This window comes from Apium graveolens, chromosome 7 (assembly GCF_009905375.1).
Source record: "Apium graveolens cultivar Ventura chromosome 7, ASM990537v1, whole genome shotgun sequence".
NCBI lineage: Eukaryota > Viridiplantae > Streptophyta > Magnoliopsida > Apiales > Apiaceae > Apium > Apium graveolens.
This window is the reverse complement of record NC_133653.1, coordinates 6,709,219-6,781,307: the sequence shown is the minus strand read 5'-3', so window position 1 is coordinate 6,781,307 and position 72,089 is coordinate 6,709,219.

Below are 72,089 nucleotides of genomic sequence, written 5' to 3'. Positions count from 1 at the left end.
GTATGGAACTCGGTTTCCGAATAATCCTCGTAGGGGGTAGTACACGAGGTATGGAGCAAAAATTGAGGCGGCCTGTTTTTTAGATATCTTTTCATAATTTGTCCCTATGGATTTATGAAATTACATTCGCATCCATTCGGGATCGTCCGGAAGCGAATCAGAGCTGTGAGTAATGGCACTCGGTTTCCCAATAATCCTCGTAGGGGGTAGTACACGAGGTATGGAGTAAAAATTGAGGCTTCCCATTTTTTTGATTTCTTTTCATAATTTGTCCCTATGGATTTATGAAATTGCATTCGCGTCCATTCGGAGTCGTCTGGAAGTGAATCTGAGCAAAAAGTAATGGAACTCGGTTTTTGAATAATCCTCATAGGGGGTAGTACACGAGGTATGGAGCAAAAATTGAGGCGGCCCATTTTTTGGATATCTTTTCATAATTTGTCCCTATGGATATATGAAATTGCATTCGCTTCCATTCGGGGTCGTCCGGAAGCGAATCGGAGCTAAAACCGGTAGGAACTCCAGTTTCCGAATAATCTTCGTAGGGGGTAGTACACGAGGAATGGGGCGAAAATTAAGGCGGCCTATTTTTTAGATATCTTTTCATAATTTGTCCCTATGGATCATTGGAATTACATTCGCGTCTATTCGGGATCGTTCGGAAGCGAATCGGAGCTAAAACCGATAGGAATTCGATTTCCGAATAATCCTCGTAGGGGGTAGTACATGAGGTATGGAGCAAAAATTGCGGCGGCTCGTTTTTTTGATTTCTTTTCATAATTTATCCCTATGGATTTATGAAATTGCATTCGCTTCCATTCGGGGTCGTCCGGAAGTGAATCGGAGCTAAAACCGGTAGGAACTCCAGTTTCCGAATAATCCTCGTAGGGGGTTGTACACGAGGAATGGGGCGAAAATTGAGGCGGCCTATTTTTTGGATATCTTTTCATAATTTTTCCCTATGGATTTATGAAATTGCATTCGCGTCCATTCGGGGTCATCCGGAAGTGAATCGGAGCTGAAACGTATGGAACTCGGTTTCCGAATAATCCTCGTAGGGGGTAGTACACGAGGTATGGAGCAAAAATTGAGGCTTCCCATTTTTTTGATTTCTTTTCATAATTTGTCCCTATGGATTTATGAAATTGCATTCGCTTCCATTCAGAGTCGTCTGGAAGTGAATCGGAGCAAAAAGTAATGGAACTCGGTTTTTGAATAATCCTCGTAGGGGGTAGTACATGAGGTATGGAGCAAAAATTGAGGCGGCCTATTTTTTGGATATCTTTTCATAATTTGTCCCTATGGATATATGAAATTGCATTCGCTTCCATTCGGGGTCGTCCGGAAGCGAATCGGAGCTAAAACCGGTAGGAACTCCAGTTTCCGAATAATCCTCGTAGGGGGTAGTACACGAGGAATGGGGCGAAAATTGAGGCGGCCTATTTTTTGGATATCTTTTCATAATTTGTCCCTATGTATTTATGAAATTGCATTCGCGTCCATTCGGGGTCGTCCGGAAGTGAATCGGAGATGAAACGTATGGAACTCGGTTTCTGAATAATCCTCGTAGGGGGTAGTACACGAGGTATGGAGTAAAAATTGAGGCTTCCCGTTTTTTTTGATTTATTTTCATAATTTGTCCCTATGGATTTATGAAATTGCATTCGCGTCCATTCGGAGTCGTCTGGAAGTGAATCAGAGCAAAAAGTAATGGAACTCGGTTTTTGAATAATCCTCTTAGGGGGTAGTACACGAGGTATGGAGCAAAAATTGAGGCGGCCCATTTTTTGGATATCTTTTCATAAATTGTTCCTATGGATATATGAAATTGCATTCGCTTCCATTCGGGGTCGTCCGGAAGCGAATCGGAGCTAAAACCGGTAGAAACTCCAGTTTTCGAATAATCTTCGTAAGGGGTAGTACATGAGGAATGGGGCAAAAATTAAGGCGGCCTATTTTTTGGATATATTTTCATAATTTGTCCCTATGGATCTATGAAATTACATTCACGTCCATTCGGGATCGTCCGAAAGCGAATCGGAGCTAAAACCGATAGGAATTCGATTTCCGAATAATCCTCGTAGGGGGTTGTACACGAGGTATGGAGTAAAAATTGCGGAGGCTCGTTTTTTTGATTTCTTTTCATAATTTATCCCTATGGATTTATGAAATTGCATTCGCTTCCATTCGGGGTCGTCCGGAAGCGAATCGGAGCTAAAACCGGTAGGAACTCCAGTTTCCGAATAATCCTCGTAGGGGGTAGTACACGAGGAATGGGGCAAAAATTGAGGCGGCCTATTTTTTGGATATCTTTTCATAATCTGTCCCTATGGATTTATGAAATTGCATTCGCGTCCATTCGGGGTCGTCCGGAAGTGAATCGGAGCTGAAACGTATGGAACTCGGTTTCCGAATAATCCTCGTAGGGGGTAGTACACGAGGTATGGAGCAAAAATTGAGGTGGCCTGTTTTTTCGATATCTTTTCATAATTTGTCCCTATGGATTTATGAAATTACATTCGCGTCCATTCGGGATCGTCCGGAAGCGAATCAGAGCTGAGAGTAATGGCACTCGGTTTCCGAATAATCCTCGTAGGGGGTAGTACACGAGGTAAGGAGCAAAAATTGAGGCGGCCCATTTTTTGGATATCTTTTCATAATTTGTCCCTATGGATATATGAAATTGCATTCGCTTCCATTCGGGGTCGTCCGGAAGCGAATCGGAGCTAAAACCGGTAGGAACTCCAGTTTCCGAATAATCCTCGTAGGGGGTAGTACACGAGGAATGGGGCGAAAATTAAGGCGGCCTATTTTTTGGATATCTTTTCATAATTTGTCCCTATGGATCTATGAAATTACATTCGCGTCCATTCGGGATCGTCCGGAAGCGAATCGGAGCTAAAACCGATAGGAATTCGATTTCCGAATAATCCTCGTAGGGGGTAGTACACGAGGTATGGAGCAAAAATTGCGGCGGCTCATTTTTTGTATTTCTTTTCATAATTTGTCCCTATGGATTTATGAAATTGCGTTCGCGTCCATTGGGGTTCATCCGGAAGTGAATCGGAGCTGATAGTAGTGGCACTCGGTTTCCGAATAATCCTCGTAGGGGGTAGTACACGAGGTATGGAGCAAAAATTAAGGCTGCCCTTTTATTTGATTTCTTTTCATAATTTGTCCCTATGGATTTATAATGGAACTCGGTTTTCGAATAATCCTCGTATGGGGTTGTACACGAGGTATGGAGCAAAAATTTAGGCGGCCCATTTTTTGGATTTCTTTTCATAATTTATCCCTATGGATTTATGAAATTGCATTCACGTCCATTCAGGGTCGCCCAGAAGTGAATCGGAACTGAAACGAATGGAACTCGGTTTCCGAATAATCCTCGTAGGGGGTAGTACACGACGTATGGAGCAAAAATTGAGGCGGCCCATTTTTTGGATTTCTTTTCATAATTCGCCCTATGGATTTATGAAATTGCATTCACGTCCATTGGGGTTCATCCGGAAGTGAATCGGAGCTGATAGTAATGGCACTCGGTTTCCGAATAATCCTCGTAGGGGGTAGTACACGAGGTATGGAGAAAAATTTAGGCGGCCCATTTTTTCGATTTCTTTTCATAATTTGTCCCTATGGATTTATGAAATTGCATTCGCCTCCATTCGGAGTCGTCCGGAAGTGAATCGGAGCAAAAAGTAATGGAACTCAGTTTCCGAATAATCCTCGTAGGGGTTAGTACATGAGGTATGGAGCAAAAATTGAGGCGGCCCATTTTTTGGATTTTTTTTCATAATTCGTCCCTATGGATTTATGAAATTGCATTCGCGTCCATTCGGGGTCGTCCAGAAGTGAATCGGAGCTGAAACGTATGGAACTCGGTTTCCGAATAATCCTCGTAGGGGGTAGTATACGAGGTATGGAGCGAAAATTGAGGCGGCCTATTTTTTAGATATCTTTTCATAATTTGTCCCTATGGATTTATAAAATTACATTCGCGTCCATTCGGGATCGTCCGGAAGCGAATCAGAGTTGAGAGTAATGGCACTCGGTTTCCGAATAATCCTCGTAGGGGGTAGTACACGAGGTATGGAGCAAAAATTGAGGATTCCCATTTTTTTGATTTCTTTTCATAATTTGTCCCTATGGATTTATGAAATTGCATTCGCTTCCATTCGGGGTCGTCCGGAAGCGAATCGGAGCTAAAACCGGTAGGAACTCCAGTTTCCGAATAATCCTCGTAGGGGGTAGTACACGAGGAATGGGGCGAAAATTGAGGCGTTCTATTTTTTGGATATCTTTTCATAATTTGTCCCTATGGATTTATGAAATTGCATTCGCGTCCATTCGGGGTCGTCCGGAAGTGAATCGGAGCTGAAACGTATGGAACTCGGTTTCCGAATAATCCTCGTAGGGGGTAGTACACGAGGTATGGAGCAAAAATTGAGGCGGCCTGTTTTTTAGATATCTTTTCATAATTTGTCCCTATGGATTTATGAAATTACATTCGCATCCATTCGGGATCGTCCGGAAGCGAATCAGAGCTGTGAGTAATGGCACTCGGTTTCCGAATAATCCTCGTATGGGGTAGTACACGAGGTATGGAGCAAAAATTGAGGCGGCCTATTTTTTGGATATCTTTTCATAATTTGTCCCTATGGATATATGAAATTGCATTCGCTTCCATTCGGGGTCGTCCGGAAGCGAATCGGAGCTAAAACCGGTAGGAACTCCAGTTTCCGAATAATCCTCGTAGGGGGTAGTACACGAGGAATGGGGCGAAAATTGAGGCGGCCTATTTTTTGGATATCTTTTCATAATTTGTCCCTATGTATTTATGAAATTGCATTCACGTCCATTCGGGGTCGTCCGGAAGTGAATCGGAGATGAAACGTATGGAATTCGGTTTCCGAATAATCCTCGTAGGGGGTAGTACACGAGGTATGGAGTAAAAATTGAGGCTTCCCGTTTTTTTGATTTATTTTCATAATTTGTCCCTATGGATTTATGAAATTGCATTCGCGTCCATTCGGAGTCGTCTGGAAGTGAATCAGAGCAAAAAGTAATGGAACTCGGTTTTTGAATAATCCTCGTAGGGGGTAGTACACGAGGTATGGAGCAAAAATTGAGGCGGCCCATTTTTTGGATATCTTTTCATAAATTGTTCCTATGGATATATGAAATTGCATTCGCTTCCATTCGGGGTCGTCCGGAAGCGAATCGGAGCTAAAACCGGTAGGAACTCCAGTTTCCGAATAATCTTCGTAAGGGGTAGTACATGAGGAATGGGGCAAAAATTAAGGCGGCCTATTTTTTGGATATATTTTCATAATTTGTCCCTATGGATCTATGAAATTACATTCGCGTCCATTCGGGATCGTCCGAAAGCGAATCGGAGCTAAAACCGATAGGAATTCGATTTCCGAATAATCCTCGTAGGGGGTAGTACACGAGGTATGGAGCAAAAATTGCGGAGGCTCGTTTTTTTGATTTCTTTTCATAATTTGTCCCTATGGATTTATGAAATTGCATTCGCTTCCATTCGGGGTCGTCCGGAAGCGAATCGGAGCTAAAACCGGTAGGAACTCCAGTTTCCGAATAATCCTCGTAGGGGGTAGTACACGAGGAATGGGGCAAAAATTGAGGCGGCCTATTTTTTGGATATCTTTTCATAATTTGTCCCTATGGATTTATGAAATTGCATTCGCGTCCATTCGGGGTCGTCCGGAAGTGAATCGGAGCTGAAACGTATGGAACTCGGTTTCCGAATAATCCTCGTAGGGGGTAGTACACGAGGTATGGAGCAAAAATTGAGGTGGCCTGTTTTTTCGATATCTTTTCATAATTTGTCCCTATGGATTTATGAAATTACATTCGCGTCCATTCGGGATCGTCCGGAAGCGAATCAGAGCTGATAGTAATGGCACTCGGTTTCCGAATAATCCTCGTAGGGGGTAGTACACGAGGTAAGGAGCAAAAATTGAGGCGGCCCATTTTTTGGATATCTTTTCATAATTTGTCCCTATGGATATATGAAATTGCATTCGCTTCCATTCGGGGTCGTCCGGAAGCGAATCGGAGCTAAAACCGGTAGGAACTCCAGTTTCCGAATAATCCTCGTAGGGGGTAGTACACGAGGAATGGGGCGAAAATTAAGGCGGCCTATTTTTTGGATATCTTTTCATAATTTGTCCCTATGGATCTATGAAATTACATTCGCGTCCATTCGGGATCGTCCGGAAGCGAATCGGAGCTAAAACCGATAGGAATTCGATTTCCGAATAATCCTCGTAGGGGGTAGTACACGAGGTATGGAGCAAAAATTGCGGCGGCTCGTTTTTTGTATTTCTTTTCATAATTTGTCCCTATGGATTTATGAAATTGCGTTCGCGTCCATTGGGGTTCATCCGGAAGTGAATCGGAGCTGATAGTAGTGGCACTCGGTTTCCGAATAATCCTCGTAGGGGGTAGTACACGAGGTATGGAGCAAAAATTAAGGCTGCCCTTTTATTTGATTTCTTTTCATAATTTGTCCCTATGGATTTATAATGGAACTCGGTTTTCGAATAATCCTCGTATGGGGTTGTACACGAGGTATGGAGCAAAAATTTAGGCGGCCCGTTTTTTGGATTTCTTTTCATAATTTATCCCTATGGATTTATGAAATTGCATTCACGTCCATTCAGGGTCGCCCAGAAGTGAATCGGAACTGAAACGAATGGAACTCGGTTTCCGAATAATCCTCGTAGGGGGTAGTACACGACGTATGGAGCAAAAATTGAGGCGGCCCATTTTTTGGATTTCTTTTCATAATTCGTCCCTATGGATTTATGAAATTGCATTCACGTCCATTGGGGTTCATCCGGAAGTGAATCGGAGCTGATAGTAATGGCACTCGGTTTCCGAATAATCCTCATAGGGGGTAGTACACGAGGTATGGAGAAAAATTTAGGCGGCCCATTTTTTCGATTTCTTTTCATAATTTGTCCCTATGGATTTATGAAATTGCATTCGCCTCCATTCGGAGTCGTCCGGAAGTGAATCGGAGCAAAAAGTAATGGAACTCAGTTTCCGAATAATCCTCGTAGGGGTTAGTACATGAGGTATGGAGCAAAAATTGAGGCAGACCATTTTTTGGATTTCTTTTCATAATTCGTCCCTATGGATTTATGAAATTGCATTCGCGTCCATTCGGGGTCGTCCAGAAGTGAATCGGAGCTGAAACGTATGGAACTCGGTTTCCGAATAATCCTCGTAGGGGGTAGTATACGAGGTATGGAGCAAAAATTGAGGCGGCCTATTTTTTAGATATCTTTTCATAATTTGTCCCTATGGATTTATAAAATTACATTCGCGTCCATTCGGGATCGTCCGGAAGCGAATCAGAGTTGAGAGTAATGGCACTCGGTTTCCGAATAATCCTCGTAGGGGGTAGTACACGAGGTATGGAGCAAAAATTGAGGATTCCCAGTTTTTTGATTTCTTTTCATAATTTGTCCCTATGGATTTATGAAATTGCATTCGCTTCCATTCGGGGTCGTCCGGAAGCGAATCGGAGCTAAAACCGGTAGGAACTCCAGTTTCCGAATAATCCTCGTAGGGGGTAGTACACGAGGAATGGGGCGAAAATTGAGGCGTTCTATTTTTTGGATATCTTTTCATAATTTGTCCCTATGGATTTATGAAATTGCATTCGCGTCCATTCGGGGTCGTCCGGAAGTGAATCGGAGCTGAAACGTATGGAACTCGGTTTCCGAATAATCCTCGTAGGGGGTAGTACACGAGGTATGGAGCAAAAATTGAGGTGGCCTGTTTTTTCGATATCTTTTCATAATTTGTCCCTATGGATTTATGAAATTACATTCGCGTCCATTCGGGATCGTCCGGAAGCGAATCAGAGCTGAGAGTAATGGTACTCGGTTTCCGAATAATCCTCGTAGGGGGTAGTACACGAGGTAAGGAGCAAAAATTGAGGCGGCCCATTTTTTGGATATCTTTTCATAATTTGTCCCTATGGATATATGAAATTGCATTCGCTTCCATTCGGGGTCGTCCGGAAGCGAATCGGAGCTAAAACCGGTAGGAACTCCAGTTTCCGAATAATCCTCGTAGGGGTAGTACACGAGGAATGGGGCGAAAATTAAGGCGGCCTATTTTTTGGATATCTTTTCATAATTTGTCCCTATGGATCTATGAAATTACATTCGCGTCCATTCGGGATCGTCCGGAAGCGAATCGGAGCTAAAACCGATAGGAATTCGATTTCCGAATAATCCTCGTAGGGGGTAGTACACGAGGTATGGAGCAAAAATTGCGGCGGCTCGTTTTTTGTATTTCTTTTCATAATTTGTCCCTATGGATTTATGAAATTGCGTTCGCGTCCATTGGGGTTCATCCGGAAGTGAATCGGAGCTGATAGTAGTGGCACTCGGTTTCCGAATAATCCTCGTAGGGGGTAGTACACGAGGTATGGAGCAAAAATTAAGGCTGCCCTTTTATTTGATTTCTTTTCATAATTTGTCCCTATGGATTTATAATGGAACTCGGTTTTCGAATAATCCTCGTATGGGGTTGTACACGAGGTATGGAGCAAAAATTTAGGCGGCCCGTTTTTTGGATTTCTTTTCATAATTTATCCCTATGGATTTATGAAATTGCATTCACGTCCATTCAGGGTCGCCCAGAAGTGAATCGGAACTGAAACGAATGGAACTCGGTTTCCGAATAATCCTCGTAGGGGGTAGTACACGACGTATGGAGCAAAAATTGAGGCGGCCCATTTTTTGGATTTCTTTTCATAATTCGTCCCTATGGATTTATGAAATTGCATTCACGTCCATTGGGGTTCATCCGGAAGTGAATCGGAGCTGATAGTAATGGCACTCGGTTTCCGAATAATCCTCATAGGGGGTAGTACACGAGGTATGGAGAAAAATTTAGGCGGCCCATTTTTTCGATTTCTTTTCATAATTTGTCCCTATGGATTTATGAAATTGCATTCGCCTCCATTCGGAGTCGTCCGGAAGTGAATCGGAGCAAAAAGTAATGGAACTCAGTTTCCGAATAATCCTCGTAGGGGTTAGTACATGAGGTATGGAGCAAAAATTGAGGCAGACCATTTTTTGGATTTCTTTTCATAATTCGTCCCTATGGATTTATGAAATTGCATTCGCGTCCATTCGGGGTCGTCCAGAAGTGAATCGGAGCTGAAACGTATGGAACTCGGTTTCCGAATAATCCTCGTAGGGGGTAGTATACGAGGTATGGAGCAAAAATTGAGGCGGCCTATTTTTTAGATATCTTTTCATAATTTGTCCCTATGGATTTATAAAATTACATTCGCGTCCATTCGGGATCGTCCGGAAGCGAATCAGAGTTGAGAGTAATGGCACTCGGTTTCCGAATAATCCTCGTAGGGGGTAGTACACGAGGTATGGAGCAAAAATTGAGGATTCCCAGTTTTTTGATTTCTTTTCATAATTTGTCCCTATGGATTTATGAAATTGCATTCGCTTCCATTCGGGGTCGTCCGGAAGCGAATCGGAGCTAAAACCGGTAGGAACTCCAGTTTCCGAATAATCCTCGTAGGGGGTAGTACACGAGGAATGGGGCGAAAATTGAGGCGTTCTATTTTTTGGATATCTTTTCATAATTTGTCCCTATGGATTTATGAAATTGCATTCGCGTCCATTCGGGGTCGTCCGGAAGTGAATCGGAGCTGAAACGTATGGAACTCGGTTTCCGAATAATCCTCGTAGGGGGTAGTACACGAGGTATGGAGCAAAAATTGAGGTGGCCTGTTTTTTCGATATCTTTTCATAATTTGTCCCTATGGATTTATGAAATTACATTCGCGTCCATTCGGGATCGTCCGGAAGCGAATCAGAGCTGAGAGTAATGGTACTCGGTTTCCGAATAATCCTCGTAGGGGGTAGTACACGAGGTAAGGAGCAAAAATTGAGGCGGCCCATTTTTTGGATATCTTTTCATAATTTGTCCCTATGGATATATGAAATTGCATTCGCTTCCATTCGGGGTCGTCCGGAAGCGAATCGGAGCTAAAACCGGTAGGAACTCCAGTTTCCGAATAATCCTCGTAGGGGGTAGTACACGAGGAATGGGGCGAAAATTAAGGCGGCCTATTTTTTGGATATCTTTTCATAATTTGTCCCTATGGATCTATGAAATTACATTCGCGTCCATTCGGGATCGTCCGGAAGCGAATCGGAGCTAAAACCGATAGGAATTCGATTTCCGAATAATCCTCGTAGGGGGTAGTACACGAGGTATGGAGCAAAAATTGCGGCGGCTCGTTTTTTGTATTTCTTTTCATAATTTGTCCCTATGGATTTATGAAATTGCGTTCGCGTCCATTGGGGTTCATCCGGAAGTGAATCGGAGCTGATAGTAGTGGCACTCGGTTTCCGAATAATCCTCGTAGGGGGTAGTAGACGAGGTATGGAGCAAAAATTAAGGCTGCCCTTTTATTTGATTTCTTTTCATAATTTGTCCCTACGGATTTATAATGGAACTCGGTTTTCGAATAATCCTCGTATGGGGTTGTACACGAGGTATGGAGCAAAAATTTAGGCGGCCCGTTTTTTGGATTTCTTTTCATAATTTATCCCTATGGATTTATGAAATTGCATTCACGTCCATTCAGGGTCGCCCAGAAGTGAATCGGAACTGAAACGAATGGAACTCGGTTTCCGAATAATCCTCGTAAGGGGTAGTACACGACGTATGGAGCAAAAATTGAGGCGGCCCATTTTTTGGATTTCTTTTCATAATTCGTCCCTATGGATTTATGAAATTGCATTCACGTCCATTGGGGTTCATCCGGAAGTGAATCGGAGCTGATAGTAATGGCACTCGGTTTCCGAATAATCCTCGTAGGGGGTAGTACACGAGGTATGGAGAAAAATTTAGGCGGCCCATTTTTTCGATTTCTTTTCATAATTTGTCCCTATGGATTTATGAAATTGCATTCGCCTCCATTCGGAGTCGTCCGGAAGTGAATCGGAGCAAAAAGTAATGGAACTCAGTTTCCGAATAATCCTCGTAGGGGTTAGTACATGAGGTATGGAGCAAACATTGAGGCGGCCCATTTTTTGGATTTCTTTTCATAATTCGTCCCTATGGATTTATGAAATTGCATTCGCGTCCATTCGGGGTCGTCCAGAAGTGAATCGGAGCTGAAACGTATGGAACTCGGTTTCCGAATAATCCTCGTAGGGGGTAGTATACGAGGTATGGAGCAAAAATTGAGGCGGCCTATTTTTTAGATATCTTTTCATAATTTGTCCCTATGGATTTATAAAATTACATTCGCGTCCATTCGGGATCGTCCGGAAGCGAATCAGAGTTGAGAGTAATGGCACTCGGTTTCCGAATAATCCTCGTAGGGGGTAGTACACGAGGTATGGAGCAAAAATTGAGGATTCCCATTTTTTTGATTTCTTTTCATAATTTGTCCCTATGGATTTATGAAATTGCATTCGCTTCCATTCGGGGTCGTCCGGAAGCGAATCGGAGCTAAAACCGGTAGGAACTCCAGTTTCCGAATAATCCTCGTAGGGGGTAGTACACGAGGAATGGGGCGAAAATTGAGGCGTTCTATTTTTTGGATATCTTTTCATAATTTGTCCCTATGGATTTATGAAATTGCATTCGCGTCCATTCGGGGTCGTCCGGAAGTGAATCGGAGCTGAAACGTATGGAACTCGGTTTCCGAATAATCCTCGTAGGGGGTAGTACACGAGGTATGGAGCAAAAATTGAGGCGGCCTGTTTTTTAGATATCTTTTCATAATTTGTCCCTAAGGATTTATGAAATTACATTCGCATCCATTCGGGATCGTCCGGAAGCGAATCAGAGCTGTGAGTAATGGCACTCGGTTTCCGAATAATCCTCGTATGGGGTAGTACACGAGGTATGGAGTAAAAATTGAGGCTTCCCATTTTTTTGATTTCTTTTCATAATTTGTCCCTATGGATTTATGAAATTGCATTCGCGTCCATTCGGAGTCGTCTGGAAGTGAATCAGAGCAAAAAGTAATGGAACTCGGTTTTTGAATAATCCTCATAGGGGGTAGTACACGAGGTATGGAGCAAAAATTGAGGCGGCCCATTTTTTGGATATCTTTTCATAATTTGTCCCTATGGATATATGAAATTGCATTCGCTTCCATTCGGGGTCGTCCGGAAGCGAATCGGAGCTAAAATCGGTAGGAACTCCAGTTTCCGAATAATCTTCGTAGGGGGTAGTACACGAGGAATGGGGCGAAAATTAAGGCGGCCTATTTTTTGGATATCTTTTCATAATTTGTCCCTATGGATCTATGAAATTACATTCGCGTCCATTCGGGATCGTCCGGAAGCGAATCGGAGCTAAAACCGATAGGAATTCGATTTTCGAATAATCCTCGTAGGGGGTAGTACATGAGGTATGGAGCAAAAATTGCGGCGGCTCGTTTTTTTGATTTCTTTTCATAATTTGTCCCTATGGATTTATGAAATTGCATTCGCTTCCATTCGGGGTCGTCCGGAAGTGAATCGGAGCTAAAACCGGTAGGAACTCCAGTTTCCGAATAATCCTCGTAGGGGGTTGTACACGAGGAATGGGGCGAAAATTGAGGCGGCTTATTTTTTGGATATCTTTTCATAATTTGTCCCTATGGATTTATGAAATTGCATTCGCGTCCATTCGGGGTCGTCCGGAAGTGAATCGGAGCTGAAACGTATGGAACTCGGTTTCCGAATAATCCTCGTAGGGGGTAGTACATGAGGTATGGAGCAAAAATTGAGGTGGCCTATTTTTTAGATATCTTTTCATAATTTGTCCCTATGGATTTATGAAATTACATTCGCGTCCATTCGGGATCGTCCGGAAGCGAATCAGAGCTGAGAGTAATGGCACTCGGTTTCCGAATAATCCTCGTAGGGGGTAGTACACGAGGTAAGGAGCAAAAATTGAGGCGGCCCATTTTTTGGATATCTTTTCATAATTTGTCCCTATGGATATATGAAATTCATTCGCTTCCATTCGGGGTCGTCCGAAAGCGAATCGGAGCTAAAACCGGTAGGAACTCCAGTTTCCGAATAATCTTCGTAGGGGGTAGTACACGAGGAATGGGGCGAAAATTAAGGCGGCCTATTTTTTGGATATCTTTTCATAATTTGTCCCTATGGATCTATGAAATTACATTCGCGTCCATTCGGGATCATCCGAAAGCGAATCGGAGCTAAAACCGATAGGAATTCGATTTCCGAATAATCCTCGTAGGGGGTAGTACACGAGGTATGGAGCAAAAATTGCGGCGGCTCGTTTTTTTGATTTCTTTTCATAATTTGTCCCTATGGATTTATGAAATTGCATTCGCTTCCATTCGGGGTCGTCCGGAAGTGAATCGGAGCTAAAACCGGTAGGAACTCCAGTTTCCGAATAATCCTCGTAGGGGGTTGTACACGAGGAATGGGGCGAAAATTGAGGCGGCTTATTTTTTGGATATCTTTTCATAATTTGTCCCTATGGATTTATGAAATTGCATTCGCGTCCATTCGGGGTCGTCCGGAAGTGAATCGGAGCTGAAACGTATGGAACTCGGTTTCCGAATAATCCTCGTAGGGGGTAGTACATGAGGTATGGAGCAAAAATTGAGGTGGCCTATTTTTTAGATATCTTTTCATAATTTGTCCCTATGGATTTATGAAATTGCATTCGCGTCCATTCGGAGTCGTCTGGAAGTGAATCAGAGCAAAAAGTAATGGAACTCGGTTTTTGAATAATCCTCATAGGGGGTAGTACACGAGGTATGGAGCAAAAATTGAGGTGGCCCATTTTTTGGATATCTTTTCATAATTTGTCCCTATGGATATATGAAATTGCATTCGCTTCCATTCGGGGTCGTTCGGAAGCGAATCGGAGCTAAAATCGGTAGGAACTCCAGTTTCCGAATAATCTTCGTAGGGGGTAGTACACGAGGAATGGGGCGAAAATTAAGGCGGCCTATTTTTTGGATATCTTTTCATAATTTGTCCCTATGGATCTATGAAATTACATTCGCGTCCATTCGGGATCGTCCGGAAGCGAATCGGAGCTAAAACCGATAGGAATTCGATTTTCGAATAATCCTCGTAGGGGGTAGTACATGAGGTATGGAGCAAAAATTGCGGCGGCTCGTTTTTTTGATTTCTTTTCATAATTTGTCCCTATGGATTTATGAAATTGCATTCGCTTCCATTCGGGGTCGTCCGGAAGTGAATCGGAGATAAAACCGGTAGGAACTCCAGTTTCCGAATAATCCTCGTAGGGGGTTGTACACGAGGAATGGGGCGAAAATTGAGGCGGCTTATTTTTTGGATATCTTTTCATAATTTGTCCCTATGGATTTATGAAATTGCATTCGCGTCCATTCGGGGTCGTCCGGAAGTGAATCGGAGCTGAAACGTATGGAACTCGGTTTCCGAATAATCCTCGTAGGGGGTAGTACATGAGGTATGGAGCAAAAATTGAGGTGGCCTATTTTTTAGATATCTTTTCATAATTTGTCCCTATGGATTTATGAAATTACATTCGCGTCCATTCGGGATCGTCCGGAAGCGAATCAGAGCTGAGAGTAATGGCACTCGGTTTCCGAATAATCCTCGTAGGGGGTAGTACACGAGGTAAGGAGCAAAAATTGAGGCGGCCCATTTTTTGGATATCTTTTCATAATTTGTCCCTATGGATATATGAAATTCATTCGCTTCCATTCGGGGTCGTCCGGAAGCGAATCGGAGCTAAAACCGGTAGGAACTCCAGTTTCCGAATAATCTTCGTAGGGGGTAGTACACGAGGAATGGGGCGAAAATTAAGGCGGCCTATTTTTTGGATATCTTTTCATAATTTGTCCCTATGGATCTATGAAATTACATTCGCGTCCATTCGGGATCATCCGAAAGCGAATCGGAGCTAAAACTGATAGGAATTCGATTTCCGAATAATCCTCGTAGGGGGTAGTACACGAGGTATGGAGCAAAAATTGCGGCGGCTCATTTTTTTGATTTCTTTTCATAATTTGTCCCTATGGATTTATGAAATTGCATTCGCTTCCATTCGGGGTCGTCCGGAAGTGAATCGGAGCTAAAACCGGTAGGAACTCCAGTTTCCGAATAATCCTCGTAGGGGGTTGTACACGAGGAATGGGGCGAAAATTGAGGCGGCTTATTTTTTGGATATCTTTTCATAATTTGTCCCTATGGATTTATGAAATTGCATTCGCGTCCATTCGGGGTCGTCCGGAAGTGAATCGGAGCTGAAACGTATGGAACTCGGTTTCCGAATAATCCTCGTAGGGGGTAGTACATGAGGTATGGAGCAAAAATTGAGGTGGCCTATTTTTTAGATATCTTTTCATAATTTGTCCCTATGGATTTATGAAATTACATTCGCGTCCATTCGGGATCGTCCGGAAGCGAATCAGAGCTGAGAGTAATGGCACTCGGTTTCCGAATAATCCTCGTAGGGGGTAGTACACGAGGTAAGGAGCAAAAATTGAGGCGGCCCATTTTTTGGATATCTTTTCATAATTTGTCCCTATGGATATATGAAATTCATTCGCTTCCATTCGGGGTCGTCCGGAAGCGAATCGGAGCTAAAACCGGTAGGAACTCCAGTTTCCGAATAATCTTCGTAGGGGGTAGTACACGAGGAATGGGGCGAAAATTAAGGCGGCCTATTTTTTGGATATCTTTTCATAATTTGTCCCTATGGATCTATGAAATTACATTCGCGTCCATTCGGGATCATCCGAAAGCGAATCGGAGCTAAAACCGATAGGAATTCGATTTCCGAATAATCCTCGTAGGGGGTAGTACACGAGGTATGGAGCAAAAATTGCGGCGGCTCGTTTTTTTGATTTCTTTTCATAATTTGTCCCTATGGATTTATGAAATTGCATTCGCTTCCATTCGGGGTCGTCCGGAAGCGAATCGGAGCTAAAACCGGTAGGAACTCCAGTTTCCGAATAATCCTCGAAGGGGGTAGTACACGAGGAATGGGGCAAAAATTGAGGCGGCCTATTTTTTGGATATCTTTTCATAATTTGTCCCTATGGATTTATGAAATTGCATTCGCGTCCATTCGGGGTCGTCCGGAAGTGAATCGGAGCTGAAACGTATGGAACTCGGTTTCCGAATAATCCTCGTAGGGGGTAGTACACGAGGTATGGAGCAAAAATTGAGGTGGCCTGTTTTTTCGATATCTTTTCATAATTTGTCCCTATGGATTTATGAAATTACATTCGCGTCCATTCGGGATCGTCCGGAAGCGAATCAGAGCTGAGAGTAATGGCACTCGGTTTCCGAATAATCCTCGTAGGGGTAGTACACGAGGTAAGGAGCAAAAATTGAGGAGGCCCATTTTTTGGATATCTTTTCATAATTTGTCCCTATGGATTTATGAAATTGCATTCGCGTCTATTCGGGGTCGTCCGGAAGTGAATCGGAGCTGAAACGTATGGAACTCGGTTTCCGAATAATCCTCGTAGGGGGTAGTACACGAGGTATGGAGCAAAAATTGAGGCGGCCTGTTTTTTAGATATCTTTTCATAATTTGTCCCTATGGATTTATGAAATTACATTCGCATCCATTCGGGATCGTCCGGAAGCGAATCAGAGCTTTGAGTAATGGCACTCGGTTTCCGAATAATCCTCGTATGGGGTAGTACACGAGGTATGGAGTAAAAATTGAGGCTTCCCATTTTTTTGATTTCTTTTCATAATTTGTCCCTATGGATTTATGAAATTGCATTCGCGTCCATTCGGAGTCGTCTGGAAGTGAATCAGAGCAAAAAGTAATGGAACTCGGTTTTTGAATAATCCTCATAGGGGGTAGTACACGAGGTATGGAGCAAAAATTGAGGCGGCCCATTTTTTGGATATCTTTTCATAATTTGTCCCTATGGATATATGAAATTGCATTCGCTTCCATTCGGGGTCGTCCGGAAGCGAATCGGAGCTAAAACCGGTAGGAACTCCAGTTTTCGAATAATCTTCGTAGGGGGTAGTACACGAGGAATGGGGCGAAAATTAAGGCGGCCTATTTTTTGGATATCTTTTCATAATTTGTCCCTATGGATCTATGAAATTACATTCGCGTCCATTCGGGATCGTCCGGAAGCGAATCGGAGCTAAAATCGATAGGAATTCGATTTCCGAATAATCCTCGTAGGGGGTAGTACATGAGGTATGGAGCAAAAATTGCGGCGGCTCATTTTTTTGATTTCTTTTCATAATTTGTCCCTATGGATTTATGAAATTGCATTCGCTTCCATTCGGGGTCGTCCGGAAGTGAATCGGAGCTAAAACCGGTAGGAACTCCAGTTTCCGAATAATCCTCGTAGGGGGTTGTACACGAGGAATGGGGAGAAAATTGAGGCGGCTTATTTTTTGGATATCTTTTCATAATTTGTCCCTATGGATTTATGAAATTGCATTCGCGTCCATTCGGTGTCGTCCGGAAGTGAATCGGAGCTGAAACGTATGGAACTCGGTTTCCGAATAATCATCGTAGGGGGTAGTACATGAGGTATGGAGCAAAAATTGAGGTGGCCTATTTTTTAGATATCTTTTCATAATTTGTCCCTATGGATTTATGAAATTACATTCGCGTCCATTCGGGATCGTCCGGAAGCGAATCAGAGCTGAGAGTAATGGCACTCGGTTTCCGAATAATCCTCGTAGGGGGTAGTACACGAGGTAAGGAGCAAAAATTGAGGCGGCCCATTTTTTGGATATCTTTTCATAATTTGTCCCTATGGATATATGAAATTCATTCGCTTCCATTCGGGGTCGTCCGGAAGCGAATCGGAGCTAAAACCGGTAGGAACTCCAGTTTCCGAATAATCTTCGTAGGGGGTAGTACACGAGGAATGGGGCGAAAATTAAGGCGGCCTATTTTTTGGATATCTTTTCATAATTTGTCCCTATGGATCTATGAAATTACATTCGCGTCCATTCGGGATCATCCGAAAGCGAATCGGAGCTAAAACTGATAGGAATTCGATTTCCGAATAATCCTCGTAGGGGGTAGTACACGAGGTATGGAGCAAAAATTGCGGCGGCTCATTTTTTTGATTTCTTTTCATAATTTGTCCCTATGGATTTATGAAATTGCATTCGCTTCCATTCGGGGTCGTCCGGAAGTGAATCGGAGCTAAAACCGGTAGGAACTCCAGTTTCCGAATAATCCTCGTAGGGGGTTGTACACGAGGAATGGGGCGAAAATTGAGGCGGCTTATTTTTTGGATATCTTTTCATAATTTGTCCCTATGGATTTATGAAATTGCATTCGCGTCCATTCGGGGTCGTCCGGAAGTGAATCGGAGCTGAAACGTATGGAACTCGGTTTCCGAATAATCCTCGTAGGGGGTAGTACATGAGGTATGGAGCAAAAATTGAGGTGGCCTATTTTTTAGATATCTTTTCATAATTTGTCCCTATGGATTTATGAAATTACATTCGCGTCCATTCGGGATCGTCCGGAAGCGAATCAGAGCTGAGAGTAATGGCACTCGGTTTCCGAATAATCCTCGTAGGGGGTAGTACACGAGGTAAGGAGCAAAAATTGAGGCGGCCCATTTTTTGGATATCTTTTCATAATTTGTCCCTATGGATATATGAAATTCATTCGCTTCCATTCGGGGTCGTCCGGAAGCGAATCGGAGCTAAAACCGGTAGGAACTCCAGTTTCCGAATAATCTTCGTAGGGGGTAGTACACGAGGAATGGGGCGAAAATTAAGGCAGCCTATTTTTTGGATATCTTTTCATAATTTGTCCCTATGGATCTATGAAATTACATTCGCGTCCATTCGGGATCATCCGAAAGCGAATCGGAGCTAAAACCGATAGGAATTCGATTTCCGAATAATCCTCGTAGGGGGTAGTACACGAGGTATGGAGCAAAAATTGCGGCGGCTCGTTTTTTTGATTTCTTTTCATAATTTGTCCCTATGGATTTATGAAATTGCATTCGCTTCCATTCGGGGTCGTCCGGAAGCGAATCGGAGCTAAAACCGGTAGGAACTCCAGTTTCCGAATAATCCTCGAAGGGGGTAGTACACGAGGAATGGGGCAAAAATTGAGGCGGCCTATTTTTTGGATATCTTTTCATAATTTGTCCCTATGGATTTATGAAATTGCATTCGCGTCCATTCGGGGTCGTCCGGAAGTGAATCGGAGCTGAAACGTATGGAACTCGGTTTCCGAATAATCCTCGTAGGGGGTAGTACACGAGGTATGGAGCAAAAATTGAGGTGGCCTGTTTTTTCGATATCTTTTCATAATTTGTCCCTATGGATTTATGAAATTACATTCGCGTCCATTCGGGATCGTCCGGAAGCGAATCAGAGCTGAGAGTAATGGCACTCGGTTTCCGAATAATCCTCGTAGGGGTAGTACACGAGGTAAGGAGCAAAAATTGAGGAGGCCCATTTTTTGGATATCTTTTCATAATTTGTCCCTATGGATTTATGAAATTGCATTCGCGTCCATTCGGGGTCGTCCGGAAGTGAATCGGAGCTGAAACGTATGGAACTCGGTTTCCGAATAATCCTCGTAGGGGGTAGTACACGAGGTATGGAGCAAAAATTGAGGCGGCCTGTTTTTTAGATATCTTTTCATAATTTGTCCCTATGGATTTATGAAATTACATTCGCATCCATTCGGGATCGTCCGGAAGCGAATCAGAGCTTTGAGTAATGGCACTCGGTTTCCGAATAATCCTCGTATGGGGTAGTACACGAGGTATGGAGTAAAAATTGAGGCTTCCCATTTTTTTGATTTCTTTTCATAATTTGTCCCTATGGATTTATGAAATTGCATTCGCGTCCATTCGGAGTCGTCTGGAAGTGAATCAGAGCAAAAAGTAATGGAACTCGGTTTTTGAATAATCCTCATAGGGGGTAGTACACGAGGTATGGAGCAAAAATTGAGGCGGCCCATTTTTTGGATATCTTTTCATAATTTGTCCCTATGGATATATGAAATTGCATTCGCTTCCATTCGGGGTCGTCCGGAAGCGAATCGGAGCTAAAACCGGTAGGAACTCCAGTTTTCGAATAATCTTCGTAGGGGGTAGTACACGAGGAATGGGGCGAAAATTAAGGCGGCCTATTTTTTGGATATCTTTTCATAATTTGTCCCTATGGATCTATGAAATTACATTCGCGTCCATTCGGGATCGTCCGGAAGCGAATCGGAGCTAAAATCGATAGGAATTCGATTTCCGAATAATCCTCGTAGGGGGTAGTACATGAGGTATGGAGCAAAAATTGCGGCGGCTCATTTTTTTGATTTCTTTTCATAATTTGTCCCTATGGATTTATGAAATTGCATTCGCTTCCATTCGGGGTCGTCCGGAAGTGAATCGGAGCTAAAACCGGTAGGAACTCCAGTTTCCGAATAATCCTCGTAGGGGGTTGTACACGAGGAATGGGGAGAAAATTGAGGCGGCTTATTTTTTGGATATCTTTTCATAATTTGTCCCTATGGATTTATGAAATTGCATTCGCGTCCATTCGGTGTCGTCCGGAAGTGAATCGGAGCTGAAACGTATGGAACTCGGTTTCCGAATAATCATCGTAGGGGGTAGTACATGAGGTATGGAGCAAAAATTGAGGTGGCCTATTTTTTAGATATCTTTTCATAATTTGTCCCTATGGATTTATGAAATTACATTCGCGTCCATTCGGGATCGTCCGGAAGCGAATCAGAGCTGAGAGTAATGGCACTCGGTTTCCGAATAATCCTCGTAGGGGGTAGTACACGAGGTAAGGAGCAAAAATTGAGGCGGCCCATTTTTTGGATATCTTTTCATAATTTGTCCCTATGGATATATGAAATTCATTCGCTTCCATTCGGGGTCGTCCGGAAGCGAATCGGAGCTAAAACCGGTAGGAACTCCAGTTTCCGAATAATCTTCGTAGGGGGTAGTACACGAGGAATGGGGCGAAAATTAAGGCGGCCTATTTTTTGGATATCTTTTCATAATTTGTCCCTATGGATCTATGAAATTACATTCGCGTCCATTCGGGATCATCCGAAAGCGAATCGGAGCTAAAACCGATAGGAATTCGATTTCCGAATAATCCTCGTAGGGGGTAGTACACGAGGTATGGAGCAAAAATTGCGGCGGCTCGTTTTTTTGATTTCTTTTCATAATTTGTCCCTATGGATTTATGAAATTGCATTCGCTTCCATTCGGGGTCGTCCGGAAGCGAATCGGAGCTAAAACCGGTAGGAACTCCAGTTTCCGAATAATCCTCGAAGGGGGTAGTACACGAGGAATGGGGCAAAAATTGAGGCGGCCTATTTTTTGGATATCTTTTCATAATTTGTCCCTATGGATTTATGAAATTGCATTCGCGTCCATTCGGGGTCGTCCGGAAGTGAATCGGAGCTGAAACGTATGGAACTCGGTTTCCGAATAATCCTCGTAGGGGGTAGTACACGAGGTATGGAGCAAAAATTGAGGTGGCCTGTTTTTTCGATATCTTTTCATAATTTGTCCCTATGGATTTATGAAATTACATTCGCGTCCATTCGGGATCGTCCGGAAGCGAATCAGAGCTGAGAGTAATGGCACTCGGTTTCCGAATAATCCTCGTAGGGGTAGTACACGAGGTAAGGAGCAAAAATTGAGGCGGCCCATTTTTTGGATATCTTTTTATAATTTGTCCCTATGGATATATGAAATTGCATTCGCTTCCATTCGGGGTCGTCCGGAAGCGAATCGGAGCTAAAACCGGTAGGAACTCCAGTTTCCGAATAATCCTCGTAGGGGGTAGTACACGAGGAATGGGGCGAAAATTAAGGCGGCCTATTTTTTGGATATCTTTTCATAATTTGTCCCTATGGATCTATGAAATTACATTCGCGTCCATTCGGGATCGTCCGGAAGCGAATCGGAGCTAAAACCGATAGGAATTCGATTTCCGAATAATCCTCGTAGGGGGTAGTACACGAGGTATGGAGCAAAAATTGCGGCGGCTCGTTTTTTGTATTTCTTTTCATAATTTGTCCCTATGGATTTATGAAATTGCGTTCGCGTCCATTGGGGTTCATCCGGAAGTGAATCGGAGCTGATAGTAATGGCACTCGGTTTCCGAATAATCCTCGTAGGGGGTAGTACACGAGGTATGGAGCAAAAATTGAGGCTGCCCTTTTATTTGATTTCTTTTCATAATTTGTGCCTATGGATTTATGAAATTGCATTCACCTCCATTCGGAGTCGTCCGGAAATGAATCTGAGCAAAAAGTAATGGAACTCGGTTTTCGAATAATCCTCGTATGGGGTTGTACACGAGGTATGGAGCAAAAATTTAGGCGGCCCGTTTTTTGGATTTCTTTTCATAATTTATCCCAATGGATTTATGAAATTGCATTCACATCCATTCAGGGTCGCCCAGAAGTGAATCGGAGCTGAAACGAATGGAACTCGGTTTCCGAATAATCCTCGTAGGGGGTAGTACACGACGTATGGAGCAAAAATTGAGGCGGCCCATTTTTTGGATTTCTTTTCATAATTCGTCCCTATGGATTTATGAAATTGCATTCACGTCCATTGGGGTTCATCCGGAAGTGAATCGGAGCTGATAGTAATGGCACTCGGTTTCCGAATAATCCTCGTAGGGGGTAGTACACGAGGTATGGAGAAAAATTTAGGCGGCCCATTTTTTCGATTTCTTTTCATAATTTGTCCCTATGGATTTATGAAATTGCATTCGCCTCCATTCGGAGTTATCCGGAAGTGAATCGGAGCAAAAAGTAATGGAACTCGGTTTCGGAATAATCCTCGTAGGGGTTAGTACATGAGGTATGGAGCAAAAATTGAGGCGGCCCATTTTTTGGATTTCTTTTAATAATTCGTCCCTATGGATTTATGAAATTGCATTCGCGTCCATTCGGGGTCGTCCAGAAGTGAATCGGAGCTGAAACGTATGGAACTCGGTTTCCGAATAATCCTCGTAGGGGGTAGTACACGAGGTATGGAGCGAAAATTGAGGCGGCCTATTTTTTAGATATCTTTTCATAATTTGTCCCTATGGATTTATAAAATTACATTCGCGTCCATTCGGGATCGTCCAGAAGCGAATCAGAGTTGAGAGTAATGGCACTCGGTTTCCGAATAATCCTCGTAGGGGGTAGTACACGAGGTATGGAGCAAAAATTGAGGCTTCCCATTTTTTTGATTTCTTTTCATAATTTGTCCCTATGGATTTATGAAATTTCATTCGCATCCATTCAGAGTCGTCTAGAAGTGAATCGGAGCAAAAAGTAATGGAACTCGATTTTTGAATAATCCTCGTAGGGGGTAGTACACGAGGTATGGAGCAAAAATTGAGGCGGCCCGTTTTATGGATATCTTTTCATAATTTGTCCCTATGGATATATGAAAGTGCATTTGCTTCCATTCGGGGTCGTCCGGAAGTGAATTAGAGCTAAAACCGGTAGGAACTCCGGTTTCCGAATAATCCTCGTAGGGGGTAGTACACGAGGAATGGGGCGAAAATTGAGGCGGCCTATTTTTTGGATATCTTTTCATAATTTGTCCCTATGGATTTATGAAATTGCATTCACGTCCATTCGGGATCGTCCGGAAGCGAATCGGAGCTAAAACCGATAGGAACTCGGTTTCTGAATAATCCTCGTAGGGGGTAGTACACGAGGTATGGAGCAAAAATTGCGGCGGCTCGTTTTTTGTATTTATTTTCATAATTTGTCCCTATGGATTTATGAAATTGCATTCGCGTCCATTGGGGTTCATCCAGAAGTGAATCAGAGCTGATAGTAATGGCACTCGGTTTCCGAATAATCCTCGTAGGGGGTAGTACACGAGGTATGGAGCAAAAATTGAGATGGCCCGTTTTTTGGATTTCTTTTCACAATTTGTCCCTATGGATTTATGAAATTGCATTCGCGTCCATTCGGGATCGTCCGGAAGTGAATCGGAGCAAAACGTAAGGAACTCGGTTTCTGAATAATCCTCGTAGGGGTTAGTACACGAGGTATGGAGCAAAAATTGAGGCGGCCCATTTTTTGGATTCCTTTTCATAATTTGTCCCTATGTCTTTATGAAATTGCATTCGCGTCCATTCGAGGTCGTCCAGAAGTGAATCGGAGCTGAAACGAATGGAACTCGGTTTCTGAATAATCCTCGTAGGGGGTAGTACACCAGCTATGGAGTAAAAATTGAGGCTGACCCTTTTTTGATTTCTTTTCATAATTTGTCCCTATGGATTTATGAAATTGCATTCGCGTACATTCGGGTTCATCCGGAAGTGAATGGGAGCTGATAGTAATGGCACTCAATTTCCGAATAATCCTCGTAGGGGGTAGTACACAAGGTATGGAGAAAAAATTGAGGTGGCCCATTTTTTGGATTTCTTTTCATAATTTGTCCCTATGGATTTATGAAATTGCATTCGCGTTCATTCGGGATCGTCCGGAAGTGAATCGGAGCTGAAACGAATGGAACTCGGTTTCCGAATAATCCTCATAGGGGGTTGTACACGAGGTATGGAGTAAAAATTGAGGCAGCCCATTTTTTGGATTCCTTTTCATAATTTGTCCCTATGGATTTATAAAATTGCATTCGCGTCCATTCAGGGTCGTCCGGAAGTGAATCGGAGCTGAAACGAATGGAACTCGGTTTACGAATAATCCTCGTAGGGGGTAGTACACGAGGTATGGAGCAAAAATTGAGGAGGCCCATTTTTTGGATTTCTTTTCATAATATGTCCCTATTGATTTATGAAATTGCATTCGCGTCCATTGGGGGTCATCCGAAAGTGAATCGGAGCTGAAAGTAATGGAACTCGATTTCCGAATAATCCTCGTAGGGGGTAGTACACGAGTTATGGAGCAAAAATTGAGGCAGCCTATTTTTTCGATTTCTATTCATAATTTGTCCCTATGGATTTATGAAATTGCATTCGCGTCCATTCGGGGTCGTCCGGAACTGAATCGGAGCAAAAAGTAATAGAACTCGGTTTCCGAATAATCCTCGTAGGGGTTAGTACACGAGATATAGAGCAAAAATTGAGGCGGCCCATTTTTTGGATTTCTTTTCATAATTCGTCCCTATGGATTTATGAAATTGCATTCGCGTCCATTCGGGGTCGTCCGGAAGTGAATCGGAGCTGAAACGTATGGAACTCGGTTTTCGAATAATCCTCGTAAGGGGTAGTACACGAGGTATGGAGCAAAAAATTAAGGTGGCCCATTTTTTTGATTTCTTTTCATAATTTTTCCCAATGGATTTATGAAATGACGTTCGCGTCCATTCGGAGTCGTCCAGAAGTGAATCGGAGCTGAACTGAATTGAACTCGGTTTCCGAATAATCCTCGTAGGGGGTAGTACACGAGGTATGGAGCAAAAATTGAGACAGCCCATTTTTTAGATTTCTTTTCACAATTTGTCCCTATGGATTTATGAAATTGCATTCGCGTCCATTCGGGTTCATCGGGAAGTGAATCGGAGCTGATAGTAATTGCACTCGGTTTCCGAATAATCATCGTAGGGGGTAGTACATGAGGTATGGAGCAAAAATTGAGGCTGCCCTTTTTTTTATTTCTTTTCACAATTTGTCCCTATGGATTTATGAAATTGCATTCGCATCCATTCGGAGTCATCCGGAAGTGAATCGGAGCAAAAAGTAATGGAACTCGGTTTTCGAATAATCCTCGTAGGGGGTAGTACACGAGGTTTGGAGCAAAAATTGAGGCGGCCCATTTTTTGGATATCTTTTCATAATTTGTCCCTATGGATTTATGAAATTGCATTCGCGTCCATTCGGGGTCGTCCGGGAGTGAATCGGAGCTGAAACGAATGGAACTCGGTTTCCGAATAATCTTCGTAGGGGGTAGTACACGAGGTCTAGAGTAAAAATTGAGGCGGCCCCTTTTTTCGATTTCTTTTCATAATTTGTCCCTATGGATTTATGAAATTGCATTCGCGTCCATTCGAGGTCATCCGGGAGTGAATCGGGGCTGAAACGAATGGAACTCGGTTTCCAAATAATCCTCGTAGGGGGTTGTACACGAGGTATGGAGTAAAAATTGAGACAACCCGATTTTTGGATTCTTTTTCATAATTTGTGCCTATGGATTTATAAAATTGCATTCACGTCCATTCAGGGTCGTCCGGAAGTGAATCGGAGCTGAAACGAATGGAACTCGATTTCCGAATAATCCTCGTAGGGGGTAGTACACGAGGTACGGAGCAAAAATTAAGGCGGCCCATTTTTTGGATATCTTTTCATAATTTGTCCCTATGGATATATGAAATTGCATTCGCTTCCATTCGGGGTCGTCCGGAAGCGAATCGGAGCTAAAACCGGTAGGAACTCCAGTTTCCGAATAATCCTCGTAGGGGGTAGTACACGAGGAATGGGGCGAAAATTGAGGCGGACTATTTTTTGGATATCTTTTCATAATTTGTCCCTATGGATTTATGAAATTGCATTCACGTCCATTCGGGATCGTCCGGAAGCGAATCGGAGCTAAAACCGATAGGAATTCGGTTTCCGAATAATCCTCGTAGGGGGTAGTACACGAGGTATGGACCAAAAATTGAGGCCGCCCTTTTATTTGATTTCTTTTCATAATTGGACCCTATGGATTTATGAAATTGCATTCACGTCCATTCGGAGTCGTCCGGAAATGAATCTGAGCAAAAAGTAATGGAACTCGGTTTTCGAATAATCCTCGTAGGGGGCTGTACACGAGGTATGGAGCAAAAATTTAGGCGGCCCATTTTTTGGATTTCTTTTCATAATTTGTCCCTATGGATTTATGAAATTACATTCACGTCCATACAGGGTCGTCCAGAAGTGAATCGGAGCTGAAACGAATGGAACTCGGTTTCCGAATAATCCTCGTAGGGGTAGTACACGAGGTATGGAGCAAAAATTGAGGTAGCCCGTTTTTTGGATTTCTTTTCACAATTTGTCCCTATGGATTTATGAAATTGCATTCGCGTCCATTCGGGATCGTCCAGAAGTGAATCGGAGCAAAACGTAAGGAACTCGGTTTCCGAATAATCCTCGTAGGGGTTAGTACACGAGGTATGGTTAGTACACGAGGTATGGAGCAAAAATTGAGGCGGCCCATTTTTTGGATTCCTTTTCATAATTTGTCCCTATGTCTTTATGAAATTGCATTCGCGTCCATTCGAGGTCGTCCAGAAGTGAATCGGAGCTGAAACGAATGGAACTCGGTTTCTGAATAATCCTCGTAGGGGGTAGTACACCAGCTATGGAGTAAAAATTGAGGCTGACCCTTTTTTGATTTCTTTTCATAATTTGTCCCTATGGTTTTATGAAATTGCATTCGCGTACATTCGGGTTCATCCGGAAGTGAATGGGAGCTGATAGTAATGGCACTCAGTTTCCGAATAATCCTCGTAGGGGGTAGTACACGAGGTATGGAGAAAAAATTGAGGCGGCCCGTTTTTTGGATTTCTTTTCATAATTTGTCCCTATGGATTTATGAAATTGCATTCGCGTTCATTCGGGATCGTCCTGAAGTGAATCGGAGCTGAAACGAATGGAACTCGGTTTCCGAATAATCCTCATAGGGGGTTGTACACGAGGTATGGAGTAAAAATTGAGGCAGCCCGTTTTTTGGATTCCTTTTCATAATTTGTCCCTATGGATTTATAAAATTGCATTCGCGTCCATTCAGGGTCGTCCGGAAGTGAATCGGAGCTGAAACGAATGGAACTCGGTTTACGAATAATCCTCGTAGGGGGTAGTACACGAGGTATGGAGCAAAAATTGAGGAGGCCCATTTTTTGGATTTCTTTTCATAATATGTCCCTATGGATTTATGAAATTGCATTCGCGTCTATTGGGGGTCATCCGAAAGTGAATCGGAGCTGAAAGTAATGGAACTCGATTTTCGAATAATCCTCGTAGGGGGTAGTACACGAGTTATGGAGCAGAAATTGAGGCAGCCCGTTTTTTCAATTTCTATTCATAATTTGTCCCTATGGATTTATGAAATTGCATTCGCGTCCATTCGGGGTCGTCCGGAAGTGAATCGGAGCAAAAAGTAATAGAACTCGGTTTCCGAATAATCCTCGTAGGGGTTAGTACACGAGGTATGGAGCAAAAATTGAGGCGGCCCATTTTTTGGATTTCTTTTCATAATTCGTCCCTATGGATTTACGAAATTGCATTCGCGTCCATTCGGGGTCGTCCGGAAGTGAATCGGAGCTGAAACGTATGGAACTCGGTTTTCGAATAATCCTCGTAGGGGGTAGTACACGAGGTATGGAGCAAAAATTTAAGGTGGCCCATTTTTTTGATTTCTTTTCATAATTTTTCCCAATGGATTTATGAAATGACATTCGCGTCCATTCGGAGTCGTCCAGAAGTGAATCGGAGCTGAAATGAATAGAACTCGGTTTCCGAATAATCCTCGTAGGGGGTAGTACACGAGGTATGGAGCAAAAATTGAGACGGCTCATTTTTTAGATTTCTTTTCATAATTTGTCCCTATGGATTTATGAAATTGCATTCGCGTCCATTCTGGTTCATCAGGAAGTGAATCGGAGCTGATAGTAATTGCACTCGGTTTCTGAATAATCATCGTAGGGGGTAGTACACGAGGTATGGAGCAAAAATTGAGGCTGCCCTTTTTTTTGATTTCTTTTCATAATTTGTCCCTATGGATTTATGAAATTGCATTCGCGTCCATTCGGAGTCATCCGGAAGTGAATCGGAGCAAAAAGTAATGGAACTCAGTTTTCGAATAATCCTCGTAGGGGGTAGTACACGAGGTTTGGAGCAAAAATTGAGGCGGCCCGTTTTTTGGATATCTTTTCATAATTTGTCCCAATGGATTTATGAAATTGCATTCGCTTCCATTCGGGGTCGTCCGGAAGTGAATCGGAGCTAGAACCGATAGGAACTCCGGTTTCCGAATAATCCTCATAGGGGGTTGTACACGAGGTATGGAGTAAAAATTGAGGCAGCCCGTTTTTTGGATTCCTTTTCATAATTTGTCCCTATGGATTTATAAAATTGCATTCGCGTCCATTCAGGGTCGTCCGGAAGTGAATCGGAGCTGAAACGAATGGAACTCGGTTTACGAATAATCCTCGTAGGGGGTAGTACACGAGGTATGGAGCAAAAATTGAGGAGGCCCATTTTTTGGATTTCTTTTCATAATATGTCCCTATGGATTTATGAAATTGCATTCGCGTCCATTGGGGGTCATCCGAAAGTGAATCGGAGCTGAAAGTAATGGAACTCGATTTTCGAATAATCCTCGTAGGGGGTAGTACACGAGTTATGGAGCAGAAATTGAGGCAGCCCATTTTTTCAATTTCTATTCATAATTTGTCCCTATAGATTTATGAAATTGCATTCGCGTCCATTCGGGGTCGTCCGGAAGTGAATCGGAGCAAAAAGTAATAGAACTCGGTTTCCGAATAATCCTCGTAGGGGTTAGTACACGAGGTATGGAGCAAAAATTGAGGCGGCCCATTTTTTGGATTTCTTTTCATAATTCGTCCCTATGGATTTACGAAATTGCATTCGCGTCCATTCGGGGTCGTCCGGAAGTGAATCGGAGCTGAAACGTATGGAACTCGGTTTTCAAATAATCCTCGTAGGGGGTAGTACACGAGGTATGGAGCAAAAAATTAAGGTGGCCCATTTTTTTGATTTCTTTTCATAATTTTTCCCAATGGATTTATGAAATGACATTCGCGTCCATTCGGAGTCGTCCAGAAGTGAATCGGAGCTGAAATGAATAGAACTTGGTTTCCGAATAATCCTCGTAGGGGGTAGTACACGAGGTATGGAGCAAAAATTGAGACGGCCCATTTTTTAGATTTCTTTTCATAATTTGTCCCTATGGATTTATGAAATTACATTCGCGTCCATTCTGGTCCATCAGGAAGTGAATCGGAGCTGATAGTAATTGCACTCGGTTTCCGAATAATCATCGTAGGGGGTAGTACACGAGGTATGGAGCAAAAATTGAGGCTGCCCTTTTTTTGATTTCTTTTCATAATTTGTCCCTATGGATTTATGAAATTGCATTCGCGTCCATTCGGAGTCATCCGGAAGTGAATCGGAGCAAAAAGTAATGGAACTCGGTTTTCGAATAATCCTCGTAGGGGGTAGTACACGAGGTTTGGAGCAAAAATTGAGGCGGCCCGTTTTTTGGATATCTTTTCATAATTTGTCCCAATGGATTTATGAAATTGCATTCGCTTCCATTCGGGGTCGTCCGGAAGCGAATCGGAGATAGAACCGATAGGAACTCCGGTTTCCGAATAATCCTCATAGGGATTAGTACACGAGGTCTGGAGCAAAAATTGAGGTGCCCCGTTTTTCGATTTCTTTTCATAATTTGTCCCTATGGATTTATGAAATTGCATTCGCGTCCATTCGGGGTCGTCCGGGAGTGAATCGGGGCTGAAACGAATGGAACTCGGTTTCCGAATAATCTTCGTAGGGGGTAGTACACGAGGTCTGGAGTAAAAATTGAGGCGGCCCATTTTTTGGATTTCTTTTCATAATTCGTCCCTATGGATTTACGAAATTGCATTCGCGTCCATTCGGGGTCGTCCGGAAGTGAATCGGAGCTGAAACGTATGGAACTCGGTTTTCAAATAATCCTCGCAGGGGGTAGTACACGAGGTATGGAGCAAAAAATTAAGGTGGCCCATTTTTTTGATTTCTTTTCATAATTTTTCCCAATGGATTTATGAAATGACATTCGCGTCCATTCGGAGTCGTCCAGAAGTGAATCGGAGTTGAAATGAATAGAACTCGGTTTCCGAATAATCCTCGTAGGGGGTAGTACACGAGGTATGGAGCAAAAATTGAGACGGCCCATTTTTTAGATTTCTTTTCATAATTTGTCCCTATGGATTTATGAAATTGCATTCGCGTCCATTCTGGTTCATCAGGAAGTGAATCGGAGCTGATAGTAATTGCACTCGGTTTCCGAATAATCATCGTAGGGGGTAGTACACGAGGTATGGAGCAAAAATTGAGGCTGCCCTTTTTTTTGATTTCTTTTCATAATTTGTCCCTATGGATTTATGAAATTGCATTCGCGTCCATTCGGAGTCATCCGGAAGTGAATCGGAGCAAAAAGTAATGGAACTCGGTTTTCGAATAATCCTCGTAGGGGGTAGTACACGAGGTTTGGAGCAAAAATTGAGGCGGCCCGTTTTTTGGATATCTTTTCATAATTTGTCCCAATGGATTTATGAAATTGCATTCGCTTCCATTCGGGGTCGTCCGGAAGTGAATCGGAGCTAGAACCGATAGGAACTCCGGTTTCCGAATAATCCTCATAGGGGGTTGTACACGAGGTATGGAGTAAAAATTGAGGCAGCCCGTTTTTTGGATTCCTTTTCATAATTTGTCCCTATGGATTTATAAAATTGCATTCGCGTCCATTCAGGGTCGTCCGGAAGTGAATCGGAGCTGAAACGAATGGAACTCGGTTTACGAATAATCCTCGTAGGGGGTAGTACACGAGGTATGGAGCAAAAATTGAGGAGGCCCATTTTTTGGATTTCTTTTCATAATATGTCCCTATGGATTTATGAAATTGCATTCGCGTCCATTGGGGGTCATCCGAAAGTGAATCGGAGCTGAAAGTAATGGAACTCGATTTTCGAATAATCCTCGTAGGGGGTAGTACACGAGTTATGGAGCAGAAATTGAGGCAGCCCATTTTTTCAATTTCTATTCATAATTTGTCCCTATAGATTTATGAAATTGCATTCGCGTCCATTCGGGGTCGTCCGGAAGTGAATCGGAGCAAAAAGTAATAGAACTCGGTTTCCGAATAATCCTCGTAGGGGTTAGTACACGAGGTATGGAGCAAAAATTGAGGCGGCCCATTTTTTGGATTTCTTTTCATAATTCGTCCCTATGGATTTACGAAATTGCATTCGCGTCCATTCGGGGTCGTCCGGAAGTGAATCGGAGCTGAAACGTATGGAACTCGGTTTTCAAATAATCCTCGTAGGGGGTAGTACACGAGGTATGGAGCAAAAAATTAAGGTGGCCCATTTTTTTGATTTCTTTTCATAATTTTTCCCAATGGATTTATGAAATGACATTCGCGTCCATTCGGAGTCGTCCAGAAGTGAATCGGAGCTGAAATGAATAGAACTTGGTTTCCGAATAATCCTCGTAGGGGGTAGTACACGAGGTTTGGAGCAAAAATTGAGACGGCCCATTTTTTAGATTTCTTTTCATAATTTGTCCCTATGGATTTATGAAATTACATTCGCGTCCATTCTGGTCCATCAGGAAGTGAATCGGAGCTGATAGTAATTGCACTCGGTTTCCGAATAATCATCGTAGGGGGTAGTACACGAGGTATGGAGCAAAAATTGAGGCTGCCCTTTTTTTGATTTCTTTTCATAATTTGTCCCTATGGATTTATGAAATTGCATTCGCGTCCATTCGGAGTCATCCGGAAGTGAATCGGAGCAAAAAGTAATGGAACTCGGTTTTCGAATAATCCTCGTAGGGGGTAGTACACGAGGTTTGGAGCAAAAATTGAGGCGGCCCGTTTTTTGGACATCTTTTCATAATTTGTCCCAATGGATTTATGAAATTGCATTCGCTTCCATTCGGGGTCGTCCGGAAGCGAATCGGAGATAGAACCGATAGGAACTCCGGTTTCCGAATAATCCTCATAGGGGTTAGTACACGAGGTCTGGAGCAAAAATTGAGGTGCCCCGTTTTTTCGATTTCTTTTCATAATTTGTCCCTATGGATTTATGAAATTGCATTCGCGTCCATTCGGGGTCGTCCGGGAGTGAATCGGGGCTGAAACGAATGGAACTCGGTTTCCGAATAATCTTCGTAGGGGGTAGTACACGAGGTCTGGAGTAAAAATTGAGGCGGCCCATTTTTTGGATTTCTTTTCATAATTCGTCCCTATGGATTTACGAAATTGCATTCGCGTCCATTCGGGGTCGTCCGGAAGTGAATCGGAGCTGAAACGTATGGAACTCGGTTTTCAAATAATCCTCGTAGGGGGTAGTACACGAGGTATGGAGCAAAAAATTAAGGTGGCCCATTTTTTTGATTTCTTTTCATAATTTTTCCCAATGGATTTATGAAATGACATTCGCGTCCATTCGGAGTCGTCCAGAAGTGAATCGGAGCTGAAATGAATAGAACTTGGTTTCCGAATAATCCTCGTAGGGGGTAGTACACGAGGTATGGAGCAAAAATTGAGGAGGCCCATTTTTTGGATTTCTTTTCATAATATGTCCCTATGGATTTATGAAATTGCATTCGCGTCCATTGGGGGTCATCCGAAAGTGAATCGGAGCTGAAAGTAATGGAACTCGATTTTCGAATAATCCTCGTAGGGGGTAGTACACGAGTTATGGAGCAGAAATTGAGGCAGCCCATTTTTTCAATTTCTATTCATAATTTGTCCCTATGGATTTATGAAATTGCATTCGCGTCCATTCGGGGTCGTCCGGAAGTGAATCGGAGCAAAAAGTAATAGAACTCGGTTTCCGAATAATCCTCGTAGGGGTTAGTACACGAGGTATGGAGCAAAAATTGAGGCGGCCCATTTTTTGGATTTCTTTTCATAATTCGTCCCTATGGATTTACGAAATTGCATTCGCGTCCATTCGGGGTCGTCCGGAAGTGAATCGGAGCTGAAACGTATGGAACTCGGTTTTCAAATAATCCTCGTAGGGGGTCGTACACGAGGTATGGAGCAAAAAATTAAGGTGGCCCATTTTTTTGATTTCTTTTCATAATTTTTCCCAATGGATTTATGAAATGACATTCGCGTCCATTCGGAGTCGTCCAGAAGTGAATCGGAGCTGAAATGAATAGAACTTGGTTTCCGAATAATCCTCGTAGGGGGTAGTACACGAGGTATGGAGCAAAAATTGAGGAGGCCCATTTTTTGGATTTCTTTTCATAATATGTCCCTATGGATTTATGAAATTGCATTCGCGTCCATTGGGGGTCATCCGAAAGTGAATCGGAGCTGAAAGTAATGGAACTCGATTTTTGAATAATCCTCGTAGGGGGTAGTACACGAGTTATGGAGCAGAAATTGAGGCAGCCCATTTTTTCAATTTCTATTCATAATTTGTCCCTATGGATTTATGAAATTGCATTCGCGTCCATTCGGGGTCGTCCGGAAGTGAATCGGAGCAAAAAGTAATAGAACTCGGTTTCCGAATAATCCTCGTAGGGGTTAGTACACGAGGTATGGAGCAAAAATTGAGGCGGCCCATTTTTTGGATTTCTTTTCATAATTCGTCCCTATGGATTTACGAAATTGCATTCGCGTCCATTCGGGGTCGTCCGGAAGTGAATCGGAGCTGAAACGTATGGAACTCGGTTTTTAAATAATCCTCGTAGGGGGTAGTATACGACGTATGGAGCAAAAAATTAAGGTGGCCCATTTTTTTGATTTCTTTTCATAATTTTTCCCAATGGATTTATGAAATGACATTCGCGTCCATTCGGAGTCGTCCAGAAGTGAATCGGAGCTGAAATGAATAGAACTTGGTTTCCAAATAATCCTCGTAGGGGGTAGTACACGAGGTATGGAGCAAAAATTGAGACGGCCCATTTTTTAGATTTCTTTTCATAATTTGTCCCTATGGATTTATGAAATTACATTCGCGTCCATTTTGGTCCATCAGGAAGTGAATCAGAGCTGATAGTAATTGCACTCGGTTTCCGAATAATCATCGTAGAGGGTAGTACACGAGGTATGGAGCAAAAATTGAGGCTGCCCTTTTTTTGATTTCTTTTCATAATTTGTCCCTATGGATTTATGAAATTGCATTCGCGTCCATTCGGAGTCATCCGGAAGTGAATCGGAGCAAAAAGTAATGGAACTCGGTTTTCGAATAATCCTCGTAGAGGGTAGTACACGAGGTTTGGAGCAAAAATTGAGGCGGCCCGTTTTTTGGATATCTTTTCATAATTTGTCCCAATGGATTTATGAAATTGCATTCGCTTCCATTCGGGGTCGTCCGGAAGCGAATCGGAGATAGAACCGATAGGAACTCCGGTTTCCGAATAATCCTCATAGGGGTTAGTACACGAGGTCTGGAGCAAAAATTGAGGCGCCCCGTTTTTTCGATTTCTTTTCATAATTTGTCCCTATGGATTTATGAAATTGCATTCGCGTCCATTCGGGGTCGTCCGGGAGTGAATCGGGGCTGAAACGAATGGAACTCGGTTTCCGAATAATATTCGTAGGGGGTAGTACACGAGGTCTGGAGTAAAAATTGAGGCGGCCCATTTTTTGGATTTCTTTTCATAATTCGTCCCTATGGATTTACGAAATTGCATTCGCGTCCATTCGGGGTCGTCCGGAAGTGAATCGGAGCTGAAACGTATGGAACTCGGTTTTCAAATAATCCTCGTAGGGGGTAGTACACGAGGTATGGAGCAAAAAATTAAGGTGGCCCATTTTTTTGATTTCTTTTCATAATTTTTCCCAATGGATTTATGAAATGACATTCGCGTCCATTCGGAGTCGTCCAGAAGTGAATCGGAGCTGAAATGAATAGAACTTGGTTTCCGAATAATCCTCGTAGGGGGTAGTACACGAGGTATGGAGCAAAAATTGAGACGGCCCATTTTTTAGATTTCTTTTCATAATTTGTCCCTATGGATTTATGAAATTGCATTCGCGTCCATTCTGGTTCATCAGGAAGTGAATCGGAGCTGATAGTAATTGCACTCGGTTTCCGAATAATCATCGTAGGGGGTAGTACACGAGGTATGGAGCAAAAATTGAGGCTGCCCTTTTTTTTGATTTCTTTTCATAATTTGTCCCTATGGATTTATGAAATTGCATTCGCGTCCATTCGGAGTCATCCGGAAGTGAATCGGAGCAAAAAGTAATGGAACTCGGTTTTCGAATAATCCTCGTAGGGGGTAGTACACGAGGTTTGGAGCAAAAATTGAGGCGGCCCGTTTTTTGGATATCTTTTCATAATTTGTCCCAATGGATTTATGAAATTGCGTTCGCTTCCATTCGGGGTCGTCCGGAAGCGAATCGGAGCTAGAACCGATAGGAACTCCGGTTTCCGAATAATCCTCATAGGGGTTAGTACACGAGGTCTGGAGCAAAAATTGAGGCGCCCCGTTTTTTCGATTTCTTTTCATAATTTGTCCCTATCGATTTATGAAATTGCATTCGCGTGCATTCGAGGTCGTCCGGGAGTGAATCGGGGCTGAATCGAATGGAACTTGGTTTCCAAATAATCTTCGTAGGGGTAGTACACGAGGTCTGGAGTAAAAATTGAGGCGGCCCCTTTTTTCGATTTCTTTTCATAATTTGTCCCTATGGATTTATGAAATTGCATTCGCGTCCATTCGGGGTCATCCGGGAGTGAATCGGGGCTGAAACGAATGGAACTCGGTTTCCGAATAATCCTCGTAGGGGGTTGTACACGAGGTATGGAGTAAAAATTGAGGCAGCCCGTTTTTGGATTCTTTTTCATAATTTGTGCCTATGGATTTATAAAATTGCATTCACGTCCATTCACGGTCGTCCGGAAGTGAATCGGAGCTGAAACGAATGGAACTCGATTTCCGAATAATCCTCATAAGGGTAGTACACGAGGTACGGAGCAAAAATTGAGGCTGCCCATTTTTTGGATATCTTTTCATAATTTGTCCCTATGGATATATGAAATTGCATTCGCTTCCATTCGGGGTCGTCCGGAAGCGAATCGGAGCTAAAACCGGTAGGAACTCCAGTTTCCGAATAATCCTCGTAGGGGGCAGTACACGAGGTATGGACCAAAAATTGAGGCCGCCCTTTTATTTGATTTATTTTCATAATTTGACCCTATGGATTTATGAAATTGCATTCACGTCCATTCAGAGTCGTCCGGAAATGAATCTGAGCAAAAAGTAATGGAACTCGGTTTTCGAATAATCCTCGTAGGGGGCTGTACATGAGGTATGGAGCAAAAATTTAGGCGTCCCGTTTTTTGGATTTCTTTTCATAATTTGTCCCTATGGATTTATGAAATTGCATTCACGTCCATTCAGGGTCGTCCAGAAGTGAATCAGAGCTGAAACGAATGGAACTCGGTTTCCGCATAATCCTCGTAGGGGGTAGTACACGAGGTATGGAGCAAAAATTGAGGCGGCCCGTTTTTTGGATTTCTTTTCACAATTTGTCCCTATGGATTTATGAAATTGCATTCGCGTCCATTGGGGGTCATCCGAAAGTGAATCGGAGCTGAAAGTAATGGAACTCGATTTCCGAATAATCCTCGTAGGGGGTAGTACACGAGGTATGGAGCAAAAATTGAGGCAACCCGTTTTTTGGATTTCTTTTCATAATTTGTCCCTATGGATTTATGAAATTGCATTCGCGTCCATTGGGGGTCATCCGAAAGTGAATCGGAGCTGAAAGTAATGGAACTTGATTTCCGAATAATCCTCGTAGGGGGTAGTACACGAGTTATGGAGCAAAAATTGAGGCGGCCCGTTTTTTGGATTTCTTTTCACAATTTGTCCCTATGGATTTATGAAATTGCATTCGCGTCCATTCGGGATCATCCGGAAGTGAATCGGAGCAAAACGTAAGGAACTCAGTTTCCGAATAATCCTCGTAGGGGTTAGTACACGAGGTATGGAGCAAAAGTTGAGGCGGCCCATTTTTTGGATTCCTTTTCATAATTAGTCCCTATATCTTTATGAAATTGCATTCGCGTCCATTCGAGGTCGTCCAGAAGTGAATCGGAGCTGAAACGAATGGAACTCGGTTTCTGAATAATCCTCGTAGGGGGTAGTACACCAGCTATGGAGTAAAAATTGAGGCTGGCCCTTTTTTGATTTCTTTTTATAATTTGTCCCTATGGATTTATGAAATTGCATTCGTGTACATTCGGGTTCATCCGGAAGTGAATGGGAGCTGATAGTAATGGCACTCAGTTTCCGAATAATCCTCGTAGGGGGTAGTACACGAGGTATGGAGAAAAAATTGAGGCTGCCCGTTTTTTGGATTTCTTTTCATAATTTGTCCCTATGGATTTATGAAATTGCATTCGCGTTCATTCGGGGTCATCCGGAAGTGAATCGGAGCTGAAACGAATGGAACTCGGTTTCCGAATAATCCTCGTAGGGGGTTGTACACGAGGTATGGAGTAAAAATTGAGGCAACCCGTTTTTTGGATTCCTTTTCATAATTTGTCCAAATGGATTTATAAAATTGCATTCGCGTCCATTCAGGGTCGTCCGGAAGTGAATCGGAGTTGAAACGAATGGAACTCGGTTTACGAATAATCCTCGTAGGGGGTAGTACACGAGGTATGGAGCAAAAATTGAGGAGGCCCATTTTTTGGATTTCTTTTCATAATATGTCCCTATGGATTTATGAAATTGCATTCGCGTCCATTGGGGGTCATCCGAAAGTGAATCGGAGCTGAAAGTAATGGAACTCGATTTCCGAATAATCCTCGTAGGGGGTAGTACACGAGTTATGGAGCAAAAATTGAGGCGGCCCATTTTTTCGATTTCTATTCATAATTTGTCCCTATGGATTTAAGAAATTGCATTCGCGTCAATTCGGGGTCGTCCGGAAGTTAGTCGGAGCAAAAAGTAATAGAACTCGGTTTCCTAATAATCCTCGTAGGGGTTAGTACACGAGGTATGGAGCAAAAATTGAGGCAGCCCATTTTTTGGATTTCTTTTCATAATTCGTCCCAATGGATTTATGAATTTGCATTCGCGTCCATTCGGGTTCGTCCGGAAGTGAATCGGAGCTGAAACGTATGGAACTCGATTTTCGAATAATCCTCGTAGGGGGTAGTACACGAGGTATGGAGCAAAAAATTAAGGTGGCCCATTTTTTTGATTTCTTTTCATAATTTTTCCCAATGGATTTATGAAATGACATTCGCGTCCATTCGGAGTCGTCCAGAAGTGAATCGGAGCTGAAATGAATGGAACTCGGTTTTCGAATAATCCTCGTAGGGGGGTAGTACACGAGGTATGGAGCAAAAATTGAGACGGCCCATTTTTTAGATTTCTTTTCACAATTTATCCCTATGGATTTATGAAATTGCATTCGCGTCCATTCGGGTTCATCCGGAAGTGAATCGGAGCTGATAGTAATTGCACTCGGTTTCCGAATAATCATCGTAGGGGGTAGTACACGAGGTATGGAGCAAAAATTGAGGCTGCCTTTTTTTTTTATTTCTTTTCATAATTTGTCCCTATGGATTTATGAAATTGCATTCGCGTCCATTCGGAGTCATCCAGAAGTGAATCGGAGCAAAAAGTAATGGAACTCGGTTTTCGAATAATCCTCGTAGGGGGTAGTACACGAGGTTTGGAGCAAAAATTGAGGCGTCCCGTTTTTTGGATATCTTTTCATAATTTGTCCCTATGGATTTATGAAATTGCATTCGCTTCCATTCGGGGTCGTCCGGAAGCGAATCGGAGCTAGAACCGATAGGAACTCCGGTTTCCGAATAATCCTCGTAGGGGTTAGTACACGAGGTATGGAGCGAAAATTGAGGCGGCCTGTTTTTTGGATATCTTTTCATAATTTGTCCCTATGGATTTATAAAATTGCTTTCGCGTCCATTCAGGGTCGTCCGGAAGTGAATCGGAGCTGAAACGAATGGAACTCGATTTCCGAATAATCCTCGTAGGGGGGTAGTACACGAGGTATGGAGCAAAAATTGAGGCGGCCCATTTTTTGAATTTCTTTTCATAATATGTCCCTATGGATTTATGAAATTGCATTCGCGTCCATTGGGGGTCATCCGAAAGTGAATCAGAGCTGAAAGTAATGGAACTCGATTTCCGAATAATCCTCGTAGGGGGTAGTACACGAGTTATGGAGCAAACATTGAGGGGGCCCGTTTTTTGATTTCTTTTCATAATTTGTCCCTATGGATTTATGAAATTACATTCGCGTCCATTCGGGGTCGTCCGGAAGTGAATCGTAGGAAAAAGTAATGGAACTCGGTTTCCGAATAATCCTCATAGGGGTTAGTACACGAGGTATGGAGGAAAAATTGAGGCGGCCCATTTTTTGGATTTCTTTTCATAATTCGTCCCTATGAATTTATGAAATTGCATTCGCGTCCATTCGGGGTCGTCCGGAAGTGAATCGGAGCTGAAACGTATGGAACTCAGTTTCCGAATAATCCTCGTAGGGGGTAGTACACGAGGTATGGAGCAAAAATTGAGGCGACCTGTTTTTTGGATATCTTTTCATAATTTGTCCCTATGGATTTATGAAATTACATTCGCGTCCATTCGGGATCGTCCAGAAGCGAATCAGAGCTGAGAGTAATGGCACTCGGTTTCCGAATAATCCTCGTAGGGGGTAGTACACGAGGTATGGAGCAAAAATTGAGGATTCCCGTTTTTTTGATTTCTTTTCATAATTTGTCCCTATGGATTTATGAAATTGCATTCGCGTCCATTCGGAGTCGTCTGGAAGTGAATCGGAGCAAAAAGTAATGGAACTCGATTTTTGAATAATCCTCGTAGGGGGTAGTACATGAGGTATGGAGCAAAAATTGAGGCGGCCCGTTTTTTGGATATCTTTTCATAATTTGTCCCTATGGATATATGAAAGTGCATTCCCTTCCATTCGGGGTCGTCCGGAAGCGAATTAGAGCTAAAACCGGTAGGAACTCCGGTTTCCGAATAATACTCGTTGGGGGTAGTACACGAGGAATGGGGCGAAAATTGAGGCGGCCTATTTTTTGGATATCTTTTCATAATTTGTCACTATGGATTTATGAAATTGCATTCACGACCATTCGGGATCGTCCGGAAGCGAATCGGAGCTAAAACCGATAGGAACTCGGTTTCTGAATAATCCTCGTAGGGGGTAGTACACGAGGTATGGAGCAAAAATTGCGGCGGCTCGTTTTTTGTATTTCTTTTCATAATTTGTCCCTATGGATTTATGAAATTGCATTCGCGTCCATTGAGGTTCATCCAGAAGTGAATCGGAGCTGATAGTAATGGCACTCGGTTTCCGAATAATCCTCGTAGGGGGTAGTACACGAGGGTTAGAGCAAAAATTGAGGCTGCCCTTTTATTTGATTTCTTTTCATAATTTGTCCCTATGGATTTATGAAATTGCATTCGCGTCCATTCGGAGTCAACCAGAAATGAATTGGAGCAAAAAGTAATGGAACTCGGTTTTCGAATAATCCTCGTAGGCATAATTTGTCCCTATGGATTTATGAAATTGCATTCGCTTCCATTCGGGGTCGTCCGGAAGCGAATCGGAGCTAGAACCGATAGGAACTCCGGTTTCCGAATAATCCTCGTAGGGGTTAGTACACGAGGTATGGAGCGAAAATTGAGGCGGCCTGTTTTTTGGATATCTTTTCATAATTTGTCCCTATGGATTTATAAAATTGCATTCGCGTCCATTCAGGGTCGTCCTGAAGTGAATCAGAGCTGAAACGAATGGAACTCGATTTCCGAATAATCCTCGTAGGGGTAGTACACGAGGTATGGAGCAAAAATTGAGGCGACCCATTTTTTGGATTTCTTTTCATATTCGTCCCTATGAATTGATGAAATTGCATTCGCGTCCATTCGGGGTCGTCCGGAAGTGAATCGGAGCTGAAACGTATGAAACTCGGTTTCCGAATAATCCTCGTAGGGGGTAGTACACGAGGTATGGAGCAAAAATTGAGGCGGCCTGTTTTTTGGATATCTTTTCATAATTTGTCCCTATGGATTTATGAAATTACATTCGCGTCCATTCAGGATCGTCCAGAAGCGAATCAGAGCTGAGAGTAATGGCACTCGGTTTCCGAATAATCCTCGTAGGGGGTAGTACACGAGGTATGGAGCAAAAATTGAGGCTTCCTGTTTTTTTATTTCTTTTCAAAATTTGTCCCTATGGATTTATGAAATTGCATTCACGTCCATTCGAAGTCGTCTGGAAGTGAATCAGAGCAAAAAGTAATGGAACTCGATTTTTGAATAATCCTCGTATGGGGTGGTACACGAGGTATGGAGCAAAAATTGAGGCGGCCCGTTTTTTGGATATCTTTTCATAATTTGTCCCTATGGATATATGAAAGTGAATTCGCTTCCATTCGGGGTCGTCCGGAAGTGAATCAGAGAGCTAAAACCGGTAGGAACTCCGGTTTCCGAATAATCCTCGTAGGGGGTAGTACACGAGGAATGGGGCGAAAATTGAGGCGGCCTATTTTTTGGATATCTTTTCATAATTTGTCCCTATGGATTTATGAAATTGCATTCACGTCCATTCGGGATCGTCCGGAAGCGAATCGGAGCTAAAACCGATAGAAACTCGGTTTCTGAATAATCCTCGTAGGGGGTAGTACATGAGGTATGGAGCAAAAATTGCGGCGGCTCATTTTTTGTATTTCTTTTCATAATTTGTCCCTATGGATTTATGAAATTGCATTCGCGTCCATTGGGGTTCATCCAGAAGTGAATCGGAGCTGATAGTAATGGCACTCGGTTTCCGAATAATCCTCGTAGGGGGTAGTACACGAGGGTTAAAGCAAAAATTGAGGCTGCCCTTTTAGTTGATTTCTTTTCATAATTTGTCCCTATCGATTTATGAAATTGCATTCGCGTGCATTCGAGGTCGTCCGGGAGTGAATCGGGGCTGAAACGAATGGAACTCGGTTTCCGAATAATCTTCGTAGGGGTAGTACACGAGGTCTGGAGTAAAAATTGAGGCGGCCCCTTTTTACGATTTCTTTTCATAATTTGTCCCTATGGATTTATGAAATTGCATTCGCGTCCATTCGGGGTCATCCGGGAGTGAATCGGGGCTGAAACGAATGGAACTCGGTTTCCGAATAATCCTCGTAGGGGGTTGTACACGAGGTATGGAGTAAAAATTGAGACAGCCTGTTTTTTGGATTCTTTTTCATAATTTGTGCCTATGGATTTATAAAATTGCATTCACGTCCATTCACGGTCGTCCGGAAGTGAATCGGAGCTGAAACGAATGGAACTCGATTTCCGAATAATCCTCATAAGGGTAGTACACGAGGTACGAAGCAAAAATTGAGGCGGCCCATTTTTTGGATATCTTTTCATAATTTGTCCCTATGGATATATGAAATTGCATTCGCTTCCATTCGGGGTCGTCCGGAAGCGAATCGGAGCTAAAACCGGTAGGAACTCCAGTTTCCGAATAATCCTCGTAGGGGGCAGTACACGAGGTATGGACCAAAAATTGAGGCCGCCCTTTTATTTGATTTATTTTCATAATTTGACCCTATGGATTTATGAAATTGCATTCACGTCCATTCAGAGTCATCCGGAAATGAATCTGAGCAAAAAGTAATGGAACTCGGTTTTCGAATAATCCTCGTAGGGGGCTGTACATGAGGTATGGAGCAAAAATTTAGGCATCCCGTTTTTTGGATTTCTTTTCATAATTTGTCCCTATGGATTTATGAAATTACATTCACGTCCATTCAGGGTCGTCCAGAAGTGAATCAGAGCTGAAATGAATGGAACTCGGTTTCCGCATAATCCTCGTAGGGGGTAGTACACGAGGTATGGAGCAAAAATTGAGGCGGACCGTTTTTTGGATTTCTTTTCACAATTTGTCCCTATGGATTTATGAAATTGCATTCGCGTCCATTGGGGGTCATCCGAAAGTGAATCGGAGCTGAAAGTAATGGAACTCGATTTCCGAATAATCCTCGTAGGGGGTAGTACACGAGGTATGGAGCAAAAATTGAGGCAACCCGTTTTTTGGATTTCTTTTCATAATTTGTCCCTATGGATTTATGAAATTGCATTCGCGTCCATTGGGGGTCATCCGAAAGTGAATCGGAGCTGAAAGTAATGGAACTTGATTTCCGAATAATCCTCGTAGGGGGTAGTACACGAGTTATGGAGCAAAAATTGAGGCGGCCCGTTTTTTGGATTTCTTTTCACAATTTGTCCCTATGGATTTATGAAATTGCATTCGCGTCCATTCGGGATCGTCCGGAAGTGAATCGGAGCAAAACGTAAGGAACTCAGTTTCCGAATAATCCTCGTAGGGGTTAGTACACGAGGTATGGAGCAAAAGTTGAGGCGGCCCATTTTTTGGATTCCTTTTCATAATTAGTCCCTATATCTTTATGAAATTGCATTCGCGTCCATTCGAGGTCGTCCAGAAGTGAATCGGAGCTGAAACGAATGGAACTCGGTTTCTGAATAATCCTCGTAGGGGGTAGTACACCAGCTATGGAGTAAAAATTGAGGCTGGCCCTTTTTTGATTTCTTTTTATAATTTGTCCCTATGGATTTATGAAATTGCATTCGTGTACATTCGGGTTCATCCGGAAGTGAATGGGAGCTGATAGTAATGGCACTCAGTTTCCGAATAATCCTCGTAGGGGGTAGTACACGAGGTATGGAGAAAAAATTGAGGCTGCCCGTTTTTTGGATTTCATTTCATAATTTGTCCCTATGGATTTATGAAATTGCATTCGCGTTCATTCGGGGTCGTCCGGAAGTGAATCGGAGCTGAAACGAATGGAACTCGGTTTCCGAATAATCCTCGTAGGGGGTTGTACACGAGGTATGGAGTAAAAATTGAGGCAACCCGTTTTTTGGATTCCTTTTCATAATTTGTCCAAATTGATTTATAAAATTGCATTCGCGTCCATTCAGGGTCGTCCGGAAGTGAATCGGAGTTGAAACGAATGGAACTCGGTTTACGAATAATCCTCGTAGGGGGTAGTACACGAGGTATGGAGCAAAAATTGAGGAGGCCCATTTTTTGGATTTCTTTTCATAATATGTCCCTATGGATTTATGAAATTGCATTCGCGTCCATTGGGGGTCATCCGAAAGTGAATCGGAGCTGAAAGTAATGGAACTCGATTTCCGAATAATCCTCGTAGGGGGTAGTACACGAGTTATGGAGCAAAAATTGAGGTGGCCCATTTTTTCTATTTCTATTCATAATTTGTCCCTATGGATTTAAGAAATTGCATTCGCGTCAATTCGGGGTCGTCCGGAAGTTAGTCAGAGCAAAAAGTAATAGAACTCGGTTTCCTAATAATCCTCGTAGGGGTTAGTACACGAGGTATGGAGCAAAAATTGAGGCAGCCCATTTTTTGGATTTCTTTTCATAATTCGTCCCAATGGATTTATGAATTTGCATTCGCGTCCATTCGGGGTCGTCCGGAAGTGAATCGGAGCTGAAACGTATGGAACTCGATTTTCGAATAATCCTCGTAGGGGGTAGTACACGAGGTATGGAGCAAAAAATTAAGGTGGCCCATTTTTTTGATTTCTTTTCATAATTTTTCCCAATGGATTTATGAAATGACATTCGCGTCCATTCGGAGTCGTCTAGAAGTGAATCGGAGCTGAAATGAATGGAACTCGGTTTTCGAATAATCCTCGTAGGGGGGTAGTACACGAGGTATGGAGCAAAAATTGAGACGGCCCGTTTTTTAGATTTCTTTTCACAATTTGTCCCTATGGATTTATGAAATTGCATTCGCGTCCATTCGGGTTCATCCGGAAGTGAATCGGAGCTGATAGTAATTGCACTCGGTTTCCGAATAATCATCGTAGGGGGTAGTACACGAGGTATGGAGCAAAAATTGAGGCTGCCTTTTTTTTATTTCTTTTCATAATTTGTCCCTATGGATTTATGAAATTGCATTCGCGTCCATTCGGAGTCATCCGGAAGTGAATCGGAGCAAAAAGTAATGGAACTCGGTTTTCGAATAATCCTCGTAGGGGGTAGTACACGAGGTTTGGAGCAAAAATTGAGGCGTCCCGTTTTTTGGATATCTTTTCATAATTTGTCCCTATGGATTTATGAAATTGCATTCGCTTCCATTCGGGGTCGTCCGGAAGCGAATCGGAGCTAGAACCGATAGGAACTCCGGTTTCCGAATAATCCTCGTAGGGGTTAGTACACGAGGTATGGAGCGAAAATTGAGGCGGCCTGTTTTTTGGATATCTTTTCATAATTTGTCCCTATGGATTTATAAAATTGCTTTCGCGTCCATTCAGGGTCGTCCGGAAGTGAATCGGAGCTGAAACGAATGGAACTCGATTTCCGAATAATCCTCGTAGGGGGGTAGTACACGAGGTATGGAGCAAAAATTGAGGCGGCCCATTTTTTGAATTTCTTTTCATAATATGTCCCTATGGATTTATGAAATTGCATTCGCGTCCATTGGGGGTCATCCGAAAGTGAATCAGAGCTGAAAGTAATGGAACTCGATTTCCGAATAATCCTCGTAGGGGGTAGTACACGAGTTATGGAGCAAACATTGAGGTGGCCCGTTTTTTTGATTTCTTTTCATAATTTGTCCCTATGGATTTATGAAATTACATTCGCGTCCATTCGGGATCGTCCGGAAGTGAATCGTAGGAAAAAGTAATGGAACTCGGTTTCCGAATAATCCTCATAGGGGTTAGTACACGAGGTATGGAGGAAAAATTGAGGCGGCCCATTTTTTGGATTTCTTTTCATAATTCGTCCCTATGAATTTATGAAATTGCATTCGCGTCCATTCGGGGTCGTCCGGAAGTGAATCGGAGCTGAAACGTATGGAACTCAGTTTCCGAATAATCCTCGAAGGGGGTAGTACACGAGGTATGGAGCAAAAATTGAGGCGGCCTGTTTTTTGGATATCTTTTCATAATTTGTCCCTATGGATTTATGAAATTACATTCGCGTCCATTCGGGATCGTCCATAAGCGAATCAGAGCTGAGAGTAATGGCACTCGGTTTCCGAATAATCCTCGTAGGGGGTAGTACACGAGGTATGGAGCAAAAATTGAGGATTCCCGTTTTTTTGATTTCTTTTCATAATTTGTCCCTATGTATTTATGAAATTGCATTCGCGTCCATTCGGAGTCGTCTGGAAGTGAATCGGAGCAAAAAGTAATGGAACTCGATTTTTGAATAATCCTCGTAGGGGGTAGTACATGAGGTATGGAGCAAAAATTGAGGCGGCCCGTTTTTTGGATATCTTTTCATAATTTGTCCCTATGGATATATGAAAGTGCATTCCCTTCCATTCGGGGTCGTCCGGAAGCGAATTAGAGCTAAAACCGGTAGGAACTCCGGTTTCTGAATAATACTCGTTGGGGGTAGTACACGAGGAATGGGGCGAAAATTGAGGCGGCCTATTTTTTGGATATCTTTTCATAATTTGTCCCTATGGATTTATGAAATTGCATTCACGTCCATTCGGGATCGTCCGGAAGCGAATCGGAGCTAAAACCGATAGGAACTCGGTTTCTGAATAATCCTCGTAGGGGGTAGTACACGAGGTATGGAGCAAAAATTGCGGCGGCTCGTTTTTTGTATTTCTTTTCATAATTTGTCCCTATGGATTTATGAAATTGCATTCGCGTCCATTGAGGTTCATCCAGAAGTGAATCGGAGCTGATAGTAATGGCACTCGGTTTCCGAATAATCCTCGTAGAGGGTAGTACACGAGGGTTAGAGCAAAAATTGAGGCTGCCCTTTTATTTGATTTCTTTTCATAATTTGTCCCTATGGATTTATGAAATTGCATTCGCGTCCATTCGGAGTCAACCGGAAATGAATTGGAGCAAAAAGTAATGGAACTCGGTTTTCGAATAATCCTCGTAGGCATAATTTGTCCCTATGGATTTATGAAATTGCATTCGCTTCCATTCGGGGTCGTCCGGAAGCGAATCGGGGCTAGAACCGATAGGAACTCCGGTTTCCGAATAATCCTCGTAGGGGTTAGTACACGAGGTATGGAGCGAAAATTGAGGCGGCCTGTTTTTTGGATATCTTTTCATAATTTGTCCCTATGGATTTATGAAATTACATTCACGTCCATTCAGGGTTGTCCAGAAGTGAATCAGAGCTGAAACGAATGGAACTCGGTTTCCGCATAATCCTCGTAGGGGGTAGTACACGAGGTATGGAGCAAAAATTGAGGCGGACCGTTTTTTGGATTTCTTTTCACAATTTGTCCCTATGGATTTATGAAATTGCATTCGCGTCCATTGGGGGTCATCCGAAAGTGAATCGGAGCTGAAAGTAATGGAACTCGATTTCCGAATAATCCTCGTAGGGGGTAGTACACGAGGTATGGAGCAAAAATTGAGGCAACCCGTTTTTTGGATTTCTTTTCATAATTTGTCCCTATGGATTTATGAAATTGCATTCGCGTCCATTGGGGGTCATCCGAAAGTGAATCGGAGCTGAAAGTAATGGAACTTGATTTCCGAATAATCCTCGTAGGGGGTAGTACACGAGTTATGGAGCAAAAATTGAGGCGGCCCGTTTTTTGGATTTCTTTTCACAATTTGTCCCTATGGATTTATGAAATTACATTCGCGTCCATTCGGGATCGTCCGGAAGTGAATCGGAGCAAAACGTAAGGAACTCAGTTTCCGAATAATCCTCGTAGGGGTTAGTACACGAGGTATGGAGCAAAAGTTGAGGCGGCCCATTTTTTGGATTCCTTTTCATAATTAGTCCCTATATCTTTATGAAATTGCATTCGCGTCCATTCGAGGTCGTCCAGAAGTGAATCGGAGCTGAAACGAATGGAACTCGGTTTCTGAATAATCCTCGTAGGGGGTAGGACACCAGCTATGGAGTAAAAATTGAGGCTGGCCCTTTTTTGATTTCTTTTTATAATTTGTCCCTATGGATTTATGAAATTGCATTCGTGTACATTCGGGTTCATCCGGAAGTGAATGGGAGCTGATAGTAATGGCACTCAGTTTCCGAATAATCCTCGTAGGGGGTAGTACACGAGGTATGGAGAAAAAATTGAGGCTGCCCGTTTTTTGGATTTCTTTTCATAATTTGTCCCTATGGATTTATGAAATTGCATTCGCGTTCATTCGGGGTCGTCCGGAAGTGAATCGGAGCTGAAACGAATGGAACTCGGTTTCCGAATAATCCTCGTAGGGGGTTGTACACGAGGTATGGAGTAAAAATTGAGGCAACCCGTTTTTTGGATTCCTTTTCATAATTTGTCCAAATTGATTTATAAAATTGCATTCGCGTCCATTCAGGGTCGTCCGGAAGTGAATCGGAGTTGAAACGAATGGAACTCGGTTTACGAATAATCCTCGTAGGGGGTAGTACACGAGGTATGGAGCAAAAATTGAGGAGGCCCATTTTTTGGATTTCTTTTCATAATATGTCCCTATGGATTTATGAAATTGCATTCGCGTCCATTGGGGGTCATCCGAAAGTGAATCGGAGCTGAAAGTAATGGAACTCGATTTCCGAATAATCCTCGTAGGGGGTAGTACACGAGTTATGGAGCAAAAATTGAGGTGGCCCATTTTTTCTATTTCTATTCATAATTTGTCCCTATGGATTTAAGAAATTGCATTCGCGTCAATTCGGGGTCGTCCGGAAGTTAGTCAGAGCAAAAAGTAATAGAACTCGGTTTCCTAATAATCCTCGTAGGGGTTAGTACACGAGGTATGGAGCAAAAATTGAGGCAGCCCATTTTTTGGATTTCTTTTCATAATTCGTCCCAATGGATTTATGAATTTGCATTCGCGTCCATTCGGGGTCGTCCGGAAGTGAATCGGAGCTGAAACGTATGGAACTCGATTTTCGAATAATCCTCGTAGGGGGTAGTACACGAGGTATGGAGCAAAAAATTAAGGTGGCCCATTTTTTTGATTTCTTTTCATAATTTTTCCCAATGGATTTATGAAATGACATTCGCGTCCATTCGGAGTCGTCTAGAAGTGAATCGGAGCTGAAATGAATGGAACTCGGTTTTCGAATAATCCTCGTAGGGGGGTAGTACACGAGGTATGGAGCAAAAATTGAGACGGCCCGTTTTTTAGATTTCTTTTCACAATTTGTCCCTATGGATTTATGAAATTGCATTCGCGTCCATTCGGGTTCATCCGGAAGTGAATCGGAGCTGATAGTAATTGCACTCGGTTTCCGAATAATCATCGTAGGGGGTAGTACACGAGGTATGGAGCAAAAATTGAGGCTGCCTTTTTTTTATTTCTTTTCATAATTTGTCCCTATGGATTTATGAAATTGCATTCGCGTCCATTCGGAGTCATCCGGAAGTGAATCGGAGCAAAAAGTAATGGAACTCGGTTTTCGAATAATCCTCGTAGGGGGTAGTACACGAGGTTTGGAGCAAAAATTGAGGCGTCCCGTTTTTTGGATATCTTTTCATAATTTGTCCCTATGGATTTATGAAATTGCATTCGCTTCCATTCGGGGTCGTCCGGAAGCGAATCGGAGCTAGAACCGATAGGAACTCCGGTTTCCGAATAATCCTCGTAGGGGTTAGTACACGAGGTATGGAGCGAAAATTGAGGCGGCCTGTTTTTTGGATATCTTTTCATAATTTGTCCCTATGGATTTATAAAATTGCTTTCGCGTCCATTCAGGGTCGTCCGGAAGTGAATCGGAGCTGAAACGAATGGAACTCGATTTCCGAATAATCCTCGTAGGGGGGTAGTACACGAGGTATGGAGCAAAAATTGAGGCGGCCCATTTTTTGAATTTCTTTTCATAATATGTCCCTATGGATTTATGAAATTGCATTCGCGTCCATTGGGGGTCATCCGAAAGTGAATCAGAGCTGAAAGTAATGGAACTCGATTTCCGAATAATCCTCGTAGGGGGTAGTACACGAGTTATGGAGCAAACATTGAGGTGGCCCGTTTTTTTGATTTCTTTTCATAATTTGTCCCTATGGATTTATGAAATTACATTCGCGTCCATTCGGGATCGTCCGGAAGTGAATCGTAGGAAAAAGTAATGGAACTCGGTTTCCGAATAATCCTCATAGGGGTTAGTACACGAGGTATGGAGGAAAAATTGAGGCGGCCCATTTTTTGGATTTCTTTTCATAATTCGTCCCTATGAATTTATGAAATTGCATTCGCGTCCATTCGGGGTCGTCCGGAAGTGAATCGGAGCTGAAACGTATGGAACTCAGTTTCCGAATAATCCTCGTAGGGGGTAGTACACGAGGTATGGAGCAAAAATTGAGGCGGCCTATTTTTTGGATATCTTTTCATAATTTGTCCCTATGGATTTATGAAATTACATTCGCGTCCATTCGGGATCGTCCAGAAGCGAATCAGAGCTGAGAGTAATGACACTCGGTTTCCGAATAATCCTCGTAGGGGGTAGTACACGAGGTATGGAGCAAAAATTGAGGATTCCCGTTTTTTTGATTTCTTTTCATAATTTGTCCCTATGGATTTATGAAATTGCATTCGCGTCCATTCGGAGTCGTCTGGAAGTGAATCGGAGCAAAAAGTAATGGAACTCGATTTTTGAATAATCCTCGTAGGGGGTAGTACATGAGGTATGGAGCAAAAATTGAGGCGGCCCGTTTTTTGGATATCTTTTCATAATTTGTCCCTATGGATATATGAAAGTGCATTCCCTTCCATTCGGGGTCGTCCGGAAGCGAATTAGAGCTAAAACCGGTAGGAACTCCGGTTTCTGAATAATACTCGTTGGGGGTAGTACACGAGGAATGGGGCGAAAATTGAGGCGGCCTATTTTTTGGATATCTTTTCATAATTTGTCCCTATGGATTTATGAAATTGCATTCACCTCCATTCGGGATCGTCCGGAAGCGAATCGGAGCTAAAACCGATAGGAACTCGGTTTCTGAATAATCCTCGTAGGGGGTAGTACACGAGGTATGGAGCAAAAATTGCGGCGGCTCGTTTTTTGTATTTCTTTTCATAATTTGTCCCTATGGATTTATGAAATTGCATTCGCGTCCATTGAGGTTCATCCAGAAGTGAATCGGAGCTGATAGTAATGGCACTCGGTTTCCGAATAATCCTCGTAGAGGGTAGTACACGAGGGTTAGAGCAAAAATTGAGGCTGCCCTTTTATTTGATTTCTTTTCATAATTTGTCCCTATGGATTTATGAAATTGCATTCGCGTCCATTCGGAGTCAACCGGAAATGAATTGGAGCAAAAAGTAATGGAACTCGGTTTTCGAATAATCCTCGTAGGCATAATTTGTCCCTATGGATTTATGAAATTGCATTCGCTTCCATTCGGGGTCGTCCGGAAGCGAATCGGGGCTAGAACCGATAGGAACTCCGGTTTCCGAATAATCCTCGTAGGGGTTAGTACACGAGGTATGGAGCGAAAATTGAGGCGGCCTGTTTTTTGGATATCTTTTCATAATTTGTCCCTATGGATTTATAAAATTGCATTCGCGTCCATTCAGGGTCGTCCTGAAGTGAATCAGAGCTGAAACGAATGGAACTCGATTTCCGAATAATCCTCGTAGGGGTAGTACACGAGGTATGGAGCAAAAATTGAGGCGACCCATTTTTTGGATTTCTTTTCATATTCGTCCCTATGAATTGATGAAATTGCATTCGCGTCCATTCGGGGTCGTCCGGAAGTGAATCGGAGCTGAAACGTATGGAACTCGGTTTCCGAATAATCCTCGTAGGGGGTAGTACACGAGGTATGGAGCAAAAATTGAGGCGGCCTGTTTTTTGGATATCTTTTCATAATTTGTCCCTATGGATTTATGAAATTACATTCGCGTCCATTCAGGATCGTCCAGAAGCGAATCAGAGCTGAGAGTAATGGCACTCGGTTTCCGAATAATCCTCGTAGGGGGTAGTACACGAGGTATGGAGCAAAAATTGAGGCTTCCTGTTTTTTTATTTCTTTTCATAATTTGTCCCTATGGATTTATGAAATTGCATTCACGTCCATTCGAATTCGTCTGGAAGTGAATCAGAGCAAAAAGTAATGGAACTCGATTTTTGAATAATCCTCGTATGGGGTGGTACACGAGGTATGGAGCAAAAATTGAGGCGGCCCGTTTTTTGGATATCTTTTCATAATTTGTCCCTATGGATATATGAAAGTGCATTCGCTTCCATTCGGGGTCGTCCGGAAGTGAATCAGAGAGCTAAAACCGGTAGGAACTCCGGTTTCCGAATAATCCTCGTAGGGGGTAGTACACGAGGAATGGGGCGAAAATTGAGGCGGCCTATTTTTTGGATATCTTTTCATAATTTGTCCCTATGGATTTATGAAATTGCATTCACGTCCATTCGGGATCGTCCGGAAGCGAATCGGAGCTAAAACCGATAGAAACTCGGTTTCTGAATAATCCTCGTAGGGGGTAGTACACGAGGTATGGAGCAAAAATTGCGGCGGCTTATTTTTTGTATTTCTTTTCATAATTTGTCCCTATGGATTTATGAAATTGCATTCGCGTCCATTGGGGTTCATCCAGAAGTGAATCGGAGCTGATAGTAATGGCACTCGGTTTCCGAATAATCCTCGTAGGGGGTAGTACACGAGGGTTAAAGCAAAAATTGAGGCTGCCCTTTTAGTTGATTTCTTTTCATAATTTGTCCCTAACGATTTATGAAATTGCATTCGCGTGCATTCGAGGTCGTCCGGGAGTGAATCGGGGCTGAAACGAATGGAACTCGGTTTCCGAATAATCTTCGTAGGGGTAGTACACGAGGTCTGGAGTAAAAATTGAGGCGGCCCCTTTTTCCGATTTCTTTTCATAATTTGTCCCTATGGATTTATGAAATTGCATTCGCGTCCATTCGGGGTCATCCGGGAGTGAATCGGAGCTGAAACGAATGGAACTCGGTTTCCGAATAATCCTCGTAGGGGGTTGTACACGAGGTATGGAGTAAAAATTGAGACAGCCCGTTTTTTGGATTCTTTTTCATAATTTGTGCCTATGGATTTATAAAATTGCATTCACGTCCATTCACGGTCGTCCGGAAGTGAATCGGAGCTGAAACGAATGGAACTCGATTTCCGAATAATCCTCATAAGGGTAGTACACGAGGTACGGAGCAAAAATTGAGGCGGCCCATTTTTTGGATATCTTTTCATAATTTGTCCCTATGGATATATGAAATTGCATTCGCTTCCATTCGGGGTCGTCCGGAAGCGAATCGGAGCTAAAACCGGTAGGAACTCCAGTTTCCGAATAATCCTCGTAGGGGGCAGTACACGAGGTATGGACCAAAAATTGAGGCCGCCCTTTTATTTGATTTATTTTCATAATTTGACCCTATGGATTTATGAAATTGCATTCACGTCCATTCAGAGTCGTCCGGAAATGAATCTGAGCAAAAAGTAATGGAACTCGGTTTTCGAATAATCCTCGTAGGGGGCTGTACATGAGGTATGGAGCAAAAATTTAGGCGTCCCGTTTTTTGGATTTCTTTTCATAATTTGTCCCTATGGATTTATGAAATTACATTCACGTCCATTCAGGGTCGTCCAGAAGTGAATCAGAGCTGAAACAAATGGAACTCGGTTTCCGCATAATCCTCGTAGGGGGTAGTACACGAGGTATGGAGCAAAAATTGAGGCGGACCGTTTTTTGGATTTCTTTTCACAATTTGTCCCTATGGATTTATGAAATTGCATTCGCGTCCATTGGGGGTCATCCGAAAGTGAATCGGAGCTGAAAGTAATGGAACTCGATTTCCGAATAATCCTCGTAGGGGGTAGTACACGAGGTATGGAGCAAAAATTGAGGCAACCCATTTTTTGGATTTCTTTTCATAATTTGTCCCTATGGATTTATGAAATTGCATTCGCGTCCATTGGGGGTCATCCGAAAGTGAATCAGAGCTGAAAGTAATGGAACTTGATTTCCGAATAATCCTCGTAGGGGGTAGTACACGAGTTATGGAGCAAAAATTGAGGCGGCCCATTTTTTGGATTTCTTTTCACAATTTGTCCCTATGGATTTATGAAATTGCATTCGCGTCCATTCGGGATCGTCCAGAAGTGAATCGGAGCAAAACGTAAGGAACTCAGTTTCCGAATAATCCTCGTAGGGGTTAGTACACGAGGTATGGAGCAAAAATTGAGGCAGCCCATTTTTTGGATTCCTTTTCATAATTAGTCCCTATATCTTTATGAAATTGCATTCGCGTCCATTCGAGGTCGTCCAGAAGTGAATCGGAGCTGAAACAAATGGAACTCGGTTTCTGAATAATCCTCGTAGGGGGTAGTACACCAGCTATGGAGTAAAAATTGAGGCTGGCCCTTTTTTGATTTCTTTTTATAATTTGTCCCTATGGATTTATGAAATTGCATTCGTGTACATTCGGGTTCATCCGGAAGTGAATGGGAGCTGATAGTAATGGCACTCAGTTTCCGAATAATCCTCGTAGGGGGTAGTACACGAGGTATGGAGAAAAAATTGAGGCTGCCCGTTTTTTGGATTTCTTTTCATAATTTGTCCCTATGGATTTATGAAATTGCATTCGCGTTCATTCGGGGTCGTCCGGAAGTGAATCGGAGCTGAAACGAATGGAACTCGGTTTCCGAATAATCCTCGTAGGGGGTTGTACACGAGGTATGGAGTAAAAATTGAGGCAACCCGTTTTTTGGATTCCTTTTCATAATTTGTCCAAATGGATTTATAAAATTGCATTCGCGTCCATTCAGGGTCGTCCGGAAGTGAATCGGAGTTGAAACGAATGGAACTCGGTTTACGAATAATCCTCGTAGGGGGTAGTACACGAGGTATGGAGCAAAAATTGAGGAGGCCCATTTTTTGGATTTCTTTTCATAATATGTCCCTATGGATTTATGAAATTGCATTCGCGTCCATTGGGGGTCATCCGAAAGTGAATCGGAGCTGAAAGTAATGGAACTCGATTTCCGAATAATCCTCGTAGGGGGTAGTACACGAGTTATGGAGCAAAAATTGAGGCGGCCCATTTTTTCGATTTCTATTCATAATTTGTCCCTATGGATTTAAGAAATTGCATTCGCGTCAATTCGGGGTCGTCCGGAAGTTAGTCGGAGCAAAAAGTAATAGAACTCGGTTTCCTAATAATCCTCGTAGGGGTTAGTACACGAGGTATGGAGCAAAAATTGAGGCAGCCCATTTTTTGGATTTCTTTTCATAATTCGTCCCAATGGATTTATGAATTTGCATTCGCGTCCATTCGGGGTCGTCCGGAAGTGAATCGGAGCTGAAACGTATGGAACTCGATTTTCGAATAATCCTCGTAGGGGGTAGTACACGAGGTATGGAGCAAAAAATTAAGGTGGCCCATTTTTTTGATTTCTTTTCATAATTTTTCCCAATGGATTTATGAAATGACATTCGCGTCCATTCGGAGTCGTCCAGAAGTGAATCGGAGCTGAAATGAATGGAACTCGGTTTTCGAATAATCCTCGTAGGGGGGTAGTACACGAGGTATGGAGCAAAAATTGAGACGACCCGTTTTTTAGATTTCTTTTCACAATTTGTCCCTATGGATTTATGAAATTGCATTCGCGTCCATTCGGGTTCATCCGGAAGTGAATCGGAGCTGATAGTAATTGCACTCGGTTTCCGAATAATCATCGTAGGGGGTAGTACACGAGGTATGGAGCAAAAATTGAGGCTGCCTTTTTTTTTTATTTCTTTTCATAATTTGTCCCTATGGATTTATGAAATTGCATTCGCGTCCATTCGGAGTCATCCGGAAGTGAATCGGAGCAAAAAGTAATGGAACTCGGTTTTCGAATAATCCTCGTAGGGGGTAGTACACGAGGTTTGGAGCAAAAATTGAGGCGTCCCGTTTTTTGGATATCTTTTCATAATTTGTCCCTATGGATTTATGAAATTGCATTCGCTTCCATTCGGGGTCGTCCGGAAGCGAATCGGAGCTAGAACCGATAGGAACTCCGGTTTCCGAATAATCCTCGTAGGGGTTAGTACACGAGGTATGGAGCGAAAATTGAGGCGGCCTGTTTTTTGGATATCTTTTCATAATTTGTCCCTATGGATTTATAAAATTGCTTTCGCGTCCATTCAGGGTCGTCCGGAAGTGAATCGGAGCTGAAACGAATGGAACTCGATTTCCGAATAATCCTCGTAGGGGGGTAGTACACGAGGTATGGAGCAAAAATTGAGGCGGCCCATTTTTTGAATTTCTTTTCATAATATGTCCCTATGGATTTATGAAATTGCATTCGCGTCCATTGGGGGTCATCCGAAAGTGAATCAGAGCTGAAAGTAATGGAACTCGATTTCCGAATAATCCTCGTAGGGGGTAGTACACGAGTTATGGAGCAAACATTGAGGCGGCCCGTTTTTTTGATTTCTTTTCATAATTTGTCCCTATGGATTTATGAAATTACATTCGCGTCCATTCGGGGTCGTCCGGAAGTGAATCGTAGGAAAAAGTAATGGAACTCGGTTTCCGAATAATCCTCATAGGGGTTAGTACACGAGGTATGGAGGAAAAATTGAGGCGGCCCATTTTTTGGATTTCTTTTCATAATTCGTCCCTATGAATTTATGAAATTGCATTCGCGTCCATTCGGGGTCGTCCGGAAGTGAATCGGAGCTGAAACGTATGGAACTCAGTTTCCGAATAATCCTCGTAGGGGGTAGTACACGAGGTATGGAGCAAAAATTGAGGCGGCCTATTTTTTGGATATCTTTTCATAATTTGTCCCTATGGATTTATGAAATTACATTCGCGTCCATTCGCGATCGTCCAGAAGCGAATCAGAGCTGAGAGTAATGGCACTCGGTTTCCGAATAATCCTCGTAGGGGGTAGTACACGAGGTATGGAGCAAAAATTGAGGATTCCCGTTTTTTTGATTTCTTTTCATAATTTGTCCCTATGGATTTATGAAATTGCATTCGCGTCCATTCGGAGTCGTCTGGAAGTGAATCGGAGCAAAAAGTAATGGAACTCGATTTTTGAATAATCCTCGTAGGGGGTAGTACATGAGGTATGGAGCAAAAATTGAGGCAGCCCGTTTTTTGGATATCTTTTCATAATTTGTCCCTATGGATATATGAAAGTGCATTCCCTTCCATTCGTGGTCGTCCGGAAGCGAATTAGAGCTAAAACCGGTAGGAACTCCGGTTTCCGAATAATACTCGTTGGGGGTAGTACACGAGGAATGGGGCGAAAATTGAGGCGGCCTATTTTTTGGATATCTTTTCATAATTTGTCCCTATGGATTTATGAAATTGCATTCACGTCCATTCGGGATCGTCCGGAAGCGAATCGGAGCTAAAATCGATAGGAACTCGGTTTCTGAATAATCCTCGTAGGGGGTAGTACACGAGGTATGGAGCAAAAATTGCGGCGGCTCGTTTTTTGTATTTCTTTTCATAATTTGTCCCTATGGATTTATGAAATTGCATTCGCGTCCATTGAGGTTCATCCAGAAGTGAATCGGAGCTGATAGTAATGGCACTCGGTTTCCGAATAATCCTCGTAGGGGGTAGTACACGAGGGTTAGAGCAAAAATTGAGGCTGCCCTTTTATTTGATTTCTTTTCATAATTTGTCCCTATGGATTTATGAAATTGCATTCGCGTCCATTCGGAGTCAACCGGAAATGAATTGGAGCAAAAAGTAATGGAACTCGGTTTTTGAATAATCCTCGTAGGCATAATTTGTCCCTATGGATTTATGAAATTGCATTCGCTTCCATTCGGGGTCGTCCGGAAGCGAATCGGAGCTAGAACCGATAGGAACTCCGGTTTCCGAATAATCCTCGTAGGGGTTAGTACACGAGGTATGGAGCGAAAATTGAGGCGGCCTGTTTTTTGGATATCTTTTCATAATTTGTCCCTATGGATTTATAAAATTGCATTCACGTCCATTCAGGGTCGTCCTGAAGTGAATCAGAGCTGAAACGAATGGAACTCGATTTCCGAATAATCCTCGTAGGGGTAGTACACGAGGTATGGAGCAAAAAGTGAGGCGACCCATTTTTTGGATTTCTTTTCATAATTCGTCCCTATGAATTGATGAAATTGCATTCGCGTCCATTTGGGGTCGTCCGGAAGTGAATCGGAGCTGAAACGTATGGAACTCGGTTTCCGAATAATCCTCGTAGGGGGTAGTACACGAGGTATGGAGCAAAAATTGAGGCGGCCTGTTTTTTGGATATCTTTTCATAATTTGTCCCTATGGATTTATGAAATTACATTCGCGTCCATTCAGGATCGTCCAGAAGCGAATCAGAGCTGAGAGTAATGGCACTCGGTTTCTGAATAATCCTCGTAGGGGGTAGTACACGAGGTATGGAGCAAAAATTGAGGCTTCCTGTTTTTTTATTTCTTTTCATAATTTGTCCCTATGGATTTATGAAATTGCATTCACGTCCATTCGAAGTCGTCTGGAAGTGAATCGGAGCAAAAAGTAATGGAACTCGATTTTTGAATAATCCTCGTATGGGGTGGTACACGAGGTATGGAGCAAAAATTGAGGCGGCCCGTTTTTTGGATATCTTTTCATAATTTGTCCCTATGGATATATGAAAGTACATTCGCTTCCATTCGGGGTCGTCCGGAAGTGAATCAGAGAGCTAAAACCGGTAGAAACTCCGGTTTCCGAATAATCCTCGTAGGGGGTAGTACACGAGGAATGGGGTGAAAATTGAGGCGGCCTATTTTTTGGATATCTTTTCATAATTTGTCCCTATGGATTTATGAAATTGCATTCACGTCCATTCGGGATCGTCCGGAAGCGAATCGGAGCTAAAGCCGATAGGAACTCGGTTTCTGAATAATCCTCGTAGGGGGTAGTACACGAGGTATGGAGCAAAAATTGCGGCGGCTCATTTTTTGTATTTCTTTTCATAATTTGTCCCTATGGATTTATGAAATTGCATTCGCGTCCATTGGGGTTCATCCAGAAGTGAATCGGAGCTGATAGTAATGGCACTCGGTTTCCGAATAATCCTCGTAGGGGGTAGTACACGAGGGTTAAAGCAAAAATTGAGGCTGCCCTTTTAGTTGATTTCTTTTCATAATTTGTCCCTATGGATTTATGAAATTGCATTCGCGTCCATTCGGAGTCATCCGGAAGTGAATCGGAGCAAAAAGTAATGGAACTCGGTTTTCGAATAATCCTCGTAGGGGGTAGTACACGAGGTTTGGAGCAAAAATTGAGGCGGCCCGTTTTTTGGATATCTTTTCATAATTTGTCCCTATGGATTTATGAAATTGCATTCGCTTCCATTCGGGGTCGTCCGGAAGCGAATCGGAGGTAGAACCGATAGGAACTCCGGTTTCCGAATAATCCTCGTAGGGGTTAGTACATGAGGTATGGAGCGAAACTTGAGGCGGCCTGTTTTTTGGATATCTTTTCATAATTTGTCCCTATGGATTTATAAAATTGCATTCGCGTCCATTCAGGGTCGTCCGGAAGTGAATCAGAGCTGAAACGAATGGAACTCGATTTTCGAATAATCCTCGTAGGGGTAGTACACGAGTTATGGAGCAAAAATTGAGGTGGCCCGTTTTTTCGATTTCTTTTCATAATTTGTCCCTATGGATTTATGAAATTTCATTCGCGTCCATTCGGGGACGTCCGGAAATGAATCGTAGGAAAAAGTAATGGAACTCGGTTTCCGAATAATCCTCATAGGGGTTAGTACACGAGGTATGGAGCAAAAATTGAGGCGGCCCATTTTTTGGATTTCTTTTCATAATTCGTCCCTATGAATTTATGAAATTGCATTTGCGTCCATTTGGGGTCGTCCGGAAGTGAATCGGAGCTGAAAAGTATGGAACTCGGTTTCCGAATAATCCTCGTAGGGGGTAGTACACGAGGTATGGAGCAAAAATTGAGGCGGCCTGTTTTTTGGATATCTTTTCATAATTTGTCCCTATGGATTAATAAAATTACATTCGCGTTCATTCGGGATCGTCCAGAAGTGAATCAGAGCTGAGAGTAATGGCACTCAGTTTCCGAATAATCCTCGTACGGGGTAGTACACGAGGTATGGAGCAAAAATTGAGGCTTCCCGTTTTTTTGATTTCTTTTCATAATTTGTCCCTATGGATTTATGAAATTGCATTCGCTTCCATTCGGGATCGTCCGGAAGCGAATCGGAGCTAAAACCGATAGGAACTCGGTTTCTGAATAATCCTCGTAGGGGGTAGTACACGAGGAATGGAGCAAAAATTGCGGCAGCTCGTTTTTTGTATTTCTTTTCATAATTTGTCCCTATGGATTTATGAAATTGCATTCGTGTCCATTGGGGTTCATCCAGAAGTGAATCGGAGCTGATAGTAATGGCACTCGGTTTCCGAATAATCCTCGTAGGGGGTAGTACACGAGGGTTAGAGCAAAAATTGAGGCTGCCCTTTTATTTGATTTCTTTTCACAATTTGTCCCTATGGATTTATGAAATTGCATTCGCTTCTATTCGGGGTCGTCCGGAAGCGAATCGGAGCTAGAACCGATAGGAACTCCGGTTTCCGAATAATCCTCGTAGGGATTAGTACACGAGGTATGGAGCGAAAATTGAGGCGGCCTGTTTTTTGGATATCTTTTCATAATTTGTCCCTATGGATTTATAAAATTGCTTTCGCGTCCATTCAGGGTCGTCCGGAAGTGAATCGGAGCTGAAACGAATGGAACTCGATTTCCGAATAATCCTCGTAGGGGGTAGTACACGAGGTATGGAGCAAAAATTGAGGCGGCCCATTTTTTGGATTTCTTTTCATAATATGTCCCTATGGATTTATGAAATTGCATTCGCGTCCATTGGGGGTCATCCGAAAGTAAATCGGGGCTGAAAGTAATGGAACTCGATTTCCGAATAATCCTCGTAGGGGGTAGTACACGAGTTATGGAGCAAAAATTGAGGTGGCCCATTTTTTTGATTTCTTTTCATAATTTGTCCCTATGGATTTATGAAATTGCATTCGCGTCCATTCGGGGTCGTCCGGAAGTGAATCGTAGGAAAAAGTAATGGAACTCGGTTTCGGAATAATCCTCATAGGGGTTAGTACACGAGGTATGGAGCAAAAATTGAGGCGGCCCATTTTTTGGATTTCTTTTCATAATTCGTCCCTATGAATTTATGAAATTACATTCGCGTCCATTCGGGGTCGTCCAAAAGTGAATCGGAGCTGAAACGTATGGAACTCGGTTTCCGAATAATCCTCGTAGGGGGTAGTACACGAGGTATGGAGCAAAAATTGAGGCGGCCTGTTTTTTGGATATCTTTTCATAATTTGTCCCTATGGATTTATGAAATTACATTCGCGTCCATTCGGGATCGTCCAGAAGCGAATCAGAGCTGAGAGTAATGGCACTCGGTTTTCGAATAATCCTCGAAGGGGGTAGTACACGAGGTATGGAGCAAAAATTGAGGCTTCCCATTTTTTTGATTTCTTTTCATAATTTGTCCCTATGGATTTATGAAATTGCATTCGCGTCCATTCAGGATCGTCCGGAAGCGAATCGGAGCTAAAACCGATAGGAACTCGATTTCTGAATAATCCTCGTAGGGGGTAGTACACGAGGTATGGAGCAAAAATTGCGGCGGCTCGTTTTTTGTATTTCTTTTCATAATTTGTCCCTATGGATTTATGAAATTGCATTCACGTCCATTGGGGTTCATCCAGAAGTGAATCGGAGCTGATAGTAATGGCACTCGGTTTCCGAATAATCCTCGTAGGGGGTAGTACACGAGGGTTAGAGCAAAAATTGAGGCTGCCCTTTTATTTGATTTCTTTTCATAATTTGTCCCTATGGATTTATGAAATTGCATTCGCGTCCATTCGGAGTCATCCGGAAATGAATTGGAGCAAAAAGTAATGGAACTCGGTTTTCGAATAATCCTCGTAGGCATAATTTGTCCCTATGGATTTATGAAATTGCATTCGCTTCCATTCGGGGTCGTCCGGAAGCGAATCGGAGCTAGAACCGATAGGAACTCCGGTTTCCGAATAATCCTCGTAGGGGTTAGTACACGAGGTATGGAGCGAAAATTGAGGTGGCCTGTTTTTTGGATATCTTTTCATAATTTGTCCCTATGGATTTATAAAATTGCATTCGCGTCCATTCAGGGTCGTCCGGAAGTGAATCGGAGCTGAAACGAATGGAACTCGATTTCCGAATAATCCTCGTAGGGGTAGTACACGAGGTATGGAGCAAAAATTGAGGCGACCCATTTTTTGGATTTCTTTTCATAATATGTCCCTATGGATTTATGAAATTGCATTCGCGTCCATTGGGGGTCATCCAAAAGTGAATCGGAGCTGAAAGTAATGGAACTCGATTTCCGAATAATCCTCGTAGGGGGTAGTACACGAGTTATGGAGCAAAAATTGAGGCGGCCCGTTTTTTCGATTTCTTTTCATAATTTGTCCCTATGGATTTATGAAATTGCATTCGCGTCCATTCGGAGTCGTCCGGAAGTGAATCGTAGGAAAAAGTAATGGAACTCGGTTTCCGAATAATCCTCATAGGGGTTAGTACACGAGGTATGGAGCAAAAATTGAGGCGGCCCATTTTTTGGATTTCTTTTCATAATTCGTCCCTATGAATTGATGAAATTGCATTCGCGTCCATTCGGGGTCGTCTGGAAGTGAATCGGAGCTGAAACGTATGGAACTTGGTTTCCGAATAATCCTCGTGGGTAGTACACGAGGTATGGAGCAAAAATTAAGGCGGCCTGTTTTTTGGATATCTTTTCATAATTTGTCCCTATGGATTTATGAAATTACATTCGCGTCCATTCAGGATCGTCCAGAAGCGAATCAGAGCTGAGAGTAATGGCACTCGGTTTCCGAATAATCCTCGTAGGGGGTAGTACACGAGGTATGGAGCAAAAATTGAGGCTTCCTGTTTTTTGATTTCTTTTCATAATTTGTCCCTATGGATTTATGAAATTGCATTCGCGTCCATTCGAAGTCGTCTGGAAGTGAATCGGAGCAAAAAGTAATGGAACTCGATTTTTGAATAATCCTCGTATGGGGTGGTACACGAGGTATGGAGCAAAAATTGAGGTGGCCCGTTTTTTGGATATCTTTTCATAATTTGTCCCTATGGATATATGAAAGTGTATTCGCTTCCATTCGGGGTCGTCCGGAAGCGAATCAGAGAGCTAAAACCGGTAGGAACTCCGGTTTCCGAATAATCCTCGTAGGGGGTAGTACACGAGGAATGGGGCGAAAATTGAGGCGGCCTATTTTTTGGATATCTTTTCATAATTTGTCCCTATGGATTTATGAAATTGCATTCACGTCCATTCGGGATCGTCCGGAAGCGAATCAGAGCTAAAACCGATAGGAACTCGGTTTCTGAATAATCCTCGTAGGGGGTAGTACACGAGGTATGGAGCAAAAATTGCGGCGGCTCATTTTTTGTATTTCTTTTCATAATTTGTCTCTATGGATTTATGAAATTGCATTCGCGTCCATTGGGGTTCATCCAGAAGTGAATCGGAGCTGATAGTAATGGCACTCGGTTTCCGAATAATCCTCGTAGGGGGTAGTACACGAGGGTTAAAGCAAAAATTGAGGCTGCCCTTTTATTTGATTTCTTTTCATAATTTGTCCCTATGGATTTATGAAATTGCATTCGCGTCCATTCGGAGTCATCCGGAAGTGAATCGGAGCAAAAAGTAATGGAACTCGGTTTTCGAATAATCCTCGTAGGGGGTAGTACACGAGGTTTGGAGCAAAAATTGAGGCGGCCCGTTTTTTGGATATCTTTTCATAATTTGTCCCTATGGATTTATGAAATTGCATTCGCTTCCATTCGGGGTCGTCCGGAAGCGAATCAGAGGTAGAACCGATAGGAACTCCGATTTTCGAATAATCCTCGTAGGGGTTAGTACACGAGGTATGGAGCGAAAATTGAGGCGGCCTGTTTTTTGGATATCTTTTCATAATTTGTCCCTATGGATTTATAAAATTGCTTTCGCGTCCATTCAGGGTCGTCCGGAAGTGAATCGGAGCTGAAACGAATGGAACTCGATTTCCGAATAATCCTCGTAGGGGGTAGTACCCGAGGTATGGAGCAAAAATTGAGGCGGCCCATTTTTTGGATTTCTTTTCATAATATGTCCCTATGGATTTATGAAATTGCATTCGCGTCCATTGGGGGTCATCCGAAAGTGAATCGGAGCTGAAAGTAATGGAACTCGATTTCCGAATAATCCTCGTAGGGGGTAGTACACGAGTTATGGAGCAAAAATTGAGGCGGCCCGTTTTTTTGATTTCTTTTCATAATTTGTCCCTATGGATTTATGAAATTGCATTCGCGTCCATTCGGGGTCGTCCGGAAGTGAATCGTAGGAAAAAGTAATGGAACTCGGTTTCGGAATAATCCTCATAGGGGTTAGTACACGAGGTATGGAGCAAAAATTGAGGCGGCCCATTTTTTGGATTTCTTTTCATAATTCGTCCCTATGAATTTATGAAATTGCATTCGCGTCCATTCGGGGTCGTCCGGAAGTGAATCGGAGCTGAAACGTATGGAACTCGGTTTCCGAATAATCCTCGTAGGGGGTAGTACACGAGGTATGGAGCAAAAATTGAGGCGGCCTGTTTTTTGGATATCTTTTCATAATTTGTCCCTATGGATTTATGAAATTACATTCGCGTCCATTCGGGATCGTCCAGAAGCGAATCAGAGCTGAGAGTAATGGCACTCGGTTTTCGAATAATCCTCGTAGGGGGTAGTACACGAGGTATGGAGCAAAAATTAAGGCTTCCCGTTTTTTTGATTTCTTTTCATAATTTGTCCCTATGGATTTATGAAATTGCATTCGCGTCCATTCAGGATCGTCCGGAAGCGAATCGGAGCTAAAACCGATAGGAACTCGGTTTCTGAATAATCCTCGTAGGGAGTAGTACACGAGGTATGGAGCAAAAATTGCGGCGGCTCGTTTTTTGTATTTCTTTTCATAATTTGTCCCTATGGATTTATGAAATTGCATTCGCGTCCATTGGGGTTCATCCAGAAGTGAATCGGAGCTGATAGTAATGGCACTCGGTTTCCGAATAATCCTCGTAGGGGGTAGTACACGAGGGTTAGAGCAAAAATTGAGGCTGCCCTTTTATTTGATTTCTTTTCATAATTTGTCCCTATGGATTTATGAAATTGCATTCGCGTCCATTCGGAGTCATCCGGAAATGAATTGGAGCAAAAAGTAATGGAACTCGGTTTTCGAATAATCCTCGTAGGCATAATTTGTCCCTATGGATTTATGAAATTGCATTCGCTTCCATTCGGGGTCGTCCGGAAGCGAATCGGAGCTAGAACCGATAGGAACTCCGGTTTCCGAATAATCCTCGTAGGGGTTAGTACACGAGGTATGGAGCGAAAATTGAGGCGGCCTGTTTTTTGGATATCTTTTCATAATTTGTCCCTATGGATTTATAAAATTGCATTCGCGTCCATTCAGGGTCGTCCGGAAGTGAATCGGAGCTGAAACGAATGGAACTCGATTTCCGAATAATCCTCGTAGGGGTAGTACACGAGGTATGGAGCAAAAATTGAGGCGGCCCATTTTTTGGATTTCTTTTCATAATATGTCCCTATGGATTTATGAAATTGCATTCGCGTCCATTGGGGGTCATCCGAAAGTGAATCGGAGCTGAAAGTAATGGAACTCGATTTCCGAATAATCCTCGTAGGGGGTAATACACGAGTTATGGAGCAAAAATTGAGGCGGCCCATTTTTTTGATTTCTTTTCATAATTTGTCCCTATGGATTTATGAAATTGCATTCGCGTCCATTCGGGGTCGTCCGGAAGTGAATCGTAGGAAAAAGTAATGGAACTCGGTTTCCGAATAATCCTCATAGGGGTTAGTACACGAGGTATGGAGCAAAAATTGAGGCGGCCCATTTTTTGGATTTCTTTTCATAATTCGTCCCTATGAATTGATGAAATTGCATTCGCGTCCATTCAGGATCGTCCGGAAGCGAATCGGAGCTAAAACCGATTGGAACTCGGTTTCTGAATAATCCTCGTAGAGGGTAGTACACGAGGTATGGAGCAAAAATTGCGGCGGCTCGTTTTTTGTATTTCTTTTCATAATTTGTCCCTATGGATTTATGAAATTGCATTCGCGTCCATTGGGGTTCATCCAGAAGTGAATCGGAGCTGATAGTAATGGCACTCGGTTTCCGAATAATCCTCGTAGGGGGTAGTACACGAGGGTTAGAGCAAAAATTGAGGCTGCCCTTTTATTTGATTTCTTTTCATAATTTGTCCCTATGGATTTATGAAATTGCATTCGCGTCCATTCGGAGTCATCCGGAAATGAATTGGAGCAAAAAGTAATGGAACTCGGTTTTCGAATAATCCTCGTAGGCATAATTTGTCCCTATGGATTTATGAAATTGCATTCGCTTCCATTCGGGGTCGTCCGGAAGCGAATCGGAGCTGAAACGAATGGAACTCGATTTCCGAATAATCCTCGTAGGGGTAGTACACGAGGTATGGAGCAAAAATTGAGGCGACCCATTTTTTGGATTTCTTTTCATAATATGTCCCTATGGATTTATGAAATTGCATTCGCGTCCATTGGGGGTCATCCAAAAGTGAATCGGAGCTGAAAGTAATGGAACTCGATTTCCGAATAATCCTCGTAGGGGGTAGTACACGAGTTATGGAGCAAAAATTGAGGGGGCCCGTTTTTTCGATTTCTTTTCATAATTTGTCCCTATGGATTTTTGAAATTGCATTCGCGTCCATTCGGAGTCGTCCGGAAGTGAATCGTAGGAAAAAGTAATGGAACTCGGTTTCCGAATAATCCTCATAGGGGTTAGTACACGAGGTATGGAGCAAAAATTGAGGCGGCCCATTTTTTGGATTTCTTTTCATAATTCGTCCCTATGAATTGATGAAATTGCATTCGCGTCCATTCGGGGTCGTCTGGAAGTGAATCGGAGCTGAAACGTATGGAACTCGGTTTCCGAATAATCCTCGTAGGGGGTAGTACACGAGGTATGGAGCAAAAATTAAGGCGGCCTGTTTTTTGGATATCTTTTCATAATTTGTCCCTATGGATTTATGAAATTACATTCGCGTCCATTCAGGATCGTCCAGAAGCGAATCAGAGCTGAGAGTAATGGCACTCGGTTTCCGAATAATCCTCGTAGGGGGTAGTACACGAGGTATGGAGCAAAAATTGAGGCTTCCTGTTTTTTGATTTCTTTTCATAATTTGTCCCTATGGATTTATGAAATTGCATTCGCGTCCATTCGAAGTCGTCTGGAAGTGAATCAGAGCAAAAAGTAATGGAACTCGATTTTTGAATAATCCTCGTATGGGGTGGTACACGAGGTATGGAGCAAAAATTGAGGTGGCCCGTTTTTTGGATATCTTTTCATAATTTGTCCCTATGGATATATGAAAGTGTATTCGCTTCCATTCGGGGTCGTCCGGAAGCGAATCAGAGAGCTAAAACCGGTAGGAACTCCGGTTTCCGAATAATCCTCGTAGGGGGTAGTACACGAGGAATGGGGCGAAAATTGAGGCGGCCTATTTTTTGGATATCTTTTCATAATTTGTCCCTATGGATTTATGAAATTGCATTCACGTCCATTCGGGATCGTCCGGAAGCGAATCAGAGCTAAAACCGATAGGAACTCGGTTTCTGAATAATCCTCGTAGGGGGTAGTACACGAGGTATGGAGCAAAAATTGCGGCGGCTCATTTTTTGTATTTCTTTTCATAATTTGTCTCTATGGATTTATGAAATTGCATTCGCGTCCATTGGGGTTCATCCAGAAGTGAATCGGAGCTGATAGTAATGGCACTCGGTTTCCGAATAATCCTCGTAGGGGGTAGTACACGAGGGTTAAAGCAAAAATTGAGGCTGCCCTTTTATTTGATTTCTTTTCATAATTTGTCCCTATGGATTTATGAAATTGCATTCGCGTCCATTCGGAGTCATCCGGAAGTGAATCGGAGCAAAAAGTAATGGAACTCGGTTTTCGAATAATCCTCGTAGGGGGTAGTACACGAGGTTTGGAGCAAAAATTGAGGCGGCCCGTTTTTTGGATATCTTTTCATAATTTGTCCCTATGGATTTATGAAATTGCATTCGCTTCCATTCGGGGTCGTCCGGAAGCGAATCGGAGGTAGAACCGATAGGAACTCCGATTTTCGAATAATCCTCGTAGGGGTTAGTACACGAGGTATGGAGCGAAAATTGAGGCGGCCTGTTTTTTGGATATCTTTTCATAATTTGTCCCTATGGATTTATAAAATTGCTTTCGCGTCCATTCAGGGTCGTCCGGAAGTGAATCGGAGCTGAAATGAATGGAACTCGATTTCCGAATAATCCTCGTAGGGGGTAGTACCCGAGGTATGGAGCAAAAATTGAGGCGGCCCATTTTTTGGATTTCTTTTCATAATATGTCCCTATGGATTTATGAAATTGCATTCGCGTCCATTGGGGGTCATCCGAAAGTGAATCGGAGCTGAAAGTAATGGAACTCGATTTCCGAATAATCCTCGTAGGGGGTAGTACACGAGTTATGGAGCAAAAATTGAGGCGGCCCGTTTTTTTGATTTCTTTTCATAATTTGTCCCTATGGATTTATGAAATTGCATTCGCGTCCATTCGGGGTCGTCCGGAAGTGAATCGTAGGAAAAAGTAATGGAACTCGGTTTCGGAATAATCCTCATAGGGGTTAGTACACGAGGTATGGAGCAAAAATTGAGGCGGCCCATTTTTTGGATTTCTTTTCATAATTCGTCCCTATGAATTTATGAAATTGCATTCGCGTCCATTCGGGGTCGTCCGGAAGTGAATCGGAGCTGAAACGTATGGAACTCGGTTTCCGAATAATCCTCGTAGGGGGTAGTACACGAGGTATGGAGCAAAAATTGAGGCGGCCTGTTTTTTGGATATCTTTTCATAATTTGTCCCTATGGATTTATGAAATTACATTCGCGTCCATTCGGGATCGTCCAGAAGCGAATCAGAGCTGAGAGTAATGGCACTCGATTTTCGAATAATCCTCGTAGGGGGTAGTACACGAGGTATGGAGCAAAAATTAAGGCTTCCCGTTTTTTTGATTTCTTTTCATAATTTGTCCCTATGGATTTATGAAATTGCATTCGCGTCCATTCAAGATCGTCCGGAAGCGAATCGGAGCTAAAACCGTTAGGAACTCGGTTTCTGAATAATCCTCGTAGGGAGTAGTACACGAGGTATGGAGCGAAAATTGCGGCGGCTCGTTTTTTGTATTTCTTTTCATAATTTGTCCCTATGGATTTATGAAATTGCATTCGCGTCCATTGGGGTTCATCCAGAAGTGAATCGGAGCTGATAGTAATGGCACTCGGTTTCCGAATAATCCTCGTAGGGGGTAGTACACGAGGGTTAGAGCAAAAATTGAGGCTGCCCTTTTATTTGATTTCTTTTCATAATTTGTCCCTATGGATTTATGAAATTGCATTCGCGTCCATTCGGAGTCATCCGGAAATGAATTGGAGCAAAAAGTAATGGAACTCGGTTTTCGAATAATCCTCGTAGGCATAATTTGTCCCTATGGATTTATGAAATTGCATTCGCTTCCATTCGGGGTCGTCCGGAAGCGAATCGGAGCTAGAACCGATAGGAACTCCGGTTTCCGAATAATCCTCGTAGGGGTTAGTACACGAGGTATGGAGCGAAAATTGAGGCGGCCTGTTTTTTGGATATCTTTTCATAATTTGTCCCTATGGATTTATAAAATTGCATTCGCGTCCATTCAGGGTCGTCCGGAAGTGAATCGGAGCTGAAACGAATGGAACTCGATTTCCGAATAATCCTCGTAGGGGTAGTACACGAGGTATGGAGCAAAAATTGAGGCGGCCCATTTTTTGGATTTCTTTTCATAATATGTCCCTATGGATTTATGAAATTGCATTCGCGTCCATTGGGGGTCATCCGAAAGTGAATCGGAGCTGAAAGTAATGGAACTCGATTTCCGAATAATCCTCGTAGGGGGTAATACACGAGTTATGGAGCAAAAATTGAGGCGGCCCGTTTTTTTGATTTCTTTTCATAATTTGTCCCTATGGATTTATGAAATTGCATTCGCGTCCATTCGGGGTCGTCCGGAAGTGAATCGTAGGAAAAAGTAATGGAACTCGGTTTCCGAATAATCCTCATAGGGGTTAGTACACGAGGTATGGAGCAAAAATTGAGGCGGCCCATTTTTTGGATTTCTTTTCATAATTCGTCCCTATGAATTGATGAAATTGCATTCGCGTCCATTCAGGATCGTCCGGAAGCGAATCGGAGCTAAAACCGATTGGAACTCGGTTTCTGAATAATCCTCGTAGGGGGTAGTACACGAGGTATGGAGCAAAAATTGCGGCGGCTCGTTTTTTGTATTTCTTTTCATAATTTGTCCCTATGGATTTATGAAATTGCATTCGCGTCCATTGGGGTTCATCCAGAAGTGAATCGGAGCTGATAGTAATGGCACTCGGTTTCCGAATAATCCTCGTAGGGGGTAGTACACGAGGGTTAGAGCAAAAATTGAGGCTGCCCTTTTATTTGATTTCTTTTCATAATTTGTCCCTATGGATTTATGAAATTGCATTCGCGTCCATTCGGAGTCATCCGGAAATGAATTGGAGCAAAAAGTAATGGAACTCGGTTTTCGAATAATCCTCGTAGGCATAATTTGTCCCTATGGATTTATGAAATTGCATTCGCTTCCATTCGGGGTCGTCCGGAAGTGAATCGGAGCTGAAACGTATGGAACTCGGTTTCCGAATAATCCTCGTAGGGGGTAGTACACGAGGTATGGAGCAAAAATTGAGGCGACCTGTTTTTTGGATATCTTTTCATAATTTGTCCCTATGGATTTATGAAATTACATTCGCGTCCATTCAGGATCGTCCAGAAACGAATCAGAGCTGAGAGTAATGGCACTCGGTTTCCGAATAATCCTCGTAGGGGGTAGTACACGAGGTATGGAGCAAAAATTGAGGCTTCCTGTTTTTTTGATTTCTTTTCATAATTTGTCCCTATGGATTTATGAAATTGCATTCCCGTCCATTCGAAGTCGTCTGGAAGTGAATCGGAGCAAAAAGTAATGGAACTTGATTTTTGAATAATCCTCGTATGGGGTGGTACACGAGGTATGGAGCAAAAATTGAGGCGGCCCGTTTTTTGGATATCTTTTCATAATTTGTCCCTATGGATATATGAAAGTGCATTCGCTTCCATTCGGGGTCGTCCGGAAGCGAATCAGAGAGCTAAAACCGGTAGGAACTCCGGTTTCCGAATAATCCTCGTAGGGGGTAGTACACGAGGAATGGGGCGAAAATTGAGGAGGC